The sequence below is a fragment of the Monodon monoceros genome, unplaced genomic scaffold (genome assembly GCF_005190385.1).
Source record: "Monodon monoceros isolate NGI ecotype Baffin Bay Population unplaced genomic scaffold, NGI_Narwhal_1 Super_Scaffold_18, whole genome shotgun sequence".
NCBI lineage: Eukaryota > Metazoa > Chordata > Mammalia > Artiodactyla > Monodontidae > Monodon > Monodon monoceros.
The window spans coordinates 61,773,913-61,845,697 of NW_021703774.1; the positions used below are offsets into that span (position 1 = coordinate 61,773,913).

General features: G+C 45.6%; 1 protein-coding gene across 2 annotated transcripts; it reads left to right on the forward strand.

The window, feature by feature from the left end:
- The first annotated feature begins 11,183 nt into the window (after positions 1 to 11,183).
- Positions 11,184 to 55,702, forward strand: RXRG (retinoid X receptor gamma). Of its 2 annotated transcripts, XM_029228986.1 has the most exons (10): positions 11,184 to 11,609; positions 27,690 to 27,937; positions 36,316 to 36,460; positions 38,491 to 38,670; positions 44,470 to 44,630; positions 44,747 to 44,876; positions 46,176 to 46,308; positions 47,486 to 47,577; positions 48,846 to 48,951; positions 55,216 to 55,702. In XM_029228986.1, the coding sequence occupies exons 1-10, from the start codon at positions 11,561 to 11,563 to the stop codon at positions 55,361 to 55,363; spliced, it is 1,392 nt and encodes a 463-aa protein (XP_029084819.1). In that variant the 5' UTR covers positions 11,184 to 11,560; the 3' UTR covers positions 55,364 to 55,702. The 2 variants fall into 2 exon arrangements, with proteins under 2 accessions (XP_029084819.1, XP_029084821.1); XM_029228988.1 differs by lacking the exons at positions 11,184 to 11,609; positions 27,690 to 27,937 and adding an exon at positions 31,084 to 31,306.
- Positions 55,703 to 71,785: the final 16,083 nt, after the last annotated feature.

A 71,785-nucleotide genomic window follows, 5' to 3' on the forward strand; every position in this document is an offset into this window, starting at 1 on the left:
AAACAGACAGATACACAGATAAACAGGCAAATAATTCTATGCCTCTGCAGAATGGATGCTCAATAATTATTTGTTGAATTTTTGGACTACTGTGTCTGCTTTTGAATCAAATGTGATGTTACTGACCCACCATCACTTGCTTCCTTTCGTTTCCCTTCCTTCCCTTCCTTTCCCTTCCCTTCTTTATCCCCTTTCCTTCCTCTTTCTTTCCCTCTTTCTTTCCTGGCACATACTATGAAAAAGACACAGTTGAAAGTGTTGGTGGAGGACAAAGAGTCTCCTTCATCGACTGTATTCTTAGCCAGTGAGGGGGGGATGAGACGTGTTATACACACAAGCTGTCATCCAGCGTGGCGTGTTATAATCGCCGTTCATCCATTCACCAACTATTTATTGCCTACCAACTATGGCCCAGGATTCACTGATGAATAAAAGAGACGTGGGCCTTGCCCTCATGGAGCTTCTGTCCATGGAGGGAGGCAGGTGTTAAACAAACAGTACACAATTTTTTTTTATTTTTATTTTTTTGCGGTACGCGGGCCTCTCACTGTTGTGGCCTCTCCCGTTGCGGAGCACAGGCTCCGGACGCGCAGGCGCAGCGGCCATGACTCATGGGCCCAGCCGCTCCGCGGCATGTGGGATCTTCCCGGACCGGGGCACAAATCCGTGTCCCCTGCATCGGCAGGCGGACTCTCAACCACTGCGCCACCAGGGAAGCCCCCAGTACACAATTATTTAATAATAACTGTGATATGTGCTGGGGAGGAAGAATGGGTGCACAACAAGAGCATAGAAACGAGTCTCTGACCTTGGCTGGGTGGAAGGATTGGGGGGTGAAACACAGAAAGCTTCCTAAAGAAAAGAATTTGATCCAAAGAGGTGGGGTGACATGACTTGCCCCCTGGCCCCCCTCCGCCCCAGAAGGAAACTGAGGTCCTGGCCTCATCACAGCTAGGCCAAGTCTGTGGTGGAGGCCGAGCAGACAGTGTGGATTAAAAAGGTGGAAATAAAGGGCATGAGCGATGGGTTTTCAGTAGCAGCACGTTCAGTGGTATCAGTCGGTGGGAATGCTTCACATTGAGAAAATCCAAAGGGACCGAGCTGGTTGTGGATCAGAACCGGAAGGTTCTCAGTGATGGGAGGTAAGGGTGGGAGTTTCAAGGGCAGGGAGAGAGAGAAAGAGATGCAGAGAGACACACAGAGAGAAGAGAGGGGGAGACTACGAGCTGGGGAGGATCAGAAAGAGGTGTCATTTAGGATAAAGTAGGATTCAGATAAGGGGATAAGCAGTAGGGACGATGGCGTTGCAGAGGGTGAAGCAGCCAGAGCAGAAGGGGAAACAAAGGAACGTGCAAGGCGTGTTTGGGGAAAGAGTAAGCTGCGCACTTTTCCAGAGTCTGGAATGTGCTCAGTCAAGGGGAATCTGAGGGCTTGGGGAAGTGGGAGGGGACCCAGTGCAGATACCTCTGTGGGCAAAGGGGAGCCATTAAGAGTATTTGGTTTGAGGAGTCGCATCAGCATTCCGCATTAGGAGGATTAATCTGCCAGGAGTGCACAGGATGGATGGACGGGAAGGGACGAAGGTGGCAGCTGCCCCTCCACCTCACTCACGGCGTCTTCCTGGTCTACCACTGGCAAACTGATCAATAAATGGACGTTTTAAACCAGTCCTCTGCCCGCCCTCCAATGGAAAAAGGGTGATTCATTTTTAGCACTCATCATGATTGCTTTTCTTAATTACCAGTCATGATGGATCCCTCCCTGAAGCATTGTAAGGGTATATCCCTGCCCCTCAAACAGCTGGGGAAATAATGGATGTTCAAGAGCTACTTGTTGGATTTATTGAATTTCCTCCCTTTTTGATTTCACTTGTGGTGGCCTGAAGTGCTCGGGAGCTATATTTACCTGCCAGGATGTTAAGGGGAAGTCCTCTCTGCCGCCGCTGCCTTCTCCATCTCTGATTTCACAATCTTCCCAATCTTGGCTGGCTGAGGCCGGCGAAGGGCTAGGCCCAGTGCATCACCACAGGCCAAGGGGGGAGGGGGTGATAGCAGCTCACACATAGTTCTTGACTCGGCGTCGGAAAGGCTCCAGTCCCTAAATATCTGTGCCCCAGTCTGCTGATGTGTCTGAAATTCCACCTTGAGAGTCACTGATGTTTGGGCGATTTCAGAAATAGCGTTGCATCCTTAACAGCTGCTCATGGGTGAAGTCATAGGGGGCCAGCAAAGCCTTCCTCTCGGCATGCCACCGCATCGGCAAACTGCTTCTAGATCTGCCCCCAATCCCTGCCAACCCTTCAGTTCCTCTAGGTCAGTCTGTCTAACTGGAGATCTTCTGGGATTGTCCTTGCCAGGCGGTACCTCTTTACTCGGCCCTCGGTATACTAAACGCTTCGAACTATTTCTTGTCTCTCGGGCTCATTTCTCCCAACTAAGTCTTTTCAAAACCTGTGGCTGCAGGCCAGCACCATCTCATTCCCACCTGACCACCATACTCAACCCATTTTTCAGAACCTTCACCTGACCAGACGCTGGGCTTGCTGTTTGCCAGGGATAGAAGTTTGGACAGTTCAAGGATTGCACCTCCAAGGTGAAGTGAAACGTAGTGGAAAAAGCACAAAACTTAGAGTCAAAAGAATTGGTTTCCGAGCTTGATTCCACTACTTAATAACTGCGCCTTTAGGCAATCAGTTAAGTCGTGACAAGGCATCCATGCTGGCCTGCAGAGTAACCAGGAGGGGCCAGTGAATAATCTCAAATACTGAAAAGTGGCATACATACCCAGTTAAGATTTGGCCTTCTCTAGACACCACTCTGTAAGGCTGTGATTCTCAAATTTCACTGCTCATGCGACTCACCTGTGGATCTTCTTAAAGAGACACAGGTCCAGGCCACAGAGATTCTGATTCAGAGGATCCAGGCAGGACCCAGAAGCCTCAGTGTTTAAAAGGCCCCACACATGAGTCTGATGCAGATGTGCCTGGACCCTCTGAGCAACGCTGCTGCAGGCGGAACGTCTCAGACCCCAGCTTCCTGGGTGTTCTATGGTTCATACTAGCAAAACCTGGCACTACTATCTCCTCTAAGGCTAATATGATACACTAAATGCACCAATTACTCAAACTCTGTCTGATATTGCTAAACGTTCTGACTTTCAAGACCTTCCTTGTGCCACACCCCAGTATCCCCCCTGCCTCCCACCCCCAATCAACTATCTCTCTGTCTTTAGCTATTTCTGTTCACTTTTGCTACCGGACAGAGTTACCTGAATGCTGGTGGTTAATGCAGCTCTCACACAATTCCTTCTGAAACTAAATTCCTTTTGGATTTTTGGGAACAGCTGCTTGGAAATGGAGGTGGTTATACAGTGTTTGGCTTTTGGCAGTTAGAGGCCTATGTCTCTGCCGGACACTAAGTCAAAAGGCCTTCCCCATTATGGAGAAAATCATTACGGCAAGATACATTCTCGTGTCTTAATATCCAACATTCTTTCTGACTGCAACCCCCTTGGGTTTTGCTTTTAACAGTATTTCGTGCCTGTTTATAAATAAGCTATAAAAGCATGTTGTAGACTCTCAGGTGTTATACACATGGGAAATTTCAGTACTATTGCTTATATAATTGCAAGATCTTGCTATGATACAAATGCCTGAGATCAGAAAAAGGTCAGTTTCGCCTAAATCCTCCTTTGCTGCGTCTACATGCTTTGCTCAGTGGGTCTCTGGAGAGGGCAAAATAGTGGTTTTTACTGCCATATAAAGCATATGCCCAAGCACTCCTAACTGAAAACCCAGTCAAATATAACAGACACTTGCCCTTCTGTAAATATAGCTCTACAAGTGGTGGGGCCTTTGAGCTGCGCTGAGGTTAATGGTGAGCTTCCCAACATCCCTGTCTGCCCCGCCCTGCTCAGCTGCCAGCAATGAGCGTCTGCCTCAAGCAGTCACTGGATGGTATATTTAGAGCCTCTTCCCCAAGAGTAAGTGGGATCTGAAAATAGACTGCTTGGCCTGTGTGCGATTGGGTTGCAGCCTCCAGCTCTACACCTGAATACATGTAGGCCGGAGCCAGCTCCATACACATGGGTTCAATAGAATTCAAGTGACAGTGACCTGGTCTCGGGGGCTGGGCTCTGCCTCAGTGCTTTTCCTCCCTCGCAGGGACTTGAACAGACCTTTCTGAGGTCTAGGGAGGACATCCACCTCTTTGGCTGGGACTCCTTGGATCTGGACCCAGTCTGGATTAGAGTGTCCCATATTCGCATGGCCGGCCTCTCTCTGGAAGGGACCAGATGTTTCCCTCTGGTCTCAGCCCTATTCTTCTCTCAGCATGATCACAGTTGTTCTGTATCCTGAGAGCTCCCATGTGCTTTGCAGCTGTGGTTGAGTTGTTTATGACAGGGAGGGTTTTATGATCGTCATTTGACTGGGAACCAAGAGATGGAGGCATCTCTATAAATGTTCCTTCTACCTTGAAATTTTTATGACAATGTTATTTAGTTTGGAGTTAAGGGTCGTTATAAGTTACCCTTAAACTCTCGGCTCATAGCTCCATGAGAGCAGAGACAAAGCCTGTTCTGTTCATAGTTGCAATCTCAGCATCCATTCAATAAGCATTTATTGAGCCCTTAATGTGTACAAAGCAAAATGCTAGATTCTTTGATAATATAAAGATGAATAAGAGGGTCTCCCTATACTGAGGAAGAAGATTCCAGTTTAACAACTAGTTATGACAAAGGGAAATTCAACTAGTGCTGTAATAAATATTTAAGCAAGTTTTTTTGGGAAAGCAATGGAAGTACTATTTGTAAAGGAAGATTGACAGAGGAACCGGCCTTTAGATAGTGTCTTTAACGAGTAAGATTTTGACAGCAGACGGGGTGGGGTGTGAGCATGTCATGCTGAGAACACAGTGCCAGCAAACCTCAAGTCAGTATATGCAAGTCTATGCAGCAGATGGCCTCAGCCACCACATCTCCTGCTAAGCAAGAGCTTCTTGGGTTCATAAGCCCCAGTTGGATATACTAGCAGATGGGCAAAGTGGATCTTATTGGTTCCTTGGAACTATCTTGGGAAGTGCTTTCTCATTTTCTGCTGATGGGTCCTTCTTAGCCTCTTGTTGTAGAAAGCTTCTCTTTCCTTAAGTCAATAGTTCCCAAACTCATCTGCGTGTTAGAATCTCCTGGGATTCTTTGAACGGTTCCAAAACACAGACCACAGCCCCAGACCAAGTGAATAATCATGGAGGAAGACAAAAGTATCTGTAATTTTTTAAGCTTCCTGGCTGATTCTAATGCACAGACAAGTTTGGAAATCCCTTCCTTAAGGCACACTTAACTCAGTCAGCTGGTGTTGCCAGTGACTGGAGCAGTTAGCTACAATACAAATGTGACTGGTTGCAAAGCCACGGATGACACCTTGTAGATAGAGAGCATGCTTTTGGACACATTATGGAAATGTCCCAATTTCTTATGATAACTGAGACAGTTCTAATTTAAAGCTAATCGGCACCCTTTCTGAATTAGGTACTTCATTTCTGTCCTCAGAGGATCTCAGTCACCAAGACGCATGTACTGTGCTAATGCCAGTATGGAGCCTGTCCACATGTGAGTCTGTGATTCCAGAAAAAAAGAGCTCATTAAAATGAAATTTGGGCTGTAAAGACTGTTGGGACTTAGGAACACTCATCTCCTCTCGTCCAGTGCCCTGGAGTTGCCATCAGGAGATCTCAGCCTAATCAATGAACCTAGTCATTTGCTAACCATGCATTTACCAGATTTCTATTATGTGTTAGACCCTGTTGTAAAGACAGCTGGGGCTACAAAAATGACTCAGACCAAGTTGACAGTTATTTAAGCTCTGCTGTCTAGTAAGACAGGTTTTCAGTTGCATTCATGATTATAATAACACAAGGAGTTAATAATAATGTCGAGTGACACAAGAGTGGTCCCAACCATAGACCACGGGAGTCTAGGAGAGAGAGTGGTTCAAACAGAGAGCCACATAAAAGGCCTCATGAGAATGGCCTTGGGGAATGGGTGTTATTTGGACAGAGAGCAGAAAGAGGGGAAGGCTATTCTGAGCAGAGGAGCAGAGCGAAGATGGATTACTGGGGTGGTGCCATGCGAAAATGGCAAGTCATCTGAATTTGACCAGCATGTGAAAGAGAGACAAAGCCAGGAAGGTTGTCAGCAGCACACAGTTGACATTGAATTGTGGGTGAGACAGTGGAACGATGGAACTCTTCTAAAGGGGAGACCTGAACATTTTTATTCCTCAACTTCTTGAGTGCACTAAGCTCACTTCCTCCTCAGGGTTCTTAGATCCTCTGTTCCCTCTGTCTGGTACACCTTCCCCCCAACTTCTCTTTTCTCCCCTCGGCTGAATCCTACTCATCCTTCAGATCTGAGTATAACTGTCATTTTCTCAGAGAAGTCTGCCCTGGCCTTTCAACTGAAATTAGATTCCCCTGCTATAGTCTCTCATCTCATCTAATTATTTTCCTTCCTTGTACTTAACTTGGGTTATAATGATATATTTATGTCTGTGACCATTTGTTTGATATCCATCTCTTCCATCTGACTGCATAAGCTCCATGAGGTCAGGGACTTTATGTATCTTGTCCCTTAGTGTATCCCCAGTAACTGACAGGCAAAAAGGTCTCGAGAAGTGTTGGCTAAATGATAAGTGAATGAATGAGTGACAGCAAAGAGAAAAAACAATATAAATAGAAACCCCCCTTACATACACACACACACAAAACAAAAACATGTCATTAATAAGAGAAGGATCATGGTCTGGTGAAAGATACATTGGCTAGGGCTCAGAGTTGGGGGCCTGGTTTTTATACTCATTTCTGCCACTACCTAACTGTGAGACCACATCCAAAATGCAATTTGTTAGAGTAGCTATTTTTCCTTCTCTGCGGTCACAGTCTTGGTCTCAAATTCCTCATTTATAAAATTGTGATAATACAGCCTGCCCTATTTATCTTCAATATTGGAAAAAGCACTTGAACTTAATATACTGTCATGTAGGTAAAGTACTACACAAATATAAAAATATTAATTCATAACATCAGTGTGGAGATATTTGCGTCTAAATGGTATATCTAATGTCTATTGGCAATTCGCAAATAAGTGACTTCAGTTTTTCATTCATGTTTGCTGCAAAAATTATTTTCTATCACCATTGGTCAAAAGTAAAAAAAAAAAAAAAAGTTAAGACCAGTGGTAAAGCTATATCCTTTCATTACCAGAGTGACTATGAGATATTATGTTGAGTCTGTGTTGAACATACTAGTGAAAACACATGCCCTTTACATTTACTCAAAGGCACTAATGGCCTTCATAAAAGCAGAATGTACCATTTAAGGGGAATAAATAATTAGCCTTGACAAGAAGTAAGCTCAGGATTCTCATGAATGAATTAGCCAATTCCCACTATGGATACTGAGTATTTGGTTTTTAATTTTACATCCTAATGAAAATTGAGGACCAGCTGGAGACACTGGAGGGACTGAGACACAGGGTTGTCTGGGAAGGTCTTAAGTTAGGATAAAGTTGTTATATCAACAATGGTCTTAAACAAGGCACAGTGGTGCCAAGCAAAAAAATGTGGATTAGAAAGAAAAGCCACATTTGTATTTTTTGTACTTTAGGCTTAGTGCTTTATGGCTTGTTATGGAATGTTAAACCATATGGAAGGTATCCCACAAGGACAGCAGGCTGGGATATTTTGGGTCTAATCATATCAAGCATTTTTTAATGCAAAACTATTTATTGAGCATCTATTGTGTGTTCTAACATTTATGTGAGAAAATTTTATGTGGGGAAACAGTTGGGAGAGGGTAAACGGGCATGAACAACGAACCAGAAGTTGGAATGAACATATTGTGCTCCCACAGTGAATGAGCAAATTAGCAAGAGCAGAAGGGACCATTGGAGAAAGGGAAGAAAGAAAAGCAAGAAAATATTACTTCCTTGCTTGTATAGAACTTTATAATATGAAACAAACAAACAGACCTAACCCCAAACCAAACCAAAACGTATGCACAATTCTCATCACATTTGACCCACCAAACAAAAACCAAATGCAGAAACCTCAAGTGAGGTCGGGGGTGTGGGTGTTTGCCCCAGAGAGTAAATGAGCTTGCCCAAGGGCACACAGCTGGACAGCGGGAGGGACGCCTCACATTACTCTCCCAGAGCACTTTCCTCTGTAGGGCTCAAAAGATAGGATGAGATGCGATGAAGCCTTTCCACGCCAGGCTAAGGAATTTGGTCTTTATTCTGTGAGGAAAATAAGTAGACAGTACACCTAATTTAGCACAAGGGGAAGAAAGCAGAGTTCACCACAAACCGCCAACAGGTCATCTTGACATGGACCTTGGACAAGGCTCTACAGAGAGCTTTCTAAAGGATGGTTTTTGAGTGCTTGGAAGAACGCTTGCCAGCACTGGTTCACCGAAAAGCCAATTATGTTTGAGCAACTCATTTTCTCCTCTGACAGGAGTACCATAGAAAACTTAGTTTGTACTTCAATAAGACACTTGTTTCAGATACCACTCTGGAGAAAATGGGCAATTACAGGATGGGTGGTGGATTAATTTGCATTGAATTTTTTCCACTTTATTTCTTTTAATTTTTTTGATTTATTATTCTTTTATTGAAGTATAGTTGATCTACAATTTTGTGTTAGGTTCAAGTGTACAGTAAGGTAAGTCAGTTATATACATGTGTATATATGTATACATATAAATATACATATATACATTTATTCTTCTATAGATTCTTTTCTATTATAGGTTATTATAAGATATTGAGTATAGTTCCATGTGCTATACAGTAGGTCCATTTTGGTTATCTATTTTATGTATAATTGTGTGTATATGTTGTAATTTGCGGTAAATTTTAAAGGTGAAGGGGATTTTAGAACACATCTAACCTACTCCATCCTTTTAAAAATGAGAAAAAGGAAACAAGGGGTAAATCGACTTGCTTTAAGTTATATCATCATCCTCAAAAGCTTACACATACTGAACACTTACTATGTATCTGGCACATTCTAAGTGATTAATATGTATTGGCTTCTTTAATCCTCACAACAAACCTATGTGCTAACAGAGGCTCAGGGAGATTCAGTAACTTGCCAATATCATGAGGTTATAAGCAATGGACCTGGGATTTGCCAGCGAGGCTGGCTTCTGAGTTGGGGCTTTCTCTTTAGGTACACCCTCTCCAGGACATAAAACTAGAAAGTGGGAGAACAAAGTGTCACTGGTACTAATGAATGGACTTTCTGGTGGTACGCTATAAGATGTCCTTGCTATGTCGTTTTCAACATTTTTACCCACAAGTTGGATAAAATATGGAAAGCAGTTCATCAGATCTTCAGAAGTCATGATATGGGGAGAAGAAGAAAAAATACACTGGACAAAAGAAGCAGGATCTCAAAAAAATACGGGCTGATGAATGAATCTAAATGTTTTCATTTCAGAGGAATATAGGAAGATATTGCGTGTTGACTCCCAAACCAATTGCCCAAGAATGGGTTGGAGAATATGCATAAAAGAGAATACAACTTGGGGTGTGGGATTTATCAATTCCAACATGAATAAGCATGGGGGGCTGACCAGAAGCTAATGCAAGGAAGCAAATGACAATCTGTGTGTATTTTGCACTGGTCACGTCCATGCTGGTTCTCAGCTGATGCTATGAGACCAGTGACTAGCCAGGGGAGCTCCAGTCACTGAGACTTTTCACAGTGACGGCCTGATCTTTCTTCCTCCTTCCTGACCTGCTTTTGCTCTGGCGTCCATCTTGGCCTCTTCCCCCATTGTCATCCTGACTTTGTTCCTGCCTCTTGCCCTTTATTCTCAGTTTTTGTTCTGGGTTCTCCTAGCATGTGAATCTTGGGGTATTTTTCCCCATGGGGACCTGATTTGACTGCCTCTCTGACTATCAGCCATGCTGCATCAGGAGAAAACCTCTCATCTTTGTTTCAGCCTCTCAGAGCTTAGTCCATGACTCTGACCCCTGGAGGGCGTGCTGATAGCACTCCCATTGCCCTGCCAGTACATACAGCACAAGAAGATTTGGACCATATCTGGAGTATTGTATCCAAGTCTGGCCTACCCCCTTCCCTACCATAAGGGAATCTCTGTAAATTGAAGTATATTCATAGAAAAAGGATAGGCTGTGAATAGTCTTGAACAGTTGGTGATATGTGGAATGAATAAAAGAGGCCAGAATGCCCGGAGAAGGTGGACTATGGGCTTGGGAGAGTTATCTCTGACTTTGCAGAAGATCCTACTGTGAAAGACTGCACAGGTTTCTCTGTGTGGCTCCAGGGAGTAGCCTAGAACCTGTGGGCAGAAGTGGCAGGGAGGAGACAGATTTCAGCTTAATAAAAAACTTTCTCATGGTAGGAGCTGTCCAGAAATGGAATAGAATGAAATGGTAGTGAGCTCCCCATTATTGGAGGTATTCAAGTATAGGTGGAGCAGTGGTTTGTCAGGAAAGCTGTATAGTAGATCCAAACATCAAAGGGATGCTTAGGCTTTTTCGTCTGTGGGTTGGTTGCACCCAAGAGTCTCTGTGCCACTGAGGACTCAATGGTGCTTTTTGAACAGGTGGCCTGATGACAGTGGTATGTAAGGTAAATGCATCTCTCCAGTGAAATATCAGGGAAGGGCCACCCCATTTGTCTTTCCTATCTGTATATTTTCTGTGTCAGCGAGCTCTGGCTTCTAACTGCCTTTGTCAAGCTTCTACCTTTAGAGCACAGACAAATGCTTCCGGCCACCAGAACAGGAGGGGCCCACCCCAGATCTAAGGGCCACTCTCGTTTAGTTTTCCAAAGCTGAGGATGGCCTCTCACACTTGGTCAATCTTGTGTTTATGAAAGGGCTCTGTTCTCTCTTGGCCCCTATCCCCACCGCCTTTCCCAGATCAAATACCAAGTGCATTGGATAGATAGAAGCCGCAGTGAGAAAATGCATTTTAATAAAACCCCATTGATTTTGGGGGCTGCAAGTAAAGAAAAGGCACCTAAAGAGTCCCACCCCCCCTCCCCCGCCCGGCCACTTCCCCCTCCTCTGTCCTGACCTACTCTGGGGCGGTCACACATCGATTGTCTTCCCAGATAATAGATTGTGCCACCACCGGTGGGGACCTCTGGGGACCAGCCGGAAGGTGGAAGAGTCGCACGCAGCAGCCCAGCCCCGACTTAATCAAACTAGCAACAGGATCTCCAGCGGCAGCGCGGCGGTGGCAGTGTGGCAGTGGAGGCAGCGGCGGCGGCATTATGCGTGATTACTGACAGGCACCAGCTGCTGCCGCCACCGCCGGCTCAACGCACGATGTGGACTCTCAGATCGAGAGGCAGATTCCTGACTAATCCCAGAGGGCTGGCCCAGCCCGAGCTGCCCGGGCTGGTAGCAAGCGATGACCACTCTTGCTAGCCCAAGTTGAAGGGAGCCCGGCTGCGCTCGGGAGCCGGGAGAGGCCGAGCGATTGAGCAGACGCGCCCGGGAGGATTATGAACTGAAGAGTCAACATGTACGGAAATTATTCTCACTTCATGAAGTTTCCCACAGGCTTCGGAGGTGAGTATTTCACATGGCTTCACCGTGGGGACCGTCTGGAGAGACGGAGCGGAGATGGGGAGATCCAGATAACTGGATTAGGATTGAATTAGGAGAGCATATATGTTTATAGGCATATATAGTGTGTTTCCGTGTGAGTGTGTGAGTGTGTGTGTGTGCATGAGAGAGGGACAGGGGCCGGGAGAGGGAGGGAGCGAGAGAGGGGGAGAGAATGGTCCGTAGGTGAGGATCTGTTTGTACATCAGAATGAGTGAACGGATGGGAGGATATGGGGATATTCTAAGGAGAGCCTCAACCCACATGCTTGGGAATATGTCTGAGACAAAGGTAGACTAAGTGCATTGTTATAACCCGGTGTGTTTGCGTGGGTGTGAAGAGTGGAAAAGGTAGGGGAAATTACTAGGAGGTACCTATTATCCAACTTGCCACGCGGAAAAAAAAAAAGTGACTAAAAAGGTTTTGCCTATATTAAGGGTCCCTGGGATACTTCATAACAAGGGACTGATTGTTTTATTTAAAAGCAGATTTCCTTAGAATTGCATTTTTAAAAAAAGAAAACATAGCACTTTAATTTGCCACCCCGTTTTTCTTCCTCTGTTTTCTCCCCTTTTGATTTGCTAATAGCCTCTTGACCCCTCCCCTGCCGCTGCCCCCAATTCCATTTCCAGGGTCGCTGCCATCAGTCGGAATCTGGGAGTTGGTGGAGGGGCTGGGTGGTCCAGGTCCTCACAGCAGAAAACAGGAGAGCTGGAGCTCCAAGTTGCCAAGCCAGGCAGCGCAGCTGGGCGGCACTTCCCAGGGGCTGCCTTCACACCCAGGCACTTTGGTCCCAAGGCTCCTTCCATTCGGTGACAGAAGCAGCACAGTCACCCAGCTTTGGATACATGGAACCAACAGCTGACCAACTGGCCTCTCACTTGGCAGCTGGTGGCGTATAGTTCGGGTTCTTGGGAGCCAAAGGGGAGAGCTTTTGCCCCGCGGATGCTGGCAGGCAAGACAAAGCAGAAACTCTTGTCAGGTCTTGAGAACTGAAAAGTCCCTGCTCTCCCCACCTCCTGTGGGTCATAGGCCATTCATCTGAAGGCTTGGGGGCAAAGCTCGCCTACCCCTCTGGGCAGTCCCCTCTATAAGGTGTGGTGGGACATGGCCAGTGGATGGGGTCCCTGTCCTGGAGTCATTAAGCCAGGGGGTTTGCTGATTCATTTGGGGTACATTGGGTGGTTTTGTGGGCCAAGCATGGAGTTAGGCGCTGGTAATACAGATGTGCATGAGATGTAGTCTCTACTATTTGGACCGGGCAAGCTTGTTATTACCCAGACAGATTGTAATACTGCATAGCATGTGCCCTATCTGTTGCAGGAAGAGGTTGCCACTTGGACACAGCGGGTGGGGGGCCATGGACACACATCCTGGAGGTGGTAATGCTGAAGCTCTTGGGGCCAGTCTTGCGACATGACCCGTTGAGAGTGGTGGCCAAGGCTGTGACCTGGACATCTGATCTCCAGTTTACAGTTGGGTCCTGGGTGTGAAAAGCCTTTTCAGCTCCCATCTTGGTCCCATTCACAGCCGAGAAGTACTTTTTCCTTTTCCCTCTGAGTTCAGTTGTCTGGAGAACATGCTTATCCATGAAATTCTTGGGACCCCTGAGGTCTGTGAGGTTATGGCTTCATGACTGCCAAGGAGACCCTCTGCGACACTTGGGGTGAGTAAAAGGATTGAAGGTGGACAGACGTAGGGAGAGAAAGTCTGGAGAAAGAAGATCTAGTCCAGAATTCGCTGGGGGCTGCTGGCTGGAATCTTGGGACGGTAGCCTCCTAAGGGACCTCAAAGAGCATCTTAGCCCTCTTATATTATAGATGTGTAAACTGAGGCCTCAATAAAGGCAGGAATAGTTTAAGGTTATGTGGAGTTGAGGGGGAGAGCCCTTCTGGAAAAGCCCCTCACACACACACACAGAAAGAGAGAGAGAGAGAGAGAGAGAGAGAGAGAGAGAGAACTGAGTTTGGTTTCTAGGTTTTCACTTACTAGCTGTGTAACCTTAGGCAAGTTATTGAACCTCTCTAAGCCTCGTCTCTAAAACGGAGTTTAACATCCCATCCTCAGATCATGGATGTGAGCATTAAACGTGCAAATGCTTGAAAAATCAGCTATAGAGTGTTGTCTGTATATGTGGTATTTAGTAAAAGTTAATATTTTCATCCCCTCCATTTTGTTCAAGTACTAAAATGCAAATTAGTCTAAAAATCAAACATTACTGTAGAATAATGAATTAGGAATCTGGGGAAATAAAATTGAATCCATGAAGACCCACATACGTTGCTGGTTTAAATTTTCATAATTGTGAGAGGTCTGGTATTTAGTGTAATTAGGTTTCAGATAAAAGGAAACACAATTGGCTGGACCATGGAAGAAGTAGGCTGATATAACATGAGGGGTGGGAGGAGAAAGGATAATCTAGGCTGTTGAAACATCTCCCCCTGATGCTTCTTTTCCTCCTCATTCCTGAGGGAGGAGAACAATTACTTTGTATAGTTCTGCTGAGGTTTTCCATTTTGTTTGCTTTTGCCAGCTAAGAGGCGGAAACACTGAGCAAAGGACAGGGACCCCTTGAAAACGGAGGTCTTCACGAGAACTTGCAGCGGTGAGGGAGGGAGGGAAGGAAGGAGGAGGACCCACCCATAGGCACTGGGGAAACCTGAGGATGAGGAGCAGAAATTACCTGCAGCCTCTCACCACCTTTGCCCAAACGCAGCGACTTGTGCCACACGTATTAAGTGATCTAGTGTATAACCCCTGCCCTTTTACATATTAGCAAATGGAACCACAGAGGGCTCCTGGGATTTGTGAGGAGCTCTAGGGAAGCAATGTCACCCTTGGGAAACAACACCTGAGGTTTGCATCTGGGCTGTGCTTACCAGATATCAGGCCTTCCCCCCATCTGTGAACAAGACACTGGTCAAAGTGGCCACAGAGTGGGGACTAGTTGGGTTGCAGCAGCCCCACCAGCGTGCCCACTCTCCCAACTCTGGGCCCTGCCATGTGATGAGGTGAGAGCCCTTTTCTTCTCCTTTTCTGCCAAGTCCTGGCTTTGCCAGCTGCCCAGTAAGAGATTTGTTTGCCTGGATGAGACAGTTGCTGCCTCTAAGAAGATGGCAAAACAAAGCCTGTAATCCCCCCCGTCCAATTGTGCGGTAATCCTCAGGGTGAGAAGGAGATCAGGGGAGAGGGGACTTCTCTTGTTTCATTTAACAAACACGCAGTAGCGCTTACAGCTACCATTGTAAACACTTCACTAGTATTATCTTATTTAATCCTCATGACAACACAGTGAGTAGGTACTATTACTAATAGTATCACATTCCTTTTATCAGCAAGGAAACTGAGGCATTTCAAGGTGCAGTAACTTCTTTTAAGGTCCCATAGCTGGAAAATGGCACAGCCAAGGCTTTGAATGCAGGGAGTCTGGCTCCAGAGTCCAGGACGTGCTGAGTTGCCTCTCACGGCTTCTGTGGGCCACAGACTTGCTGCAGGAAGCTAAGGCCGCAGTGCCCGCCTTGAGGGGGTGAAGAGCCCTAAGCCAGCCACGGTACTGCCCAATGGTTGCAGACACAGTAGCCTGGCATTGAGGAATAAAGCGCAGGATAGGTTAGCGGTCACTCAAGAGCAATGGTGGCCTCTGGACAATTAACTGCTGGCTTCTTCTGGGGGTCCTACTGATTTGCAAGAGTGCTGCCCTACAGACTCTGACCATCTGTGTAGAATACTCCCCTTCTCACCTAAGAATAGCCATAGAGGAGGGGTTGAGTTGGAGGTGCGTGCGTGCGTGTGTGTGTGTGTGTGTGTATGGAGGGCAATATGAGGATGTGGGAGGAGGGTGTGTATGTGTGTGCGCGCGCCAGAACATATTTTTCCCCTCCAATAAATGTGTGGGTGGCTAATAGGGACCTACCATGGATGTAAGTGGTTAGGGTTTATGTAGGAAGGAATAACTGTTTACGAGATTTAGGGAGGAACATATTCAGTATAAACTATCTTCTGAAACATTTACAATCTTACCAAGAGATAGAGAGCTGAATAGCAACTGGGGGAAGAAATTATGCAAAGGGTAATCAAACTTCTCCACCTCTTCCTTCCCTTCATTATGTAGCTTCTGTATCTGCAGAGGATTTAGCCACCAGAGTTGGGTGGCTGGGATGCCAGGGCTCCCAGAGGAAGCTGCTATTTTCTCCCCTTATTTGAAAGTAGAAAACACAGAGGCCCAGGGAATCTAAGAAGTGAATGTTCTAGAATGCCTGGGTTTGGGTGGCTTTCATGAGATTGACCCAGGTCTTGGTTCAGTGATTTTCTCAAAAGAGTGAAAATAATAGCTGACGTTTATTAGACACCTTGCATGTGCCAAGCCCTCTTCCAAGGGCATTACATGCACCGTCTCATTTAATATTCTCAAGGACCCTAGGAGGTAAGGTACCATTGTTATCCCTGTCCCCATTTTTACTGACAGAAACGTCGAGCCACCAGGAAGTTGGGTAACCTGCCCAAGATCACCCAGCTGGTAAGGAGTGGACCCAGGATCCAAATCCGGGCAGATGTCAGGAGTGTTGCGCTTAACCCTACACTGTGCATACCGCTGGCTGCTTGCTGGGGAAGGCAGAGGGGGTGGGAAGGGTGGAGAGGAGGTGGAGGGGGGCGGGTGTGTGGAGTCCCAGATCCACCCCAAATGGGTGAATTATGTATAAGAACAACAATTAACATATTCAGTTCTTACTCTGTGCTCTTCACAACTTATTTAGGGATGATATAGTTTTTTCTTGAATATGCATACTTGCAGCAAATGAATAAAATGACAGGGGTGGGGGCAGGGGACTGAGCCCTCAAAGGTGCTAATAAGACAAAGGTCAAAAAAATTTCCAGGGCTTCCCTGGTGGCGCAGTGGTTGAGAGTCTGCCTGCCGATGCAGGGGACACGGGTTCGTGCCCCGGTCCGGGAAGATCCCACATGCCACGGAGCGGCTGGCCCATGAGCCATGGCCGTTGAGCCTGCGCGTCCGGAGCCTGTGCAATCTCCAGGTGAACCTCACTTGATTTTAATCATGGAACTTGATTTTGTATTCTAGGGCGGAGGTAGGCAAACTTCTCCTCTACAGGGCCAGATAGTAAACATTTTAGTCTTGGCTGGCTATAGTGTCTTCCACAACTGCTCAGATCTTCTGTTGTGATGGGGAAGCAGCTGTGGTCAAACGCATAAGCTAATGCACAGGGATGTGCCCTGTTGAGTATGTTTGCCAACCCCTAGGGGATCATTCCAGAGAAGTTTCATTACTGTTTCTGATTGTCCCCCAGTTAGCGTGATTAACAGCACTACCTCTAAATAACTTCCCTGCACCCCTTCCCTTCCCTGCAAGAGCTGAATCTTTTTTTTTTTTTTTAACATCTTTATTGGGGTATAATTGCTTTACAATGGTGTGTTAGTTTCTGCTGTATAACAAAGTGAATCAGTTATACATATACATATGTTCCCATATCTCTTCCCTCTTGTGTCTGCCTCCAGGCGGTCACAAAGCACTGAGCTGATATCCCTGTGCTATGCGGCTGCTTCCCACTAGCTATCTATTTTACGTTTGGTAGTGTATATATGTCCATGTCACTCTCTCGCTTTGTCACAGCTCACCCTTCCCCCTCCCCATATCCTCAGGTCCGTTCTCTGGGTCTGCGTCTTTATTCCTGTCCTGCCCCTAGGCTCTTCGACATTGTTTTTTCTTAAATTCCATATATATGTGTTAGCATACGGTATTTGTCTTTCTCTTTCTGACTTACTTCACTCTGTATGACAGACTCTAGGTCTATCCACCTCATTACAAATAGCTCAATTTCGTTTATTTTTATGGCTGAGTAATATTCCATTGTATATATGTGCCACATCTTCTTTATCCATTCATCCGATGATGGGCACTTAGGTTGTTTCCATCTCCGGGCTATTGTAAATAGTGCTGCAATGAACATTTTGGTACATTACTCTTTTTGAATCATGGTTTTCTCAGGGTATATGCCCAGTAGTAGGATTGCTGGGTCAATCTTTAAAGCTAGAAAAAGGACTTGCTGCTCATCCGTTCTGAGCCCTCAGTTACAGATGAGGACGCTTGGGAAAGCAGGTGGGGCTTGCCCAGGACCTGTGGCTGTTTATGGTCTTCAAACTGGGTTCCCCTGAGTCCCCTCGGGAGCCACCTAGGGTGGCAGAAAGAAGAGTAGAGGGAGGCTAAGCCATAGTGAGCCCTCCCCCAACACGTTGGTAAAATAGCAGTACTACCAACTACACAGGGTCAGGGTTAACTTTCCACAGTATAGGGGTTCAATAAAATAAAGCCTGGATAATTGTAAACACACAGTAAAAGTTCATTTCTCTTTCCTACTTCAGAAAAGTTGGAGACTATGGTAGTAAGTTCAGCTAAAATTTTGTATGTAGGTTTTCCTTAGAGGAGGTATGCCTGTTCTTAAAGTGTCAGACTGTGCAGTAGGAGAGGCTGACAAAATGAAGTAAAGAAGACATCGATTCTGTGCCAGTTACAGAAAATTGTATTTTAACGAGTTATTCCAGGGCAGACACTCATGAGATCCGGCAGAAACAGAGCAGTGACCTGGGACCTCCCATCCCTATAATCTTCAGGATACCTTCGCCCCAGGCCAGTGTCCTTAACAGAGTCATGTCCCCCTGAGTTTCCTCAATTTCAGTTTGCATACCCTGGGGCCCTTGGTTCCCTTTATCAGATACTGTAACTAAGAAAGGGGTGAGGGAGAGAGCAAGCGTTTCTAGGTTCAAGACCAAACTCAAATTCCTGATGGGATTTCAGAATTCAGCATCTGAACTTAAAAAATGGAAAAGCTTGTGATCTTTGGTTAAAAAAGCATTTACAAAAAGAGGAGCGGCAAAGAAAGTGCTTAATAAATATGTTGGGCTGTTTCTTCTAGGCTGGTTGCCTGGGTTTCATTTCTGTGACTCAGCATCTCTTTTGTCCCTCCTTCGGCTGGTCACTAGTGTCATGAGGAAGCAGTCTCTTGGAAGGCTTGGGGCTCACGGTACCTATGTTTTCTCAGCCCCAGTGACATGGGGAGCAGAGCAAAGGTTAGAGATCTTCAGGAGGGCAAGTATATCCAGACTGCTCCGGGAATGCCCGTCAATCATTCATTTAGCACACCTTGTCTCAGCATCTGGCTTGTGCAAGAATTGTGTGGGACACCGAGAACTAACACCCATCCTCTGCCCTGAAGGAGTATATAAACCAGTTACAAGCTCTGAAGTCTGCAGAACAGTTAGAGATGAATTATTCCTGGAAACATTTCTTGGGGCTGAAGTTAAGTGAATAGATTCAAGGAATTTAGGTACCTGGAACCTGAGAACAAATAATACCATGTCCATTACCCAATGGTAACATTGCACTAGGGATATGGTTTGCTGTATTTTAAGACAACTGCTGTCTTTAGAAGACAGTCCATATTGAGAGGCTAGGGAGAGCATATATGTACAAGAAGCCTATATAGACAGAGAAAGGGATTGAGGTCATGGATTCAAGAGCTGGGTGTGGGCAGAATTAGTGTTCAAGTACTTCAGGAACAAGGGGTGAGAGGGGGACACCCTCAGCAAATGCCTGGAGCACTTCCTGGCATTTGTCTTGGTGGATGGGCTGGTACATGGCGTATCAGTGCATGGAACTTGTTTAAAGGGTCAGACAGCCTGTCCTGGTTGGTGGAGACCCTGCTCCAGTACCCCCTGGTGCCTCGAATGTGTTAGGGATGGCACAATATCCATCTGTACCAGAAAAGTTCAAATTTGGTCCTGGGTGGGAAGGCTGGTTTGCCGGCCAAATACCATTAATTACATGTAGGAAGGTTGACAGAAATAATGCCAGACTCAGATTCTATGTCTCTAGTAATTCACAATAAGCACTTGAAAATGTCACTTTATCATTCTGAACCTCAGTTTTCTAATCTGCCTAATGGGGATAATTTCTGCCCTTCCAACTCTTCTGACTCAGTTTGAAGCTTGAATGGAACAGACAGTAGCCTCCAAGGGACTGCTATATCCGTAGTGCCTAGCACAGAGCCTGGCACACAGTAGGCGCTCAACAAATATTTTTTGACTGACGGAACCAATAATTGATATGGAAATACACAGCAGATAATTATAAAGAGTTTTATGAATGTAAGGCGGTGTGTAGTGGATGGAATAAGCTTGGACCTGGGAGCAGAAGACCCAGTGTTTTTGTCCTGTGTGGCCTCGACCTAATCATGCAACTTCTCTGGGATTAGTTTCTCTTCTATAAAATAAGGTGGTTCTTCAAGTCCTGAAAGTCTGGTTTCTACCCCAAAACAATATGGCCTTATTAATTTATGACAGAATTAATTTGGAATGGTGATTAAACAGATCATGGCAGGAGCTAGTTTGTATTTGCTCATTCATGAAAAAATAACAAAAAAGGTTTGTTAAGCAACTAAGATTGTAGAAGTGTTGAGCCTCTTTACGTTACATCGTTTTTCGAGCAATTTAAAAAGCAAGCATAGTAGGAACCTCATTAGCATATTAACGGGTGTTAATTACAAAAGAGTCTTTTAAAGCAGATTTTATAAAATCCCCACTTAGTAACCATTAGCTTGTGGTACTTGAAGCACAAACTCTTCACGTGTGTTACTTAGAAGTATTAAAATCGTAATTTAAAAGTAATCTGCCAACTTGTCATGAATTTAGACTGATTTTTCTCTCAATTGATCCAAATGAGTGAGGTTTTGCTATAATTATATATAATGCTGGTAATAATGAGGCTGATTATCAATCTTTGCCTGCTTTTCGCTACCTCCATCATTACAGGTTTTGGGGAGGGGGTGGGGGTGGAGGGAGAAGGGAGGGATGGAGGGGGGAGTGGAGGATGCCAATCTCCCCCTCCCCCTTCTCCAGGCACTAGAAGAAGCAACCTCCAGCCCCTACCCTGAACAGCCAGCCAGCTCTCCTTTGGGGACTGCAGGAATCAGGCAGAGCTACCCTGTGTGAGCCCAGAAAGGCTGGCCAGTTGGCCAGGGCTGCACACAGCCGTGTCAGCCTATCAGCTGCTGTGTTCTCTTATTCCTGCTGAGAGGCCAAGGGGACTGAGCCTTGGGCGCAGAAGGAGTGCCTCTTCTCCCACGGCTCGCTAGCCACTTCCATCACGTTTCTTCATTTTCCCCATCAAGAAAGCCAGAAAGGACATTGGTAGCAGAGAAAGCTTCCTGTCAAGAGATGCAGCCTCTACTTCTTCTCACTCCCTGAGAACTAATATCTTGGTGTCCACATCTGTTAAAATGTGGAGCTCAGTGCCTGTAAAATACCTTCCCGTCCGGTCTCAGGGTGGCCGTGCGGCTCTGATGTGTGTGTGAAAGGGTTTTGAAAATGCCACAGCAGTTTAAATATAAGAAATGCATATTAGACAGCCCCTGGCATCTGAGTATCCCTTCTGTGGAAGAAAGAGGGAGGAAAAGGTTAGGCTGAGCTGGGACCCCTGATGAAGGAAACCAGAGCTTGTGTTTGATGTGAGAGGCTGGAGGCAGATGGGAAGTGTTCTAGTCAGAAAGTGCCAGGTCATCTACACACTACTATATATAAAATAGATAACTAATAAGGACCTACTGTATAGCGCAGGGAACTCTAGTCAATACTCTGTAATGACCTATACGGGAAAAGGATCTAAAAAAGAGGGGATATATGTATATGTACAACTGATTCACTTTGCTATACACCTGAAACTAACACAACATTGTAAGTCAACTATACTCCAATAAAAATTAAAAAAAAAAAAAAGAAAGTACCAGGTCAAAGTCCTGAGAGAGGCCATGAGTCGGGTTAGGAAGGGCAGAGTTGGGGACAGAAATTGGGCCCAGGGAGGCTTGATGGAAGAGTGGTCCTGAGTAACTGCTATAAGTAGTTGCACAGCTAGTATAGTATATGGTGGGGCTGGGATTAAAATCCAGGTCTGCTGCTTTTCCCCTAGAATCAAATACCACTTGTATAATTTACTAGCCATGTTCTCTTGGGCAAGTTATTTAATTTCTCTGTCCCCCAGTTTTTGCATTTGTACAATAGGGGTGAGAGTTGGTAACCTCAAAGGGATTTGTAGGGATGAAATGAGTCAATATCTGTAAAGTGTTTAGAACCATGTCTGGCTCATGGCAATTGCTTAATAAATATTATCTGTTGTTGTTACTCAGTAGAGGAGATAAAATTTGTCAATTAAGTGTCTTCATATGGCAGACCCTGGCCTACCTCTCTTGCAGCCTGTCTGTGTATTACAAGCCAAGCTGGGAAAGGGTGTGTGAGCAAGTTTCCCTTCAACTAGGAAGAACAGGCCAGGTTTCTGAATATTCTATGATTCTTAGGCTTATGTACTACATTCCTCCATTGGAGAAAAGGAGGCAGATTGTGTGTGAGATTGTGCCCACCGTGACAGAGAGTAGAGTCGGGTAGGGCCCTGTGATGTTCCCTGGACTTCAAATGGAGAGTTCTGACTCTTAGAAATAGCAAGTTTTTGCCTCTGTCCCCTTCCCTGTGGATGGGTATTAACCATTATCAATGATTCATCATAAGTTTCCATTCCATCCTGAAGCTGGGACAGTGAATTCTCTACCCAGGTACAGCAGTAAAGGGGTGGAAGCACCAAGCCATTTGTTCTCTTGTCTAGCCAATTAGAAAGACTCATGCTTAACATTTTACGTTTATTGGCTGAGGATAAGGTTGCTAAGCAACTTCCTTGCCTTGGTAAGAATTCTGTAGTTCTAAGTACCTGGGCTTCTCTTTCTCAATAAGTACCCCCTCAACATACACATGCAATTTGTTGTCTAGAGATTGCAGGGATTTTGGGTTTGGTAAACAATCAGAGACATAGATTTCTTATGCAAATAATATCTATTGATGAACTCTATATATAGTTGTATACACTAATTAACCAAAAAATCTATTCCATTCATTGATTAGGCAACAAATATTTTTTGAGCATCTAGCATGTTCCAGGCACAGTGCTAGATACCACAATGATAATCGTGGTGAAATTTAAAATATGTGACAGGCAGTAGGTCACCAGGTACTCAGAATGGAAGTTAGCATGGAGGATATCTTTGTGCTGGGATGGATTCTGGGGAGATCTGGAGGGTCCTAGGGGAAGGATTGGGGTGGCTGGGATAATGGAGGGGCACTCTGTGCTCAGAGGAGTGACTAATACTAGAAACAACTGGTATGTACGTACTAGTGTATGGTAGTGACAATCCTTAACAGAGCACTTACTATTGACATGGCTTGGGTTAAACCCTTTACTTACATAATCTTCTACAATGGTATTCAAGCCAGACTCAGGCCTCCCTCACCACTTTTACAGTATGGTAAGTAATTGCAGCTGTTACCACTGGGCCAGTCGTCTCAGACGCTCTTAGCACCCCTGAGATAGGTATGCACATCTCCGTTTATGGCTGAGGAAACTGTGGATGAGAGAGGTCCAGTTCCTGGCTCAAGTTTATGTGACTGGAAAGTGGTACAACCTCAATCCAACCTAGGACTTTTGGGCTTCAGAGGCTTGTATTCCATATAGACTGCACCCCTAATGCCCATACAATGCACACACAGGCTTCGGAAATCAATAGAGTGTATGCACCCTGCAGATTTCCAAAGAGCTTTGCTTCCTGGTGATACCAGCAGCCTCTCAAAGTGCAATCTGGAATCCCAAACAGCCTGAAGGGCTAACACGGCCCAGATGATGATGACAGGGGCCCCTCAGCAAGCGGTCCAGACCCAGACCATTCCAGACCACCACCTGCACTTCTTTTAGATGCCAGTGAGCCATATGCTACCTACCTCAATGTGCATGGAACAGCATTGGAAGGGATCTTAGAAGCCATTGGGTGCTGGCCCCTTACTGGGGAGAATAAGGCCCGGGAATACGAAAGGCGTTTCTTCAGTATGTCGCCAGGAGAGAAGAGAAGCCCCTGAGAAAGTCCTCTCCCATCAGATAAGTTAATTTCTATAAAAATCATGGCTATGCTAAGAGAGTGAACTCTGCAGAGTACGGATTTTGTGTATTTCCCGGGCATCTGACAGTGGGCATGGTGTGAGGGGCTGACGGGGATCGAGAGAGTGTGTGGTCAGGGAGCGAGCAAGGCTGATGGGCTGCAGAGGCTGGAGAATTGGGCTCCCAGCCTCTGCAGAGGAGCCAGGGAGAAGCATTAGAGAAAAACCTGACTTCGGATTTGGACTAGAACCCAAGTTTCTGGAAAACTTGTGCTAGCTGTAATTCCCACATGGCTATGAAAAAAAAAGGAGTGAGAGCAAAAGAGGCTGATAAAAGTGTCATGGACAGGTATGCTTTAGAGTCTATTTGGGAGAATGGATTAATTTTCCATTGAGAAACACTTTTGTCATTATAGGCATTGTTTTCCACCTTTTCTAAAAGCAAGGCTGTTATTTCTAAGAAACGCTGGGTCATTGTGAGAGGCAAAGAACCAAAATGCATTTGTGTAAGATGTATTTGTCTTTTGGAATTTTACTTTAAAAAATACGGTTATAAAGTAGCCCATCTCTTCTGGGTCATTGACTCAACAGAAACAAACCACATTTTAAAGGCCATTGTAAATCAAACTTTAACTGTGTTTAATTCTATCTCAGCAATATACCATTGTCATCACTGAGTAGTCAAGCCATATTCTGATTGTCTTAATTTATATTATTATTAAATATAATAAAAACAATGTACTTTTAAATCTCTCTCACATACCATTTTATTCTGGAAGCAATTTGTGAATTTCCCCAAGCCCATATTTTTATATTTTGCACAGTTCATGTTTCTTAAACATCATATCTTTGCATACTATTTTCATGATATCGAACATGTGTTCTTGTACTTAGAAGTGTTCTGAGGTCAATTTACTTTTCTTTTGAAAACTTAAATAGCAATTTTGAGGAACATCATTTTATATAAAAAACGGAAGCAGAGTCACTTGCTGTAAATAAGAGACAGTGAAAATGAATATAAAACTATTAATATTTTCAAAAGGTTTGCCTACATACCGCTTAAAATACGACCTAAAATGTCCCTTACCACTGGTGTTGCAGTTTCCACACCTTGGGAAGTCTCAGGTTGATGAACGTGTGAAAGAAAATCTTGTTCCTGTCTGTCCCATAGCTCTGAGCCTGGTGTAAGGCACTGGGCTTTACCTTGGGGATATAGAAATGAAAGGCATAGTTTCTGAGATCCAATTAAAACAGAATATGCAGGGCCCTTTGGTCCATTTTTGGATAGCCGACGCTGGAAGGGAAAGTCGGTTTCCCTCAGATGGCTTGGCTGTGGGGAAGGACAGCTGTCATCCCTGCCGAGTTCACGGCTCCTTGCCCATCAAGTCGGGCTGGCTCCTAACTCACCTGTCACATGTTATCTTAGTAACAGGCTCAAGGTGTACATTGGCCTCTTTAAATGTCACAGACTTCCAGCGCCTCAGAAGAGTCTAAAATTGTTCTTTCTAATCAGTGACCGTCTGGGAAGATTTTTGTTTTTTCTGTCTTGAGTTCTTGGAAGGTGCCCCCTTCTCTCTTCTTCAGATGAACTTTCAGCATGAGATCATTTCATAATTGAGTTACCTTGTACTTTGTGATATGATGGCTCTCTGAATCATCTCTGCTATCCTTGACAGAGCACACAGGAGAGAGCACGGGCTTCAGATTGACAGTTTGAATCCAGGCTCTGCCGCTTACTTCCCGGCTAATACCGGTACAGTGCTAGTGGTGAGGATACATAAACAGACACTTTTTCCCCCTCTCAATTTAGTGGAAAATACAAGGAAATACACAAGCTGTTACTTTCAAGACAGAAAAGGGCATTAAACCAGAGTAGGAATACCAGGGAAGACTTCCTGGAGGAGGTGATACTTGAGTTAGACCTTGAAAGATGAATCAGAACTTGCTAGACAAAGGAGGTGGGGGTAAGTCATCCCAGAACTGGGAGCAGCATGGGGGTGAGACTGAGCCTAAGTGGTCTCATCTGTAAAAGGTTGAGATGAGGGCTTCCCTGGTGGCGCAGTGGTTGAGAGTCCGCCTGCCGATGCAGGGGACATGGGTTCATGCCACAGTCTGGGAGGATCCCACATGCCGCGGAGCGGCTGGGCCCGTGAGCCATGGCCGCTGAGCCTGCGCGTCCGGAGCCTGTGCTCCGCAACGGGAGAGGCCACAACAGTGAGAGGACCGCATACCGCAAAAAAAAAAGGCTGAGATGATACTCATAGGCCTATTATCAGGATAAAATGAGTTAATGTATGGAAATTGCCTATTCAGGACACATAAGAAGTGTCTCACTTGTTCATTTAAACCCCTTTACCACTACTCTGTGGACCCAGAGCATTTGGTTCACCTCAGTTGTGGTACTTAAAAGATCATGATTGGGATTCATCTGTTTATGAGACAAGACACCTGGTAGACTGAAACTCCTAGGTAGAATCACTAGAAGGGCACAGACTCCTCAGACATGGGAGTGACTGTTCTCTCCATAAGTAGACCTTAACTAAGTTAGCAAATGCTCCAAGGGCAACTCCAGGTTGACATTTTTCTAGTGGGACATTTATGATTAAGAATAGCTGCAGTTATACCTCTGATGCTCCACGCTTCCCTCCAGAATGTGAAGAGAGCACCTCCCTCCCTAAATTCTGTTCCTAATACTACGCTCAGTGCTACTGAGGTCTCCGAAAGGCTTAAGACATGCAGTGCCTTCTCTGCATGTAGAAGGCACTCAAGAGATATTCCTTGAACCAACAGTGAACCATCTAAGGTCAGGCACGTGACTTACTCCCTTCAGCATCCTATCTGCCTGGCATGGTGTTGGGCTCCAGTAGGAAGGGGAGAGAATTGGATGGTTTCTCCAGCAAACCATGCTTACTGACCACCTCTCCCCTTAATCCTCTCATGTCCCATCCACGAGGACAGCATGGGTGCCGTGGTGGGGCCTAACACATGGTTTCTTTGAATCTGTTCTTGCAATGCCAGCCACACAGGGCAGTGGCACTGTGATTTAGGGTGGGCTTCTCTGTTATTTTCCCAATCTCTCCTCTGCTGTTGCAGACGCTCAGGCTCACAGCTCCTCTCTTCTGGAGAGAATGTTCCATGCCAAGCTCCTGAGATGGCAGTGGGGCACCCTTCTTTTCTTTCATCTTGAGTTGCAGCTAAACTTGGGCTCAACTTATCTGGGGAAAATGGTACCAGGTGCCATCTGCCCAGAGCCCATTTCATAGACACTTGTGGCCGCAGCTCCCTATCCCCGGAGGCAGAAACACTCTGGGCAGGGCTGGCTGCGCTTCCTGGGCCTCTGTGGCCATTGAGCCATGCCCAAGCATCCTGAGACTTCTTCCGTGAGCAGTGATTAACCTTCCAAGAGATTGGCAGGACAGGAACCTTATGGACATAAAGCTGCAAAAGCTACTGGCAGTCAAGGGCATGATAAGAGCCTCTACCTTCCCCATGGTCATTATGGATTGTGTTTCCGACAGCAGGGACTGTGTTCCCTTCGGTTCTGAATCCCTAGCACCTGATGTAGTTCCTGCACCTTAATAGATATGTTCGTTACATATGAATGAATGAATTTCTCCCGACTTTATAGGTTCAGCCCTGCCCCAGTTCTCAGAGCAATAGGAATGAGGCAGGGAATTCTGGAGCAGCCTGGACACCTGCTCACTCCATCCCCCAACTGGGGGTTTGGTATTGACTCACCTTCCCTGTCTGGCTGGCTCAGGTCACAGTCACCCAGGCCTGGGGACATGTGGGCTATGCCCCTGTGGCCCTGGCTGTTGATCTGACACAATTCAAGGTGAATGTCATGTGGTGCACCAGAGGACTGGCACATCAATGAGTATTTCAGCAGGCCCTTTCCCCTCTCTGCTCTTTGCTTGCCTTTATTCTACCAGCTGCGGGAGTTCACAGGTGTGCAGGTGTGGCTGGAAGGAGGGGAAGTATATAGGAAACAAAAGGAGGGGGCTCTGTCCTAGTGTGCCATCCCTGTGTTTCCCTAGCTTCTCATCACCTTTGATCTTCTCCTTACAGGTTCCCCCAGCCACTCTGGCTCCACGTCCATGAGCCCGTCGGCAGCCTTGTCCACAGGGAAGCCCATGGACAGCCACCCCAGCTACACTGACACCCCAGTGAGTGCCCCACGGACTCTGAGTGCAGTGGGGACCCCCCTCAATGCCCTGGGCTCTCCATATCGAGTCATCACTTCTGCCATGGGCCCACCCTCAGGAGCTCTTGCAGCCCCTCCAGGAATCAATTTGGTTGCCCCGCCCAGCTCTCAGGTAGGTGTCTGTCTGTCCTCTCCAACGTCTTTCTAGACATCCTAAATAGTTTCATCCTGGCACAGAGGCAGCACTCGGCAGGTGCTTAGTGCGTGCTTGCAAAGGGATTGGGTTGTCTCTGCAGACTTCTCTCCTGCAGGGCCTTCAGTGAGTGTGCCCTCAGGCAGAGCAGCCCCAGAGAACTGACGATGCCTCATGGTCCAGAAAACTGTGGCTGAAAGGGAGCCACCCCTGTGGTTTCAATGGTTCAGCCCTGGCTGTGATTTCAGTGTCTCTCAGGCCTGTTTGTCTTCCATGGGGTGGACCCCCTTGATTCTTCTCAATACTGGGTATTTTTTGAGTCAGTGAAGTGTCCAGTGCTCTATGACATGCTATAGGGCAGCAGTCCCCAACCTTTTTGGCACTAGGGACAGGTTTCGTGGAAGACAATTTCTACACGGATCGGGGGGTGGGAGGGGTGGGGAACGGGGGGATGGTTCAGCGGTAATGCGAGCAGTGGGGAGCGGCAGATGAAGCTTTACTCACTCGCCCACGGCTCACCTCCTGCTGTGCGGCCAGGTTCCTAACAGGCAGTGGACTGGTACCAGTCTGGGGCCCCACCGGATGAGGACCCCTGCTATAGGGGATACCGAAATGATCAGGATGTGGTCTTTGCTCTCCAGGAGCTTACAGTTGAGAGGGCAAATAGGCAGATGTGGCACACGGATAAATCTAGAGCAAGGCAGACTGTGTTACCTACATGCTATCTCTGAGATAGAGGTAAAGATTATGGAGACTCGGGGGAAAAAAAACAACCCTCACTTTAATTCCTAGTGCCTTTTGCTACAACAGAGGCAAGGATGTATATCCATGGTAGATACTACATTGTTGCTCTGAGGAAGCTACAGGATGGCCAGATGCTGTGTACTTCCTTCTGGCAATGTCACACTGAGATTATCAACCTTTCCTTCTTGTAGTGGTCAGCTATTGCTGTAATGATGCTGCATGACAAACAATCCCCATATTGCCACGGTTTACAAAAACACACATTTTTTTCTTACTCACAAGTTTATGTGTTGGCTAGGAAGGCTCTGTTTCAGATGGTGGGTGAGCTGGGCTAGGCTGCAGCCTGCGTGCAGGTCAGCTCCTCATGTCCCAGACTAAAGAAGCAGCAACTTCTTGGGGCATGCTTTTCTCAAGGTATCTCCCAGGAATGCGAAAGTCTAAACCAAATCAGGAAAATACAGTGAAGTCTCTGCTCACATCATGTCCATTAATATCCCATTGGCCTAAGAAAATTGTGTGACCAACTCCAACATTGGTGGGACAGGGGAATAGTTTGTGCCTGTTTCATTGGGAGGAACTACAAAGACACAATGCAAAGGATATGAAGAATTAGGAACAATGATCTTATCTACCAGACTCTCCTCTCTCCCTATTCTGGTATCTCACTATTGGGCCAGGGTCCCTCAAGACATCTAGCTGCAGAATTAGTAGGTCCTGTAGCCTCCTTTGAATTTATAGTTCTAAGAAGAGGCAGGACTCCTACTGTGTTAGCATTTCTTACTGCTACAAAGAGAACTTCAGAGACTATCCCTAGAGTCCCTTCCAAGACATTTCATGTGCTCAGAGTCTGAAAGCAAAGCCATGTGGAGTCATAGAATTTTACAGCCAGTAAGGACTTCAGTAATTTTTTCATCTATGGATTAGAGAATCTGGAGAAGACCTTAGCGATCATCTAGTGTAGGGATTGCAGGAGCCAGGGGCCAGGCAGGTAACACAGGTAGGTGAATGAGCCTGGTGCGGTCTGTACAAAGCTGCCCTCATACCCTGAAGCTGTTCAAACTCAAAGACTTTAAGTACTCCACGGGCCAAGCAGAATACTTCTGTGGGTCCCATTTGGCCCGCCCTTTGAACCCCAATTTGTAATCTAATGGCTCTCACCTGTAGGATCTTTTTCAGAGTACACATTTCTCCCTTATCCCGTATTTTGGCCCTTGTGTGGGTTGTAAAACTCCCGCAGAGGATTCTAACTGCCCCACCCCTGCCCAGCTGAGAACCACTAGTTCTAAGTCCTTCAGCCCACATAGGCTCAGTGGGCTCAGGTGATGTGTCCAACCTCACACCACCAGTCACAGCAGAGCCAGGGTTACACCCCAAATCTCCACATCCCCACTCAATCTTTATGATGCTGCGTCTGCCCACTGCTGTGGTGTATTCTGACTTAACCAGTGACCCCAGGATCTTCCTGTTGGCTGCCAAGGATTAAAAGATGAATAATTGGTGCTCCCAAGGAGTCTTGTGGGGGATGTGCCACATCACGCAGATAAATTGCAACGTTGTACGTGCTGTCGAAGGTGTAGGGGCAGAACCGAAGGGAGCATAGAAAAGGGCCCTGTGAACTTCCGGTTGTGTGTTCCAGATGTCAACCACTCGGATGAGTGGGGACCAGACAGTGGTGGGGAGGGACATGGCTCTATGCCACCCTCACCCACTGTCATCGGCAGAGCTGGTGATACCATACCCTTTAGAATGTGGCACTTGAAGAGATTGGTTTATTCATTTTCATTCACGTGAACAGATGCCAGGAAGGCAGGTCAAAGTCAATAGGTTAGAGACAGAAAGAGAGGTGGAAGTTCTGGGACAAAAGTGAAATTTTGCAAAGGACATTCACATTCATTCAAATAACTATTTAGCAGGATCTACTCCGTATCAGGCACTATTTGATACCGTCCTAGGTTCTGGGGCAAAGCACTAAATAAGCCTGTACTTTCATGGCAATTACACTGTAGCAGGCAAGACAGACAAAAACGAAATGAATAAACCAGGTAGTTTCAAATGGCAATCATTGTATCAGGAAGAAATAAGACAGGGTGAGGTAATGACCAGTGTCAGGGCTTGTGGGTGGGGAAGGGGCAGGGCACCGGCCCTCCAAGCCTGCTTTTAGCCACCACACTCCAGTCTAATTGAGCCAAACCTGGCCAATAAATTCAGCTTCACAGCCATGTGAGTGGCAGGGCCGCTATTCCTGGACCATATGTCTGTACAGAGGGATTGGGGTTGAAAGGTCAGCTGAAAGCTTTGGTCCTGGCCAACTGGGCTGTGTGCAGAGGCCAAGGCCAAGTTTGGCTTTGGGAGCTATATTAAGCTTGCCAGCACTGGTGAAGCTGAGCAGCGTTGGGGCTTGGGTTCTGGAGCCACACGGCAGTGACACTTTGCCCAATTAACTAGATAACACATGATATCTAGTGCTCTTAGTGTTAGCCACGGTGAGCTGGACTCTGGATACTCTGGATAGATGATTCCTATGCATCCTGCCTTTCTTGCCCAGGATTGAGGCTGAGTGGGACTCGTCCGGGAAACATGCGCCTTGTGTGACCTGGGTCTAGGGTAAGTGCAATTTGAGGATGAAGGGAAGCGCTCAGTGTGGGGGCAGCAGGGGGGTTGTCTCGTTCTGTGCTCTGTCTTCCCGGTATTTGAGCTTCTTTTTTTTTTACTCTTGTTGGATTTTCAGTCTTGAGGAATAAAGAGAAATGAACTGATACTCTGGAGGCAGGGACGGGATAAACTGTTGCAAACCACTTTAACTTATATTTATCTCAGTTCCCTTTCCTCTATTGTGGGGTAACACATTTTGCCCTGATTACCCTACAGGGATTTTTTATGAATATCAAAGGAGATGTGGATTTGAAAAATCACTGCTTAAGCACTTATGATACTCTATGGCAATAAGGTGGTATTATTAATATTATTATTATACCTAGGTGCTATATCATACACCTAGGTGATATATATTATGTAACTGTGTGATCATTGGTTCAGGTGTGTGTACTTTGTTGTTGAAAGGTTCTAGAGAAGTTCATTTCAACAATCATTCATTGCACTAAGCACTGGAGATCTAAAAAATGTTTAAGACTCAGTCCCTTCCCTGGGGAGTATCTAAGTGGAATGAACAATTTCCCAAAACACCAAATATATAATTGAGAAGATATTTGTGCAGCTTTCAGACAGAATGATCTAGATCACGTTTTTCTGAGTGTGTGTGTGTGTGTGTGTGTGTGTGTGTTTAATGCTGCATTTTTGTAAGTGTGATATCTGTTGGCTCGACCCCGAAGCAGGCCCTACCTTTGGAAGGCTCCCGTCTCTTTCTCCTCTCCTGACCCAGCTGCCTGACCTGGGTTCTGTCCCTGATAACTCCTGCTCAGGTAGTGCTTGATAACCAAATTATTATCCTTTCAGATGCTTGCATTTTTACAGAGAATACTTTGATAATAAGAATTGCAAATGTTAGAGCTAGAACAGACCTTAAAGATCATCTGTTTAATGATTTTTTAAAAAGCCATAACGTCTTTCCTTCAAGTGAAAGTATGTTTGGAAGCCATTACATGTCAAATAAAAACAGGTCTGGTGAACTAGAGGTGGGAGATGTGAGGGCTTCTTACTCAACCTCGCCACCCCCTGCCATACACACTCTCTGAGCTCAAAACCCACTGCTGTCGCCTGTGGATGAGGAAACAGCTTCTCTAAATGAAGTCACCCAGTCAAGATCACACAGCAAGGAAGTGGCAGGTCCAGGCTCTGTACTTTTTTTGACAAAGACCCTCACTCGGTTAAAGAAAGGCCACTCTAAGGAGACCACTCATTGGAAGAGGTGCGCCTGCCTGCAGCCTGCTTGTCTGGCCACGTATCTGCCTTGAGTGGAATAATTTGGGCTGAAAGCCGCTCAGAAATGTGGCTCCCAATGTTCTGTGATGGCTCCAGGGCATCTAGGATGCATTCAGTCCTTGGCTGAGAGGACTGCAAATGGAAGACAGGCCAGCCAAGTGTGTTTCTCTCAGGAGCAGCCGGCCGCCTGGTACATCCCGGCTCTAAAGTGCTCACTTCAGCAGAGCTGCTTCTAATGGAACAAGACAGCTGGGGCCGCAGCACTGGGGACCATGCAGCTAATGGGTTTGAGCTCTGGGGGCCACCTTCGATCTCATCTACCATTGCTCTGATCCCACACAAACCCCAAGACAGCAAAGAGGCTGATGGAGACGAGGGCATCAACCCACCTGTCTCAGCCACTGCCTCCTAATGCCAGCCCAACTCAGGAAGAGGAGGGGTGTCGGAGAGAGGCTCCCAGGAGAGAGTGGCCAGAAGCAAGTTGGTTCCTCTGGGTGCTCATTGCCAATGAGGTGGGGTAGGAAGCAGTCAGGGCAGGGGCGGTCTGGGGAGCTCCTGCCACACAAGACAAACAATGTGGGGAAGGAGGAACGATGACCTGAGATCCAGGAGCCCGGGGTTCCAGCTCCCACCTGTTAGATCTGGGAAGGCACCTAACATGGTACCTGGGCAGGGGCAATAGGCTTGGTGTCTCTCTCCTTCAGTCTTTCCCCATGCTGCTGCCTCATACTTTGAGGACCGTTTTTCTCTGCTGGAAACCTCATGGCTCCTCATTGCCTCTCAGATTAGATCCACTCTCCTTAGCCGGGCAATCAAGTACAGCCCACCTTCCAGCCTTGTCTCCCATCCATCCACCGGACACAAATACCTGGGCTTCCCTTCAGGCCTTTGTTGTCAAAACTTTTTGTCCATCACTGGCCCATCCAAATCCTACCCGTTTTTTAACTTTTTTAACATCTTTATTAGAGTATAATTGCTTTACAATGGTGTGTTAGTTTCTGCTTTATAACAAAGTGAATCAGCTATACGTATACATATGTCCCCATATCCCCTCCCTCTTGCCTCTCCCTCCCTCCCTCCCCATCCCACCCCGCTAGGTGGTCACAAAGCACCAAGCTGATCTCCCTGTGCTCCCCGTTTTTTAAAGCTGTCAAGTCCCAGCTCAAATGCTCCTTCCTTCAGGACATCTTCCCTAATCTCACTTGCTTTCTTAAATTATCCCAACCAGCTTTTAATCTCAGGGATGGTCAGTTTCTTGGGTTAGTGCCTGTGTCTTCTTCCTTTTTGTATCCCAGGATTTCTGAATGAACTTAAGAATAAACCACTTTACAGCTCAATTTCCTCATCTGAAAAATAGGAAAACCTCATAGGGTTGTCGTAAGGGTTAAAATAGCTAATTAGCATTGAGCAAACTTTCCTTGGAGGGTAGCACCTACAGTAGCAAGAACAATAATTACTGCTCTGTGATTGTTGTGGGCTGGAGGTGGTGGGTATGGTCCTGTTGGAGATGGGAGTGGGAGAGGAAGGTGGGTGAAGGTCTCCTGAGCCCGAGGTGGCGGTGTCCTCCTCCTTATTCCCATGACCTTCCTTATCCATCTGAGGATTTGCAGACAAAGTCATGGTTAGCTAGAGGGCTCTTTTTGGGGGATTCATCTCTTTCATGGGGTGGAACTAAGTGCTAATAACTATTTCCTTGAGGCATTCAGAATTCCTGGCCCATACTGGCCCTCAGGCCACTTTTGCATGTGGGGCTCTGGAATTAATTTTTTTCCAAAGCTCCCAGGTGTACATCTGGGGTTGAGTACCACTGTATTACACCAAAACAAAACAAAATACTGAATATAAGACCTAGATGTCTTGCCTTAGCCTTGTATAAAAAGGAGGGAGCAGGGGGAGGGGGGAAGAAAAAGAGGAAGAGGAGGGAGAATTCTCCCACCATGGACGTGTTTTCATCCCTCATATGAATGAATTTTAAAAAATTCCTGGTGACTTTGATTTCAAAGCAAGGCCCTGAAAGCTGTCTTTTCTTTTTTGCATCCCTTGCAGCATTTAACCCAGAGCCTTTGCCCACCTCCTATGCTCAATAAATATTTGCTTAGTGAATTGAAAAGCTAGTAGATTTAGAAGGAACCTAACTCAGGCTCTGTTGTATTTTCTTTTTTTTTTTTTTTCGGTACGCGGGCCTCTCACTGTTGTGGCCTCTCCCGTTGTGGAGCACAGGCTCCGGACGCGCAGGCTCAGCGGCCATGGCTCACGGGCCCATCCGCTCCGTGGCATGTGGGATCTTCCCGGACCGGGGCATGAACCTGTGTCCCCTGAATCGGCAGGCGGACTCTCAACCACTGTGCCACCAGGGAAGCCCTCTGTTGTATTTTAGGTTTTATTGATCATTCCTTCTGTCCCAAAGGCCTTGAATAGAGAAGAAAATCCTACCTTTGGTTCAGTTTGGGAATTACAGTCACTTCAGTTAGGCAAAAGTCACATAGACCATGCAGAAGTCAGTGGACCTTCCCTTAAAGCCCCAGATATTCACCAGGTGCCTCTACCGGGCACTTAACCCACACTTACTCAGCACCACCTTTGTTTGAACTTACTTGGAAGTGTTCTTTGTTTGGGGGCACGTTCCGACTCCTCAGTGAGATTTTCATCATTTTTGAGGAATGACACACAGACCTCCGTTTCATATCTCCCTTCACAGTGCCTAGAACGTTGACCTGTGCCCATGGGTACAGAAACACTGCTGATTGGATGACCGGCTTGTATTTATTTAACTTTTCTTTGATGAATACAAGACACGTAGAGGCAGCTTCTCAGTCATCTCCCTAAGAGCACCGGGAGACAAGGAGGGGGTGGCGGTGAGGAGTTAATGTTAACTTGTGATAAGGGGTGAAGAAAGGGATACACACACGTTCGTTTATTCAGCCATTCAGTTCTACCAACTCCCTACCACATGCTGGGTTCACGTCAGGCACCCAGAAGACAAGGCAGATGGTCTCTGGCTCTAAAGATTTTATATTTTCATGGGAAGATATTTGTTCCTTAGAGACAAGTTCAAAAACATGATCCGGGACTTTTAACCTAATTTTTGGTGCTATTGCAATGATTTGGGCATTTCGCTTACCATCCTCGGTAGGCTTGTTGAGATGACCACTACACGTATCGTCTCTTCCATGTTACTGTGAACGTCTTAAGAGTATGCATTTTATTTACCTTTGTATCCCAGAGCCTGGCACAGTGCCTGACATGGTGAGTGCTTGTGAATGACTGTTGATTCACTAAACGGATAGATTTGCATATTTTCCTTGGTTCTCTCCTAGTCTAAGTCTTTTGCCTGAGGGCCATAGCTCCCCTTGGAGTACTGCTGAATAGGCAGGATGTAGTTAATAAAAAATTTAAAAATACACAGAGGATTTGTCCTAAGTATGCTGTTCAGCGTGGATTTCTAGTTCAAATAAAACATGAGTAAAATGAGTAAAAGCTGAGAGCTCTGATGTAGATGTGTTGTGATTTTTGGTTTAGGTTTTGGCATTTAAAAATGACTTCGTTCCTCTATGCTACTCTTTTTCTCCCTTAAATTCACATCCCTCATAGGCAATTTTAGATACTCTGTACTTGGAAACTACTTCTTGAAATAGAACCCACTTTTTTTCCCTCAAGGATGGCCTTATTGCTTTCTGCCTCAGGGATTGGGTTTACCCTAGCTCTGTGTTTTATTGTATTTTTTTCTCTTGCAGCTAAATGTGGTCAACAGCGTCAGCATTTCAGAGGACATCAAACCCTTACCAGGGCTTCCTGGCATTGGAAACATGAACTACCCATCCACTAGCCCTGGATCTCTGGTTAAACACATCTGTGCCATCTGTGGGGACAGATCCTCAGGTATGTACAGAAGCAGACACTCCTCCCAAGTGCCCCATGCAATGGGGATACCAGAGAAGACACCTCTTCCATTGCCCACTTGGCTCCTTTGTACCCAACGAGAGAAAAAGGGTCTTTGAGGATGGTCCAGCTTGGGGCCCAGGCTGTAAATTTCTGTCACCACAGCCTTAATGAATTTAAAGCATAATTTCATGTGGTAAGATTAGATTTATAGAAAACATTTCAGAAGCCCTTCCCTGGAGTTACTGTGTTGCATGTGTATCTGGGATAGAGAAGCTATTGTAATGAGCAAGTATCTCAAGCTACAGTCTCTTTAATTTAAAAAAAATATTTTTTTATAATTCTAAAAATAATATCCCAACATAGGAAATGTGGGAGAACCAGAAAAGTACCAGTGAAAACAAAGAGTTATCTATAGTGTTCCTAACAAAATAAACCCTTTGATATTTTAGCGAATTTCCTTCTACAACATTCTAGGTTTTTAACATGTTTCCATAGGTGGAAATAAGCGTATTTTCACTGATTTTATCTTCTTTGATTCTCTTCCATTTTTGCCCAAATTATTTCTTTCCTGACTTGTTTCCCTGCCTCTCCATCATTCCTGCCTCCCCACTCCCCATCTCAACAATTTTGATGACATTTGAATCTCTGATTTGATGAATGAGGAAGATTCTTTTCTACAGTTGTCTATGACGGCTGACAATATTTTCTCATCTTTTTATTGTCACCAAAGTCCCTGCAAAATGTGACTCCACTGAAAGTTCCAGGTGCCTGGAACTTAGCTACACAGCTGATGTTTGCTTGTTCTCAAAAAGTTGTTTCCAAATCACGCAGACTTGACCATTGCCATAGCAACTTAATTCCAGCCACCCTGATAGAGAGTTTTTTCTGCTATGGTTTCATTGAAAGTTGGGCAGTTCTCTCGTATATGGAAGAACCACGGGAATGACAAATTGGTCCCATGTTTCTTAAAGACAAATACTTCAGAGCTGAGAGCATTAGGTTCTTTGAGCCCAAGATAAAAGCCTGTATTTATGGAGTTCAGGAAATTAGTATAGTCAACTGAAGACTAAACGTAAATACAACCAAATTAGAACGTCATGTCAGGTCTATAACTAAACAGTATCACACGTCATACTCAAGAATCAGACATAAATATGTTTTGAATGATCTGTTTCGTTATATTTTTCAAGTCCCACAATTCCAGTCCATTGAGCATAGCTGCATGGTGTGTAGTATTGGGAAGACTTCTACTTAGAAAGAGTATGGTGATTGATTCTTGATGCCTATGTGGGCATGGTTATGGTGGCTCTCCTGACCAAATTAGCCATCTCTGGCTGGAGTCCTGGAAAACTGGATGCGTGGAACAGGTAATAAGGGCAATGAAACATGTAACAGATTATTCTGGATCAAGCAAAACTACCTTCCATCAGATCTTTATGTCACATCTCAAGATTATATGTCATATTATGCCATAAAGATCATAGCCAGTTTATTCCTCCAATAGGCAGTAGTATATAAAAAATTTATAACTCAGGTTCTTGTTCATAGTTTATGATAGAGGATAATACCTTTAAGTGAGATTCCTAAGTCCTTGGGCTTCGATTATGGGGAAATATGTGTGAAGCTGAGGTTCTTTTCCTGCGAGATAACACGTAACAAGCATAAATATTTTTATTTCTTATGTATACTGATGTCTTAAATGAAGGCAGAACATTTTGCTTAACTAAACATAAGAGTTGCCCTACTCAATAAACGTAAGCAAAATCTTAGGTCAGGACTTTTCTAATAATGCTCTCTGGAATTGGTGATTCCAGAGAGTCGCTTCCAGAGGGTAGACACGAGGAAGGGCATATTTACTCTGCCTTGGTTTGGTTCCTGTCATCAAGCCTGCATTCCCTGCTTTGCTTTCTGTCCCATTGCCTAGGTGATGTGCCAGTTTCCCTAGGCGAGAGCCAAGGGGTTCTTTTGCATGAAAGACCCAAATAAACACAAGAATAACTTACGGAATGTCGTTTTCTTGTGACCAGGAAAGCACTACGGTGTGTACAGTTGTGAAGGCTGCAAAGGGTTCTTCAAGAGAACCATAAGGAAAGACCTCATCTACACGTGTCGGGATAATAAAGACTGCCTCATTGACAAGCGTCAGCGCAACCGCTGCCAGTACTGTCGCTATCAGAAGTGCCTTGTCATGGGCATGAAGAGGGAAGGTGAGGTTCCCCACTACCCCTCCCTCCACTCGGGGCAGAGCAGTTTGCGTATAAATAATGGAAACAAGTGCAGGACGTAGGAAAGAGTCCTGCTAGGCTGGACTGTGTGGAAGAAGTTTGAAGCTGAGGGGGGAAATGACTCTGGGTACCATGATTTCTCGAGTATTTCAGTTGAATGCTTCCTGCCCTGGTAAGTGTGTACCCCCGAGCAAAGACAGCAAGAGCATCTTCCTCCTCCATGTTCACCTATCCTCTCCTGGACCTCAGATGATGGTCCAAACTGGACCCTCTCCCTTGCTCTTGCAATAGCCAGACAGCATCAGAACTGAGGTCTCGGGGTCGCTGTGTGCTGCCCTGTAATGGGACATCGGTCTGACCTTCTGGGCAGAGCTGACTTCTCCCCTCTAATCCTCACTCTGGGGAAGCCTGCTGGCTTGATTAATCTCTCTGGGCTTTTATAACCTTGGTCTGCTACAAATCCTCTGAGATTGGTGTACTCCAAAGTCTTTGGGGATTATTGGCGTTACCAATAATCAGACTTTGCCTTTGCATTCAGAGAGATCATCAACCTGCGTTTTTAGATGTTACATCTTTCAGCCTTACAGTGTGGGTTAGCTGGGCTGTTGTAGAAAAAAAAATCTGAAAGCGCTTTCTGTTTATGTACAGATCAAAAAGTCTTTCTGTTAAGTAATACAAATAACCTGAATTGGGCAGTTAATTAGCTGGTAAACTCAAGCAAGCACAGGGTGTAAATGGTGAATCTTAATAGATTTCAGAGTAAGGAGGTCCTGCCTCTCTCTCTAGGAAATGGGAACAAGGCGTTTAGTCACTCCCAGGTGACTTCTTATTCTGGAAGAACTTCTTTTCTGTGAGGAGGGGGGAGGCTGACTGAAAGGACCAATGAAGAAAACGTTTGAGCCCCTTCTAAGAGAGAATGCTACCAAGAAGGAAAAAAAATGATATTCCTAGCATGTTTGAGATGGAGGTGGCCCTTGAGAATAACTTAATAACCCTAACCATTCTACAGCCAAGGAAACAGGCTTGGACTGATGGAGTGAGTTTTCCAAGGTCCCCAAGGTAGGTGATGAACAGAGACTAGGACTGCTTACTCCCAGGTCAGAATCTCAAATTGACAGACCCCCAAATCTGTCCTCCTAACCTGTTCATCACACGGTCCTCCCCATTTTAGGAAATAGCCATTTTTCAGTTGCTCAGACCAAAAGCCATTGGACACCTCTTTTTCTTTCATGCACCACATTCAATGGGTGAGGAAATCTCTCTTTCTCAAAAGATGTTCAGAATCTTTCCATGTCTCACTATTTTTACTGTTATCACCAAGCCACAACTCTTTTTTGTAATAATACAAACAGCCTCCTAAGAAGTTTCTCTGCTTCCGTCTTTATCTTCCTTCGGTCTCTCCTTATCAAAGCAACCTGAGTAAGGCTTTGAACAAGTGGGTCAGGTGAAGCCTTTCCTTCACCAAAACCCTCTGATGCCTTCCCTTCTTACTCAGAAAAAAAAGGCAAAATTCTGGTCATGACTTCAAGGTCATACATAGTCTGGCTGCCCCATGTCTCTCTGCTCCAGCCTTCCTAGTGTTATTTGCTGGACCATCAGGGGTGCTCCCACTTTAGGACCTTTGCACTTACTGTTCTGTCTGCTTGGACTGCCCTCTTCCCAGGTACCTGCATGACTCACTTCTCCTCCTTCGTACCTTTACCTGATTGTCAACTTCTTGATAAAGCTTTGCCTGACTACACTGTCTCAGATTGCCCCAAACACCCTCATACTTCCCAGTCTCTTTCCCACAGCACTTACCGCTATCTAACGTACTTTAAACTTTTGTTTGCTGTCTGTCTCCAAGAACGCAGGGATATTTTTCCTGCCTTTTGTCCCCCCACGGCTTATATCACCAGTGACTAGCACATAGTAGACATTTAAGAAAAAATTGTTGAGAGAATGGATGAATGATTTAAACTAAATATCGGAATCATAAGTTTTAGCAATGCAGGAGCTTCTAAAAATGATTCATTCACTCAGTCATTCATTCATCAAGTATGACTTGAGTGATTACTTCATGCTTGTGTCATACTTGCCGTAGAGGGGTCAGCAATTTTCTAGACTGGAGCATGTGATGTGAAAAATCAGCTGGTGGAGGCTGTCTCCTCTTCACTGGGATAGAATTGATACTCTTTGTAGCTTCCACCACTGTGATAGTCAAAACATAAAATTAATGCCCCCAAAGTGTGTCTCTCATCAGCATAGAGCATAATTGCTGCAGATTGCAAATCACTTATACTCGATTCTCCCGCCTCACAGTCTAATTCTGACTCTCAAAACTCAACCTGAGGGCTTCCCTGGTGGCGCAGTGGTTGAGAGTCCGCCTGCCGATGCAGGGGACACGGGTTCATGCCCCGGTCCGGGAGGATCCCACATGCCGCAGAGCGGCTGGGCCCGTGAGCCATGGCCACTGAGCCTGCACATCCGGAGCATGTGCTCCGCAACGGGAGAGGCCACAGCAGTGAGAGGCCTGCGTACCGCAAAAAAACAAACACACAAACAAAAAAACTCAACCTGAATATTTCTGGCTCAATTAGGGTCAGAGTGGTTCACAGAGCAAATGGTGGGAAGCGTGGTTCTTTATTTTAAGTCAAACAGGGACATGTGGATTGTAAGAGCCTGGGCAGTGCTTCTTTTAAACCTAGTATTATTTATGATTCTTTCATAGCAAGTAGGGTCCAGTTTTGGTTCTTGCATTAAAAAAAACAAATAATGTGGAGCAACAGGAATGATGAAAAGCTGAGGAATAAAGATTAGGAAGGGGAAAGGGGCTCTCTGAGAAATTGCTAAAGGAATTGATACTATTCGCCCTGACAAAGAGAAGGCAAAAAGCGAATCAGTTCCTCACCTCACTATATCGAGGGTCACTCTTAAAAAGTTACTGGACAGCCTTTCCTTCGCCACTATCATTTCTGGCCTTCATTTACAGAATTTGGGGCTCAGTTCAGGCACTTTCTTGAGGACAAGACTAATAAGATCCTGGAACAGGTAACTGAGTGATACTATGGAATTTACATTCCTAGAGAGTTGGACAGACAGAGAGAGATGAAATTGGGGTGGGCTCAGAATTCACCTGCCTAAAGCCAGGGTACATAATGGCGAAGCTGGAGTGGACATTTGCCATTGTCTGATGTAACACATTCATTTCCTGAAAGAAGAAGCAGAGGTTCTGAGAGGCTAGGGGTCTTGCCTAAGCTTACATGGCAAGCTAATGGCAGAGTGGGTGTAGGACTGGGACCCTCTGACTTCCAGGCCACCAAACGATCCTCAGGGGTTCTGGGGAAGTCTATTTCCATAATTTGGGGTCATATAATGTGGTTTGGGTAGTAAGAGAATGGATTATTTTTGAGGCAATTTGTGGTCAGCGCTTGACATTCCTGTGGGTCTATTAATCCAACCAGCCCAGAGCCTTGGAGTCAGGCGTAAGCTCAGGAGGCAGCCAGCCTGGGTCTACATGCTGGCTTCACCACTTCCTAGCTCTGTGACCTCAGGCAGGTTACCTAACTTCTCTGTGGTTCATAGCATTTCAGAGGGTTCTTGTGGGGGTTAATTCTGAAAAGTGTTGAGCATAATTCTGACACAGAGAAAGGGCTCCATACATTTTGGCTATTTTAATACATCACAAAAATGTATGTTGGACTAATGGAAAATCCTCTTTTAGGTCCCACTGGCCCCTCAATGTACCCTGATGTACTGAGTAGCAGTAGCTCAAAATGCGCCATAGAAGATTTGCTTCAACTAGAGATACATGACTCCTCACTGATGACAGTAAGATTTATGTCACAAAAAGGAGAACTGAATAGCAAAGGATCACTCAGTGAATTGCAAAATTGGAATTAGAATCTAATTCCCTGAAGCCAAGGTTATTTTCTTTGGAGCGTGAAGGTTATTTTCCTTGAGTGCTACAAATCTGTAGAAGAAATCAATTGAGGGCCACAAGAGGAACTTGGTTTGCTTTCCCCCATCTTTTCAAATCAAGACAAATTGATGTCCATTAACCTACCTTTAAAAAAAATTAATACAAGAAGCATTCAACTTTAACCAGCAAATCCAACTGATGATAAAAACACATATGAGAGTTTCTGTATGTTGTCAGTGAATGAAGGCTAACAGAATGGACAAAAAGAAAGGATGAGGGGAAAAGAGAAACAGGGAGAGGGAGGAAGAGGCCAAGAGCAGGGATAGAGAGAGGACCAGAGCAGAGCCCGAGAGCGTAAAGAGAGGCCAAGGGGAGGGGAAATGCTACTTTTCAAAAAACTTTAAAATAATTGTTTTGTTTAATCTTCATAAAACAATCTCAGGTAAGTACTATAATCCCCACTGTACATATAAGGAAACTGAGGCTTTGTAAGCTGAGTACCATGTCCGACGTTACTATCTAGGAAGCGGTCGGGCCCATTTTGAAAAAGATTTCTTTGACTCCAAGGTACATGATTTTTGCTCTTCTCGTATTTTGTCCTCTCTGCTCTTTTTCTCGTCCATTTCTTCTTTTTCTTACTCTCCTGCTTTAATCTCCCTTTCCTTTCTTCCTTTACTCCTTCCTTCCTACCCTCCCTCCCTCTCAACCCCTGAATATCATTCTCATCTTGAGGTTTCTTGGTGTGTCTCTATTAGAGACAGTGATGTATCAGCCATATTTGTGCTGTCAGACCCTTCTCTGACCTACTCTGAGAGATCAATAATATCACTTGCGTGACAAACTAGATGTCCAGCATCCAGTCCCAGTTCATTGCGCAGCCTTGTGGCTCAGAGAGTAGGAGGTGCCTTGGAAAGTGGACAAAGGGGAGGAAAGGAGAGGAGTTGAGACGTAGAAGTTGCTCATGGAATAGCTGTCACTGAGGTCCCTCTTGGCCACTGCGTAGAGTATAATTTTCTCGATTCTTGGGATTTAGAAAATGTGTGCCAATATTGAATTCTGCTTATTGCTACTGGGAATAAGAAGATGGAAACTGAAGCTTTCGAGAGGTTGGAAACTAACCCCATAGAGACTGTTCTCCCAGTAAAGAGCACAGAATTGGGAAAGGGGTCTGCCTGACATTCTAATGTACAGACCCAGAGGGTTCTTTGATGAAAACCCTAAACTTGGGGAATCTGAGAAAATGCTAGCCTCCACCTTTGCCTGTGTACCCTTCCCCACCCCCCAAATCGGCTGCTGATTCTGAAATGTCATCTAGGGGACATTATTCCACCCTTTCGCTTACTAAATACCCACATGGCTCCCTGAAGATCTTCCCTGACAAGTCAGATCAGGTGATGCTGTGTTCAGGCCGTTGCACTAGGGGCAGACCTAATGGGACGTGAATGCCAAGAATGATGCACAGGATCTGACAGAGGGAATTTTTAGAGTAACGTGCTTGTTACTTAACTATTGCATGCTCCCGGTTTATTAGAGGTAGCAGGTGGAGGAAGGATAGGGGAGACAGCATGCAAGGAGACAGTGGTTCATTAAAAGAAGGGGCAGAATTGGAGGTTATTAAAGCTTAAAAGGCACATTTAGAGTGGTCACCATAATGAACTGGAAAGACTATGGACTGAAAAAACCCATAGTTTGGCACAGGCGTAAGAAAACAGCTCAGCTCTGCTTTCTTGGTTTCATCTGTTAGCATGGCAGCATGTCTGATTCATTGCCACCATGATGCCCATTTTACAGAGGAGGAAAATGAGGCTTAGGGGTGTAATTAACCTTCCCACAGTTGTCCTGGGCATGTGGTAACGTCTGCACGTCCTTGTCCCTGCCAGCTGTGCAAGAAGAAAGGCAGAGAAGCCGGGAGCGGGCAGAGAGTGAGGCAGAATGTGCCAGTAGTGGCCATGAAGATATGCCCGTGGAGAGGATTCTGGAGGCTGAGCTTGCTGTTGAACCAAAGACAGAATCCTACGGTGACATGAACGTGGAGAATTCGGTAGGTGGTCTTAGATCTCCATCCATCTCCCATTTCTTGGAGGGGGCTGGAGATGGGGAAGGAGTATGTTTGAGTCCTAGAACCTGTCCGTTCAGAGTACTTTGTTCCTTTTTTAGACAAATGACCCTGTCACCAACATATGCCATGCTGCTGACAAGCAGCTCTTTACTCTCGTTGAATGGGCCAAGCGTATTCCCCACTTCTCTGACCTCACCTTGGAGGACCAGGTCATTCTGCTCCGGGCAGGTAAGGGATACCAGGGCTCCTTTCTTCTTGGGTTGCCATTTTGAAATTACCCTTGGGATCCTAAAACAAGTGACCTGATGGAGCTGTAACCCATCCAAGCTGTGCACCTTGCCGAGACAGGATAACCCTATCCGAGGTTGTTCTTTTTTATATTATTGGTAAGCTCTGAAATTTGGATGGCCCTCCCCCAAAACTTTCATTTTCAAATGAAGCACTGTTAATGGAGGAGTAAGACTCTTTTTCTTTTTTTTAATATTTAAATTTTCTCTTTTATACTTAATGAAATTTTTATTAGTTTCTACATGCATTTTATTATCAGAGAAAAATAACTTTTAAACACACACGTAATTTAAAAAACAAGGCAGGTTTACAAGAAGGTGAGAATTTTCTATTTAATGAGATTTTTCTGTCCATTGGTTCTCTTAAACTGCTTCCTAGAATCCTTTTAGTGACCAAGAAAGGCTCTTTTTCCATGCAAATTTTATTCAGCCTTTATAATTTGCATTTAATTTTCAAAGACAGTTAAGCAATTGTTATTCAAGACAATCTGAAGCTGTGCCTCATTACTATTATGAAATTGGAAAATAGAGATATTCCCATTTCACAGGTGAAATAGGGGAAGCCAAAGATTTTTGCTCAGGCTGTTACTAGAAAGATTCCAGGGTCCCTTCCTATTTTAAGATTCTACATGCTGTCATCTCTCTAGCCTCCCATTTCTGGGACACTGTGCAGTTGACATATGCCAAATCTCCTCTTTGTCATGGAGCCAGCAGGGACATTTCATGAAGACTCGCTGAGCCTGGGGAGCCAGTCCACTTATTTCATCCCTATTAGATAATGAGCCATCCCTGAGTGTCGATGGAAAGCTACATGCCGTGCTGGGTGCTACTAAACAACGCCTAAGAAGTAAAACCAGCTTGTCAGGTCCTGGGGGCAGACACTGCAGGGTATACACGCTTTATCTACCATGGCAGCTAACACAGTGACCGTTACCCGTTAAGTGTTCAATCCATATTTGTTGATGGACTGGAGGGAAAAAAAGAGTCCTTGCCCTCAAGCTGCCATTCTGGGCTGCATTGGGGAGACTGTGGGGGAGGAGCAGACCCACGAGTCAGGGGACCCCAGTCTTACCCTTTGTTCCCTCACTAATTAGTGGTGTCGCCTGGAACTAGTTTTTGACCTCCCTGGATTTCTGGTTCTGCTTTTATTCCAAAGGATAATAATACATGCCTTGGGTGATTATCAATGAAGCCAGAGTGTGGTCAGGTTTCCCTCAAGGCCTCCTTCTTATTCTTGCAGGGTGGAATGAATTGCTGATCGCCTCCTTTTCCCACCGCTCGGTTTCTGTGCAGGATGGCATCCTTCTGGCCACGGGTTTACACGTCCACCGGAGCAGTGCCCACAGTGCTGGAGTTGGCTCCATCTTTGACAGGTGGCTCTATTCTGCTTCCGGCGCTTGTGTGTGTGTGTACACATGTGTGCATGTGTGTGTGTGTACCTGTGGGTAGTGCTGGGATGTAGGATGGACAGCCCAATCAGCTGTACTGGCTGGAAGCAGAGACCATTCAGCACATGAAAACATAAACCTGGGGAATGAGAAAGGGATTAAAAGAAACGGTTATCCAAGGAGATGGGGTCAGTCAGAGGCCAACAGAGTTGCTGGCAGATGAAAGACCCTATTATCCCTAAAGGTTTCCAGGGAAGAGACTGTATTGTTGACATTACCTAGTAAGGTGGGAGTAGGGAGTTTGAACTGCTTATCCAAGGGGGCCTGGATGGGAATTAGGGTTTAGGATCTGACTTTAGGAATCTGGGAAAGATGAGCTGAGGTTTTTCCTGGCCTCTGCACCAGGTTCTCTGGGGGAATCCTGCTATAAGAGCAACAGCCTCAGTCTGGGGTTCTGTGCCTTAAATGGTTCTAAAGGAAAATTAAGCCAGGTGATTTAAAGAGATGAGAGATGAATGGGCGGGTGAAAGGACGGAGAACTGGGAAAGGAAGGGTAAGATTGAAAATAGTCTCTCTGTCCAATGCCAGGGCCCTGTGGTCCCTTCCGATCCCCACCATAAATGGTCTTCCAGGGCCATGCGCATGTCCATCTAAGATGTCCCTACTCCTTCCCTGCCTCTTCCCACAACATGTTCCACATGGAGACTATCATGGTCTTCCGTTGACTCAGCCCTCTTGATGGTGTCTAGAAATTTCTGCCCTGTCACGGAACGCCGTCCTTTGCAGTGTTCTTCCAGACATGCGATGCCCTCACCCTGCTTTGCCCGTTGCATTTCTGCCAATCCCCAAATCCTCTAGGCTGCCTTTCCAGCTCCCTCTCTGTGTTCACTGTCTCATCCTCGGTGTCCCCTGGGACTTTGATCATGTCAGTTATTGGCTTTGTGTTGCTGCTACGTATTGCTTCTGTGTCTGTTTCTTTAATTAAACTGTGAGCTCTTTGAGATCAGGGACTGTATCTTATTCATCTCTGTGCCCCTAGTACCTGGCACATCTACTGGAAAATGGGGTGGGTACACAATAAATATTGGTTGCATTCATTTTATAAGCCCTTGGCCTGGTATTCATGATTTTCTCATCACCTGCCATTGTTTCCTGTGAACAGAGTTCTGACTGAGCTCGTCTCCAAAATGAAAGACATGCAGATGGATAAGTCGGAGCTGGGGTGCCTACGAGCCATCGTGCTATTTAACCCAGGTGAGTGCGTCGTGCTTAGCTCTCCTCCATGGTCGGCCCTCAGTGCTCTGATGTTCTCTAGTCTTCTAGCTCAGCAGAGACAGATAAGGGAGGGCCAGGAGACCTATCCTGGGGAGGACAAGGAGTCAACTCTTCATGGCCTCTGCTCCTCGAGCCATCTTGAAAAGGGTCTCAAATGGGCGTGGAGTGTGCATGTTTGGGGGCAAGTGGGGAGGACGAGAGATGCCAGAGGGCTAGGGTAGTAGCAAAGAAGGCGGTAAAATGTGGTCAGGTTCTACATATATTTTTAGACAGAGCCAATGGGATTTGCTGATAGGGTGTGAAAGAAAGAGAGGTATTAAATATAATTCTTAGAATTTTTCATTTTGTTTTCTTGAACACTCGGAAAAACAGAGATTTCATTTACTGAAATGGCGGTTCAAAGGGTGGGTGGCTAGGAATCAGGACTTTGGACGTGAGAATCTGAAATGGATAGTAAACGTCCAAGAGTGGCTCTCCCGGAAGCAATTGTTTATGTGAGTCTGGAGTGCAGAGAAGAGGCAGGACCAGAGATGTACATTTGAGAGCTATCAGCCTAGACCTGGCATGCAAGGCTCTGAGACCGAGAGTAAATTAGAGGCATTGCAGAGCAGAGGGCTGAGGGCTAAGCCCTGGGGCATGGTGATATTTAGAGGTTGCAGAGAAAAGGAAGAGCCAGCAAAGAAGCCTGAGAGGGGGCAGTGAGTGAGACAGGGAAGAACCAAAGAGTAGTGTCCTGGGGGGCCCAGGGAGGAAAAGCATTTCAAGAAGGAGGAAGTGATCAGCTTCGTCAGATGCTGCTATGGGTCAAGAAAGATGAGTATTCAGAATTACATAATAATTGACGCACATGCTTCATCTCCTGAACTAGGTGGTCTGTTAATTGATGCAGGATGTGGGTCTGTCCGGTTTTTGTACCCCATCTCTTTACTCAGTCCATGCTTAGCACGTAGTAAGCACTCAATAAATGTGTGAAGGTAGTATTTCTAGAATGGCCCGGATAAAAGAAAACTCTCCTCCTTGGAGTCAGCCGTGCGTACCTTTGCTCCAAGAGTTTATCGGGTAGATTGGGCACAGGAAGGAGGTGTGAGGGCACAAAGGGCTGGCTTTGTGTATTTCACAATGTCTCCCATCCAGCATGTCTCTCTCGTAACTCTGCGGGAGGTGGCCTGTGTGAATGGGGACAGACTCTGTAGAAGGGTGTCCCGCAGAGGTGTGCAAGGAGAGGTTGAATCAGCTGTCTTTTTCAGATGCCAAGGGCCTGTCCAACCCCTCTGAAGTGGAGACTCTGCGAGAGAAGGTTTATGCCACCCTCGAGGCCTACACCAAGCAGAAGTACCCGGAACAACCAGGCAGGTGAGGGAGTCCTGGAAGAATGGTAACAACTGCAGCAACTCTTCTGATCTGCCATTAATGAATGGCGACATGCAGCAGGCACTGTCTAGATTTTTTCACAACCGTCTCAAAGCTACTCAGACACTGGCTCCATGAAACCGGAGGTCTCGTCCGTCTTGTTCACCCACTGTTCACCACTTTGGCATCAGAGCCTAACAATTAGTATTCATCTTTAAATGTTGAATGAACACCCCAGTGAACGAACGATGGTGGGAATCCTTAGCTCCAATTTCTAAAGAGGCCCCAAGGCTCAGAAAGGAACCTTGCCCAGGGTCACAGAGCTGGTGCATGGTGGGGCAGGTTGTGAACCCAAGTTTGTCTGATTTCGAAGAGCTTGTGCTTTTCAGTGTGACTGCATTGCTTTCTGCTTTGCCCTCATGGAAGCCCCCCTGCGGTAAAAGGTACAGGATTTGGTAGCCAGGAGAGGTGACCGCTGGCCCCGAGGGTGCCATCTGTAACCTCTGGCGAGGTCCTGGGTCTGGGCTTCTTGTCTGAAAAGGACATCGGTCAGAGGATCTCTGAGGCCATCTACCAGTATTCCTGAGTGGTTAAAGAAATCCTTTTCCCAAATGTTTCCCCCAAGTACAGCTGAATAAAAGTTTTCCTCCTCCACTAACTCTAGTTAAAAAGAGAGAATATGATCCTCAAACCTCACAGAAAATGGAAAATGAAACTTGAAAAAAACTTCTTTAAAGGCATGAGTTTGTTTTTAGGATTAATTACCTATGCTCCCAGTTCTCACTGATGACTTTTATTCCTCTGTGGAGTCTAATTTCCATTAGCCCATTTTTCCTGGATCATAAGCCACTATCTCTCAGTTGTCCAGAAGAGGCTGAGCTCATTTTTTATCACAGGCAATGAATGCATCTGTGTGATTGGGGTCCAGCCAGTTGATACAATAAATGTGCAGGCCTTGTGTGTTATGGAGGCTAAGCTGTGACAACAGACTTCCCAAATGTCAATAGTTGAACACAAGTTTATTTCTTCCTCACAAATCAGTCCTGGATGGGTAATCAGTCTAGCGCGGTGACTTTCTTCCACACCTTCACTCAGGGACCCAGGCTCCTTCCTTCCTGGGGTTCCACCATGTCGCCGAGTCTCATTGTGTTGGTTTTTTTTTTGCGGTACGCGGGCCTCTCACTGCTGTGGCCTCTCCCTCTGTGGAGCACAGGCTCTGGACGCGCAGGCTCAGCGGCCATGGCTCACGGGCCCAGCCGCTCCGCGGCATGTGGGATCTTCCCAGACTGGGGCACGAACCCCTGCATTGGCAGGCGGACTCTCAACCACTGTGCCACCAGGGAAGCCCTCTCATTGTGTTTTGTATGCTGATGGTGGAAGGGAAAGAGGAGAGGGAGCACAGAGGTGAGGCTATATGGGTAACACATTGATCTGGAAAGGGTACCCCCTCCCTTTACTCACTTCCATTGGCTAAAACTTGGTCACGTGGACCAGCTAGCCAAGAAGGAGACTGGAGAATGTGTGCAGCTGGATGCCAAGGAAGAAGGGAAGAATGGATTTTGATAGGCACCTGGCAGTCTCTCCTACATCTGAAGTGGGTGAGGTTGAAAGAGCCCTACCCAACCAGCAGGGCCTGGCTGCCAGCATCAGCTCAGCTTCTGGCCAGTGAGAGCTGACTGAAAGCCCTGTGCTGGATGACATCCACTGAATCTCCCAGCTGTAAGGCAGCATTACTCATGTTTGTGTGTGTGTGTGTTTGTGTGTGTGTCTGTGTGCACATATCGTGTGCAGGGCATTAGGACTAGGAAGGCTCGTATTCATCCTTTTCCTGGATTTGGCTCTAGGTAGTGCTGTTTACCTCTTTAAAAAACAAAACTCCTAGGGCTTCCCTGGTGGCGCAGTGGTTGAGGGTCCACCTGCCGATGCAGGGGACGCGGGTTCGTGCCCCGGTCCGGGAAGATCCCACATGCCGCGGAGCGGCTGGGCCCGTGAGCCATGGCCGCTGAGCCTGCGCGTCCGGAGCCTGCGTGTCTGGAGCCTGTGCTCCGCAACGGGAGAGGCCACAACAGTGAGAGGCCCGTGTACCGCAAAAAAAAACCAGAACTTTTTTCTATCTTATTATAAAAGCCAAGCATGCTTTGGTAGGAAATAAGGAAAATGTTTTTAAATAAATAGGGTAATATAAACTGATTGTAAATTTGGGAGGTATATTTCTTTCTAGCAGCTTTGTGTATCAATGTATGTATACATAGAAATGTATATTTACAGATCTGAAATCATATGGTTTGGCCTATTATTTTGCTCCATTAGCTATTTTAGGCATTTTATCAGATATTGAAAAGTACAAAATTCTTATTTTCAATGAGTTTGTAATATTTCACAGGATGGGTGTATCCTAATGTATCTAGTCATCGTTCTGTGGTTGACATTTAGACTGTTTCTAATGAATAACACTTTAAAAACTTTGGAACTTGCCTGTTTTCTCAGGAAGGGGACAGCCAGGGGCCTGGGCGGCCCCCAGGCACTAGGCAGAGATGCCAACACTTGTTGCCTGGCCCAGGGCAGGGCCTGGGAGTTCAGGGAGGGAGTGCAGGGACTGGGTCCCTGCATGTCCCTTGGGTGCATCCAGTACAGCCTGGACAGTGGGTGACCACCCTGATGCTGAGCAGGTCCATCAGGGATGTCACTTGGCTCAACCGGGTGGGCAACTGTGCCGAAGGCTGGTCACCTCTGGTTTGCAGAAAGTGGTTGAAGTGGTCCCTGGTGGCACACAAGCCCTGTCAAGGCTGTTTTCTTGGTGGTGGAGGGCTGCCACTCCGTGGAGACTTTTCAGAAGTACACCTCACAGGGGCGAGTTCTACTTCCTCTAGCCAGAAGCAGACATCAAAACTCAGGAGGGGGCAGAGTTTGCAGGAACCTTCTTTCTCTCACACAGCAGGTGCCTTCAAAGGCTGTGAGTCCCCCTTGTTGCCAAACGTGTGAGCGAGGAATGTGACCCTGTGGCTATGGCTATTAGGGGGTGTGTTTATTTCTACATCCTGATCTTAGCTCCCAAACCTGGGACAGACAGCAAAGACAGCAGTTTTATGGTTAACATTTTTTAAAAAATTATTTTATTGAAGTATAGTTGATTTACAATGTGTCAATTTCTGCTGTGAAGCACAGTGATTGTTTTATATATATATATATATATACATTCTTTTTCATATTCTTTTTATTATAGTTTATCACAGGGCGTTGAATATAGTTTCCTGTGCTATACAGTAGGCCCTTGTTGTTTATCCATACTATATATAATAGTTTGTGTCTAGAATGGTTAGCATTTTACACATTGTAAAACTTTGGCATTTTTAGAGTAAAAAAATACATTTTCAGAGCTAATCAGCCTAACTTCACACTTTATAAAGAAGCCATTTTCTTTGCCTAATTACAGAAACCTCTTTCGTGGCAGAGCCTTGACCAGGAGCTCAGCCTCCTTGTTCTTATCTAACGGTGATACCATTCAGATGCACTCAAAGGCTTCCTTTTTTTTTTTTTTTTTTGCCACATCAAGAGGCCTGTGGGATCTTAGTTCCCTGACCAGGGATCAAACCTGTGCTCCCTGCAGTGGAAATGCACAACCCTAACCACTGGACCACCAGGGAACTCCCACTCAGAGGCTTTCTAATCAAATGTTTTGAAGGTGTGTGTTGGCCTTGGTATAGACCTTTAATTTTTCCATGTAGGGAGGTAATTCTTACCTTTTTAGATGGTGCCACTCTGTTCTTCTTATATTGCCACATTTCCTTAAAACTTCTTTCGGCATGCATATAGACCTATACGCATTTTTGAGGAGTATTAAAACTCCAATTTGAAAACTTCTCGTGAAATAATGTGACGTCCAGGGAAGATCCGGCCCAACTGGAAGTTGCTGATTTAAGGCCACCGTGACTAACAAGATTTCGATTCCTGTACTTTTTATTGGAAATCGTGAGTAGAATTATTTGGTTTCTAGTCATTATCAGTAATAACGTTAAAAATAAACTTCACTGGCAAAAAGAATTTTGAGAGATGAAGAAGGACCACAGAAGCATGTTGGAAATGTGGCAGACTGAGGAGCCTGAAAAGGACCCTGTATGTGTGAGGCTAATTCCTTCACACACTAGTCTCTTTCCCTATGGTGAGCCTTACAACTAAGGTCCTTAATTATAGAAGAGTGTGTGTGTGTGTGTGTGTGCGTGTGTGTTGTGTGTGTGGGTGTACCAGTGTGTGAGGGCAGGTGAGAATGGAGGAGAATGTGTGTGTATACTTTTACACATGTGAATATGTGCAAGTTCATGTGTGTGAGAGTGTATAAGAGTGCAAGTGAATGTGTGTGCACACGTGTGTGTATGTGTAAGAGTGGTGAGGGGGTGTGTGTGCACATGTGTGGGAGGCATATGTGAGTGTGTGTGTATGCATGGGTGTGTGTATTATCTCTCCAGACTGTGGGCCCCTCAGGGGTGAAGGCTACTATTTTCTGTCTCTCTCTCTTCCTAACTGAAAGGTAAGCACATCCATGTTGCTGCAAATGGCATTATTTCATTATTTTTTATGGTTGAGTAATATTCGTGTGTGTGTGTATACACACCCCTCCCACATCTTTTTTTTTTTTTTTTTTGCGGTACGCGGACCTCTCACTGTGGTGGCCTCTCCCGTTGCGGAGCACAGGCTCCAGACACGCAGGCTCCGGACGCGCAGGCTCAGCGGCCATGGCTCATGGGCCCAGCCGCTCTGCGGCATGTGGGATCTTCCCGGACCAGGGCACGAACCCGTGTCCCCTGCGTCGGCAGGCAGACTCTCAACCACTGCACCACCAGGGAAGCCCCCCAACATCTTTTTTATCCATTCGTCTGCTGATGGACATTTAGATTGCCTCCATGACCTGGCTATTGTAAACAGTGCTGCAGTTAACATTGGGGTGCATGAATCTTTTTGAATTAGAATTTTCTCCGGATATATGCCCAGGAGTGGGATTGCTGGATTGTATGGTAGCTCTATTTTCAGTTTTTTAAGGAACCTGCATACTATTCTCCGTAGTGGCTAGAGATTATCATACTAAGTGAAGTAAATCAGACAGAAAAAGACAAATATATGACACTGATTATATGTGGAATCTAAAAAACTGATATAAATGAACTTATTTATAAAACAGAAATAGACTCACAGACATAGAAAAGAAATTATGATTACCAAAGGTGAAAGGGGGTGGAGGGATAAATTAGGAGTTTGGGATTCAAATATACACACTACTATATATAAAATAGACAACAAACAAGGACCACTATATAGCACAGGGAACTATATTCAATATCTTTTAATAACCTATAATGGAAAAGGAACTATATTCAATATCTTTTAATAACCTATAATGGAAAAGGAACTATATAAAAATATATATATATATATATATATATATATATATATATATATAACGGAGTCACTTTGCTGTACACCTGAAACTAACACAACATTGTAAATCAACTATATTTCAATAAAAATTTTCAAAAAATTTAAAAAAGAAAGTCACACTTAGGCAAAAAAATAAAAAAACAAAACAAAATAAAAGTAAGCACAGACTATGAATCTGATGTACAAAGTGGTTATAAACGGATAACAGAAATGTGGTAACTGAGGCACACTGAGGTCACATTGCTTAAAGTAAGTGTGGTATGAGGAAAAGCATTGTCCGGTGAGGAGATGAGAACTGCTGGTCCTGAGAGTGGGGGGCTCTTCCTGGATCCCAGAACTTATCTCACTGCCTGGTATGTGGTTTGTACACAAACACATTCAGCCAGTGGCGAAAGCCCCTGTGGATTCTGCACATCCGCCATGCTGTGCTGTTCTAAATGCTTTGGCAAATCTTCCCAGGAATCCCCAGGCACAGAGAATGTAAGGAACACCAGCTGGTTAGGGTTGGAGATGTGAGTCAGCATCAGCAGGCTAGCTCTTCCTCTTGCCCACCACGAATGGGGGTGCTGAGGGCAACTCTGGGATGTGGCCACAGAATTCAAGAGATTCTCAAGAGGTCACAGGATCCAACTTCCACCTTTAAGAAGCATAACAAGACCTCTAGCCTATTTCTGAAGCTCTCCAGAATTAGAGATTCTCCAACTGCCTTAGCCTCCCCAACCAGGCTCTTTCTTCTAATCACAGATTGGTCAAGAAGACCAAATGAGCTGCCTCATGCCAGCAGCTGCCCTGTGCACGCTGGTTCCCCAGTTCTTAATGTCTCCTTGCTTTCCACAGGTTTGCCAAGCTGTTGCTGCGCCTCCCAGCCTTGCGCTCCATCGGCTTGAAATGCCTGGAGCACCTCTTCTTCTTCAAGCTCATCGGGGACACACCCATTGACACCTTCCTAATGGAGATGTTGGAGACCCCACTGCAGATCACCTGAGCCTCACCAGCCACAGCTCTTACACAGGACTAGTCAGGGCAGGTGTGTGTGGACCACCCCCCTGTACACGTTCCTCCACCCCCCACCCCCAACCCTTCCTGTTCCCCAAACGTGATGCTTATAATAAAGAAACCTTTCTACACATGCGACTTTTATAGGTGGAGTTTTGTATAGATGTTAATGGTAACCCTTCTTTGCTATTTAAGGGGCTGGGGATCTTTCTGGAAGTTCTTGGGAAAACTAACCAAGCCTCTGTACATATAATTAGTTTAAATTATTTTTTCACTTGCATTGGAAAGCCAATGACCAAATAATAAAGTAATATATGTGATATTGGCACTGCTTGGAGCATGGGGTGAATTATTGTGCAGCAGGGCAGTTAGATGTGGGAGGAAAGGCATGGGGGGGTTAGGAATGGGGGATGGGGATGGGGTCCTGCAACAATAAATCCCACAGTTAGATACCCCATGTCTAAGCTGGGCACAGCTAGCTTTGCCCCAGGGTAGCCCCTGGAGAGATTGGGAAGAAACATTGTCTTTCAGAGCCAGCTTGGTTTTTTGTTTGTTTGTTTGTTTTTTGCTCTTTTCCTCCTAAGAATAGTGAGTACTAACAGGCTTGTCCTGACTGTGGGTAATGGAGTATAAGAGCAAGAGTAGATGCTCTTTTTTTTTTTAATTTTATATTGGAGCATAGTTGATTAACAATGTTGTGTTAGTTTCAGGTGTACAGCAAAGTGATTCAGTTATACATACACATGCATCTATTCTTCTTCAAATTCTTTTCCTATTTAGGTTAGAGAAGATGTGCTCTTGATGGGGGAAGACACGGGTCCTGGGAGTTGGTGGGAGGTGGTAATGGATTTTGGTAATGGTAAAGGAATGGATTTTCTGTCCTTAACTAGCAACAATAACAAAAGACCAGAGTGCACCAAATTTGTTTTCCATCATTATCTAACTATATGTAGCCTGTTCTTAACAACTTACTGACCAGAGACCTATTAATACGTCTTTTGTTACCCAAACGTTGTTGACCGGAGTGTTTCAATATTCACTTACATAACAAATTGCTGGCCACAGGCATTAGTTTCTGCAAAAATCCTCCAGTCAATAATGTGTTAAAAGGGGAAGAGAGAGGGCTTCCCTGGTGGCGCAGTGGTTGGGAGTCCGCCTGCCGATGCAGGGACCGCGGGTTCGTGCCCCGGTCCGGGAGGATCCCGCGTGCCGCAGAGTGGCTGGGCCCGTGAGCCATGGCCGCTAAGCCTGCGCGTCTGGAGCCTGTGCTCCGCAGTGGGAGAGGCCGCAACGGTGAGAGGCCCATGTACCGCAAAAAAAAAAAAAAAAAAAAAAAAATGGGGAAGAGAGAAATGCTCTTCCAGCTTCTAGCCTATGATCACCTAGTGTCTTAGAGCCCTGATGTCTGCTGGACAGTGAGCTCCTTGAGGGTAGAAACGGTGTCTAAGTGACATCACAACCAGCCTATACAGCCCATCTTGTTCAAGTCACCTTCCTGCCATCTGCAGAAACAGGACTTAATGGATACACAATTCTATGCCCCTTAGGGTTGTAGAGTATACAACCTGAACAGCTGCACATGGCTTACCTTCTTCATACCACCAGAACCTGACCTGGGGTCTGGCATGCAGTAGGCACATAGTAAAAGTGTGTTGTTGAATTGGGTTCCACACAACTGGAAAGAATTCCCTAAAGGTTTTTGTGATGGCAGATGCGTCTTTCCGCGGCAGCCAGTTGTCCTCTCAGAAAAACCCCAGGGCTAACTCTCCAGTCCAAATATATTCAACAGTGATCATGCAATTTTTGAGAAATAAAAATTGCATTATTCCTGGGAAAGAAAAGTTTAGGGATCCTTTAGACTTGGACATTAAGCAATGGAATTAAAATCAATTATGCTGTTTTTTTCCTTTTGTTTTTCATCTGCATTTATTTGTGAACCATGATGAAAATGATTGGGGTGGGAGGAGACTAGAATTTAATGCTGGGCTCCCTGACCTCTTCCCTCTGCCAGCATAACTCACTGGACACCTTCAGCTGCCTTATAGGTAACATGGGGCTTCCATGGAAACCCATCATGCCCCAGGTGTGGTAACCCGAGTTCCATTCCAACATTCGATCCCTTCCTCACTAAACCCTAGCTCTTGCCTGGAGCAAAATTCAGGCTGATGAATGCCCAGCAGGGCGTCTGAACATAGATCACGTGGTGTCTCCTGGAATTGTTGCCACAGAACCCGCTGAGCTAGGCAGGAGCTGGGCAGGCATCTCTCCCCAGGCTGGTCCCATGACATTCGGGGTCCCTAAGGCCACCTCCTTCCTGACCTGGTCCCCCTCACATCCCAGGATGAGCAACTGAGTGAATGTTCAATATTCTTTAAGGCTCTGATCCACAGCAGCCATGAGAAGCTTCTAGAGCGTACACCCCTGAAGAGAGACTTTCCTCATTCAGCTCACGTCACCAACTAGAGGAGTCAGCTCGTGGAGAGAACAGATTGTCCCAACAATGCTGATTAATGTTCCCTGAGACTCACAGCCCCATACTCCCCAGGCTGACTTACACAGATAACAAAACCAGGGGAGTCAGTCTTGTGTTCCCAAGAGTTCTCATGGAGCCGGGACCCAAGGCTCCGGGGTGAAGAGTATGGATTCTGGACACAGCCAGCCAGAGCCTGGCTCCTGGATCCACCTGCTGGAGGTCTTGTGTTTGGGGGGAAGTTGTTTCACCTTTCTGACTCTTCTTTCTTTCCCTTATTTGCAAACATCAGATAATAATACCCACCTCATAAGGATAAAAGGTAAAAAGATGCAGGAAGCCCAGTGTAAGAGCACGTATGTGCCTTGGCACAAGACATACTTGAGTTGGAGTCCTGACTTTGCCATTCGTCGTGGACATCAGTCTTGCCAAGCCTCAATGACCTGATCTGTAAATTGGGATAATTATACTCTTTGCCCTAGGATTCTTGCCAAGATGATATAGATAATGTGTGCAAAGCTTTTATCACAGTATCTGCCATAGAAGATGGGCAAAAGTATTAGTTAATTTTCTTCTGAAGTGTAGTTAAAACTTAATCTCTGGCTCTGAGATTACAGAACATTCTATTCCACATTCTGGTCAGTATCATCCAACGTACTGTGCAAAGAATCAAACCATTCTGGTTTCTAGTTTTGGTTTAACACCTGTATTCTAGTTTGTATCTTCATCAGCAAAATGGGACTAAGGTCCCACTTTCCTATCAGTGCTGACACTACACATCACATGGGAGAGCCTTGTGTGAGCTGCGAAGGCGACACAAGTGGAAGAGGTTTGGAAACTGTAGAGCCTATGTTCTGAGTTACACGCTGGAAACTAGTTTAGGATGTTGCCGTGGTTATAAACAAGGGCTCTGGAGTCAGCCCAGCGGCTTCCGTTAAAATCCCATCTCTGATCACTGAGTGACCTTCGGCACATGACTTAACCTCCTGGAACTTAGTCTTTGGAAACTTAGACTTTGTAAACTGGGAATAATAATATTACCTCCTCACGGGGCTTATTGAGAGACTTAAGTGAGGGGATCTATGAGACACACAGCACATGGTCAGCTCTCAACGAATTTCAGTTACAGTACCTATTATGACCGATCCAGATATTTTCTACAGGATTCCTGCTCTGAAAAGAAAGTCCTAGACCCCATGGAAAACCCCCTCTCCACGTCTCTCCTCTGCACACTTATTCTTCAGCCTGATGGCTCTCCATATTAGCCTCCTCCTCTGTGTTTACACTTCATCAGTGAAGCACAGTCCCCTACTTTCCTCAGATGGAGGCTGTGGAAACGAGTGAGATAATGTAATGTATGTAATGTTGTACATTATGAGGGATTATTAAAAAGGTGTCACTCGCATAGCAAGCATTTCTTGGCCTTGGCCACTCCTGTTCATATCATTCAGTGAAACTAATCAAGTGATATTTGATGATAATCTTATGTTACTTCCTTGCTCAAAAACTTTCAATGACTTCCTTTTTTCTGTTCGGCAGTAGTTCTCATCAGGAGGCAATTTTGCTACCTCCCCGCCCCCCAAGGGATGGGAGGTTTAGCAATGTCTGAAGAGATTGTCACAACGGGGGGGAGATCTATTGGGTAGATGCCAGGGATGCTGCTAAACATCTATGACACACGGGGCAGCCCCCTACAACAAAGAACTATCAGCCCCAAAGTGTCAGTCGTGCTGACAGTGGGACTCTGCCCTCAAGCATCACTAATGGAACAGAAAACTGAATGGAATTTTCCTATTGTTTTACAATTTTGGCTCAAGCCCCAAGGTGAGGCCAGGAGGTCCCCTCAGAGTCTAAAGAGGAACTACTAGATGCTTCCACACAGGACTTATTAAGATAGATGAGCTGATGTATGCTATTTGTGGGAATGCAAATTGGTGCAGCCACTGTGGAAAACAGTATGGAGGTTCCTCAAAAATTTAAAGATAGAACTACCATATGACCCAGCAATTCCACTCCTGGGTATATATCCGTAAAAAACAAAAACACTAATTTGAAAATATTTATGCACCCCAGTGTTGATGGCAGCATTATTTACAACAGCCAAGGTATGGAAGCAACCCGAGTGTCCATCAACAGATGAATGGTTAAAGAAGGTGTGGTATATATACAATGGAATACTACTGGCCATAAAAAGGAATGAAATTTTGCATATGAAGCAACATGGATGGACTTGGAGGGCATCATGCTAAGTGAAATAAGTCAGACAGAAAAAGACAAATACTGTATGAAATCACTTACATGTGGAATCTAAAATAAAACAAACTAGTGGATATAACAAAAAAGGAGCAGACTCACAGATATAGGGAACAAACTAGTGGCTACCAGTGGCTGTGGCAGGGAGTGGGGCAATACAGGGGTAAGGGATTAAGAGATGCAAACTATTGGGTATAAAATAAGCTACAAATATTAATTGTACAGCACAGGGAATAGAGCCAATATATTATAACAACTATAAATGGAGTATAACCTTTAAAATTTGTGAAACACTATATTGTACACATGTAACTTACATAATATTGTACAGCAACTATACTTTAATAAAAGAAAAAAAATGTTGAGCTGATTCTGTGACTTTTACCCTATACTTCTTGAGCCAATATTCATAAAGGATTGAAATTTAAGAATAAGGGGTACTCGGGGGCAATGCTGTGGCTTTACCCCACCCCTTCAGGGTGCCCAGGAGAGGGGAGGGACCCCCACATCCAAGCCAAGTGAGGAGGACAGAAAAGAACCCCTTCACTGAGACTGGATGCAGGTACCTACGAGAAGGGGAGGCTGGTCCCTCGCTCCTGGCTGGATGCTTGCTGAGTGGCAGAAACACAGAGCCACCTTGATGGGGGTGAGAGAGTGCTTGGAGAGGAGATACCTGTGAACATACAGACTGATGCCTTCTTCTTGACTAGAGCACTCTGAAGACAGGAGTCCATCTGGAGGATGATGGTGGGGTAGAGAGAGAGGGCGGCAGTGCATGCCTTACCCCCCATACTTGGTATGGTCAGGATGCGTTATTTTCTTTCAGTCAAGTGAATATCCTGGAAGAAAGTCATGCTTAGAATACCCTAAAGGTACCAAGTTCAAGGGAACGGCCAGTCAATTTCAAGGGACCCCCTTAGTAAGAGGCCACTGGTTGAACTCCTGTGGGCAGTGACTAGGGGTCAAACAGAGATTGACATCGTCTCAAACTGGAGGTCAAGCTGAGCATGCATTGGCCATACCTGGTTACTGGGCAGCGTAACATCCCAGTGGGGACTCTTGAAGAACTCACATATGCCCCTAACAAGAGACATCTGGCGGGGACTTGCTACACGAAGGCACTGATAGCACTCCATCCTTAAGAACTTTCTTAAGAACTTGCCCTGTCTTCCCATCCTTCCTCCAGGGCCCCGATTCCCTGGTGGAGAGAGGGAAGGAAGACCCAGGAGAGGAAGGAGGGAGAAAGGTGGAGGAAGAGTGAAGGAATAGTCCTCACCTTGCTCCCAGAGCAGGTCCCTGGGCCAGCGGCCAGGCCAATGGGAAGGGACTTTGAATTCAGTGTAAGACTGAAGTTCAGATTCGACTGGATGTTTTAACGACCAAAGTGAAATGTTCTAAGTATTGCCTGAGGCACCATCAATGGGCAAAGAAAGGAGATACCACAGGGCAGTTTGGAGGCTGTGGCTGGAAGAAAGAAAGCCCTTTCCTATCTATATCCCACCGACGTTAGAGGCTTCATAGTACCACTGCACTGGTCAAAACTGGGGCCAGGCCTGCACCACCTTGACTTTGCCTTCGTTGGTTGCCTTGGCAATGCCATGCCCACTCTCCCCTCGGAGTCAGCCCAGATGGCCCATCTGAGCCCTTCGGCCGAGTGCATCAGCTGTAATGATTTCATTTCGCTTCTGAGATGAGCCCAGGCTTTCTAGCAGGACAATCAAGGCTCCCCAAGGCTAGGTCCCAAGGCAAAACTTGCCAGCTTTCTCTTTCTCACACATCGCCCAGCGCTCACTTCCCCCCAGTGTAATCTTTCTCCAACAACCTGCTGACTATGTCTTTGCTCAGATTGTCTTCTCTGCCTGGCACGACTTCCGCACCAGTTGCACTTATCCAAGGCCTACTCATCCTCTAAGTCCAGCTCAAATGCAACATCCCTAGGAAGCTTGTCCTGGTCTCTCTGTCTTTGTAATTTTACCGTTATTTGGGGCCTCCATTTTGATTATAATATCATGGCGTTCTGCATTATTGGCCATTTGTATGTACTATCCACTTTACTTGTAAACTCTTTGAGAGCAGAGATCATGTCTGATTCAACTGTGTATCCACAACAACTCTGAGCAGAGTGCAAGGTGGCGTTCAAATCATGTTTAGGGAGATTGGTACCTTTGGCTTCATTCCCAATAGATGGCAGCCCGTTGCAAGTAGAAGTCCCGTAGCAAGCCCAGGAGCCTCCCCACTGGAGCCACGAGTCAGAAGACCAGCCTTGGGTAGACTGTTCACAGAAGGTATAAGGTCCCCACTGTCTTCCGAGTTACTCTTCATGGCATGGTGGGCAGTGACCAGGAAGTTGAGGCACATTCTTTGCCTTCAGGGAACTTATAATTGAGAAAATAGAAAGCACAAGGATCACAGGATACTAAGAAATGAAATGTCTATAGCATTCTGGAGTTCACAAACCATGTAAAGGTCTGCAGTTGTAATATGACCTCGGAGAAATAGGCAGGGGAGCTCTTGTTATCTCCATCTTAAAGATGAAGAAACTGAGACCCTAGAGATTCATGACTTGCCCCAGGACCTCCAGGTGGGCAGTATAAGGACCTCAGCCACCCTCACTGCCAATGCAGAGCAAGTGCCACTGAACTCCAAGCTCTCTGGTCCTATATCTTCAGCACTACCTTTGTATCTGATGCCCAAGAAATACACGTAGATTAAGGGATTGATACATACAATAAGCAAATATAAAATAATAAGGTATTTTTTTTAATAAATGTGGAACTTGGGCTAACAAATCACATTTATGTTTGAAATCTGCGAAACTTTTGCTGCAATGATATATCCTTTGGGTATTTCTCTTTTACATTTGTCTTCAGAACTGGTTTAGAGGTCACCTAAGAAAAATGGTCTCATGGTTCTAAATCAAAAACTCATTAAATGACAACTGCAATAACTACCAGCGGACCCAGATTCACGTCACCCCCATCTACCCAGAACCCACTATACACTAGGTTCTGGGCTCTGTACTTTCGTACCTCCAGCTTTATTTCATCCCTTATTTAATAGATTTGGCTGCTTCCAAAAAAATCAAATATACCCTATGTGGGTACTAATTTGTCACCACTGATGTAATTCAAAAGACTGGGACTCAGGCCCTGGAGGATGCTTCCCCTAAATGATCTCAAGGCTTCAGGCAAAAAACCAATAATGCCTTCCCCCCATGGAGAAAGATTGGGGCCCCTGATACAGGATTAATTTAGGGCGTTCCTGGGAGGGAGTGAGCAGGGAAGAGAATAGAAAGCACTCCCGTCCCCCTTTCCCCAAGGCAGGCAGGGAAGGAGAATCTGGGAAAGGACCCTCATCCCTCTCCATGGAAAACTCCATGGAAATGTCTCTCGTGACAGTTTTGGAGCGCACAGCCATCTCCGACCACACTGAGCTGGCCCAGGTCCAGGCCCCCAGGGGAGGATCTTCTCGGTCAGCGCAGCTGCGGGATGCTTGTAACCCCCTCAGCCCCAGCTGGATGTTCAGTGCCAAGATTGTTAGGCATGGGCGCCCTCTGCTGCCGGCTCGGAGCATCACAGTCACTTTCCGGAGAAAGCGGCTTCCAGGAGGGGCGGGATTTTTAAAATGGAAAACAAATAATAGTTTGAAAAATGAACCTCAAATAGACTCAGAAGGTCAAATAGGTACTCACTCAATGGAGGTTTAGCTTCCGGAGAAATGGGCTCAGAAGAGGAATCTCAGAGAAGAAAGAATGGAGAATCTCATGGAGGATGCTTAGAAACAGGAGTCCATCTAAGCTGGGAAGGAACAATCTTCTGGGTAAAGGAAACACAGACCTGTAACTGTTAAACCACCAATATCACATATGGAGTCCAAGGACAAGGCCACATCAGGACTGGTTCAGTGCAACAAGGGACGTTTCCATGACAACACTGACAATTAGACTTCTTTCTCAGAGGTAGAAATGGGGACTTTTGAGAGTGACTGAATGTGAGTTTTCAGTGGGACTGTGTTATAGGGTCTGTTGCTCTTTTCCTGTAGAGGCCACGTGCCAATTGCAGTGTAGAGTGTTAAAGTGCTAGATCAACCCTTCCCAAATGTGCAGAGACAGATATGGACATTCAGAGCAAGCTGAAGTCGTGGCACACTTGGAGGTAGCAATGCTAATGTCAGGCTACCTGGTGGAAAAAGCAAAGGAAAAGGAGTCAGAAGACTGGGGTCCCTCTCTGGTCACAGGCAGCAGGCTCCGTGTCTGACCTTGGGCAGTTACTGGACCCCTCAAGACTTCGTATCCCTCCTCGGCAGGGTCAAAAATTCTGACAAGAAGATCTCTAAGGTTCTCTCTACCTCACTGAATTAATAATGTCTTTTAGAAATTGATTGATATTTTATTCCATGACCTTATAAGGAAGCAGGGGATCACCCTGAGCTCTCAGCACTGATTCCAGAGAAAATTCTGAAAGATCCTATATCTTAGAAAGTCCCGAATTTAAAGGATAAAACAAATCGATTAAAAATTGTTTTTTGAACACCTACTATGCTATGGGTTAGTGTTCTGTCAAATGGTAGAGCTATATAGCTGGTTTCTAACCCCAGTGGACATAAATGAGTTTATCCTTCTCAATAGATGGCAAAGAAGACCACTCAAGGCCCTTCTTTTGTTTCTTTTTCCCCTTCATCTGCTATCTCAAATCGAAATCCTCCCAAAGGTACCCTCTTCTTAGGTATTTATAGTAGGTCCTTGAAAATCCACCTTCCATTTGTTATATCTATATATGACATCTATGGGAAATATATAGTATTGTTTTGTATATTTTAAAAATGTACATGGATAAACAACAAGTTCCTACTGTATAGCACAGAGAAATATATTCAATATCCTGTGATAAACCATAACGGAAAATAATATATACATGTATAACTGAGTCACTTTGCTGTACAGCAGAAATTAATGCAACATTGAAAATCAACTATACTTCAATAAAGTTTTTTTAAATGTACATGAATGATGTTCTTGCTATCAATCTCCTTTAGATTCCTTCTTCTTTGTTTCACTCAGCATTATGCTTTGAGACCCATCAATGATGCTCTTTGTAACTCTAGCCAGTTCCTTCTGATTGCTGCACACTATTCCAGTAGAGTCCTCAGCGGTCTAGAAGCCTTTCCCATGACAGGCACTCTTCATTTTTTTTTTTTTTGCAGTACGCGGACCTCTCACTGTTGTGGCTTCTCCCGTTGTGGAGCACAGGCTTTGGACGCGCAGGCTCAGCGGCCGTGGCTCACGGGCCCAGCAGCTCCACGGCATATGGGATCTTCCCAGACCGGGGCACGAACCCGTGTCCCCTGCATCGGCAGGCGGACTCCCAACCACTGCACCACCAGGGAAGCCCTATGACAGGCACTCTTGCTTAGAGTTTCCTTGTTCACCCGTATGGGAGTTTCTCTGGGGCGTATCCCAGCAGCAGTACTTGCCTAATTGTAGAGTAGTCACATGTTCTTTTCACTCATACTTCCACACTGCTCTCTAAGAATTTCACCAATATATGCTACCACCGGTGCTTGAGCGGCCCATTTCTACACATCCTTCCTTGCATTTGGTCAAATTCTTAATTTTGTCTTAATTCTCTGAATTTCCTTTCTCTTACTACTGAAAAAGTTGGGCTTCATTCAGTGTTCTTCTTAGCCATTCAGATTTCCTCTTCCACGATTTTCCTATTTACAGTGTTCTAAGGGACTCAACCAAATTCTCTTTAGTGACCCAAAGCCCCCCCAACATTCCCAAAATTATTTTTTTCTTTCTCACCGGAAACCAATGGGCTCAGTAAGCTGTTCCTGTTATCTCTTTACTTAAATAGACTACAGCAAGATTTATATGCTTCCTCCAAGAGATAAATTTCACTTCTTGGCAACAAACAGAATACATCATGCATGCAAAGATCCTATGAGAAATTTTGTTCAAAATGTGGACCAGCTTGCTGTTCATTGCAGCTGCTAAAGAACAGAGAGGAGGCTGCTTGTTTAATGAGCCTCAGGTGACCAATTGGATTCCGACTAATTGTTACCACTGCCAGTCATTGCCAACCTAAGAGGGTGCTGGAATAACCATCTCTCACATTCTGAAGCAGACACATAGGTACAGGTAAGTCCCCTAAAACTGTTTGGGGGAAGGGTCCAGGTTTGCTTGGGCACAAGAAAAAGTAAATCTCAAGACCAGGACTGAAATACAAATGGTAAATCTCTGGGTTGAATGATAATGTGTTGGGTAGTGACTAAAGAGGAAACTCAATTAAAATTTGAAAGGATCTCGAAGTTTCCACTTTGTTGCCTATCTTAATTAAAAATTAGGCCTGGGGCTTCCCTGGTGGCGCAGTGGTTGAGAGTCCACCTGCCGATGCAGGGGACACGGGTTCGTGCCCCGGTCCGGGAAAATCCCACATGCCGCGGAGTGGCTGGGCCCGTGAGCGTTGGCCGCTGAGCCTGCACGTCCGGAGCCTGTGCTCCGCAGCGGGAGAGTCCACAGCAGTGAGAGGCCCGCGCAACGCAAAAAAAAAAAAAAAAAAAAAAAAATTAGGCCTGGCCTGTGGGGGGCAGGTGTTGCTCTGTTTTGGCAAGTGCCCAATATATATGTCCCTCGTCCAGCTTTCTATTGTGTTTCTTGACCTTTACTTACAGAGTGGCAGGAGTTCCTTAAATAATTTATGTGTTATACCTTTGAAAACTGTAGATGTTACAAGTGTGTTCTCCCAATCTAATATCATTTATTATCTTGAATAGAATCTTTAATTTTGATGCAGTCAAATCCATCCATTTCCCATTTTATGGTGTGCAAATCTGGAGTCTTGTGGGAGAAATCTCTTTCGTCCCAAAGTTTTAGAAACATGTTCTCATTCTAAAGTATGTAGTAAATTAACCTCACCACAGACTCCAGGAGTCAAGCGAGGGTCCAAGTGTCTGCTTTGTAAGGGGTAGATTTAGACTGGAGACATGACAGGCCTTTCTTCCTGAATTAAAGATGTCCAGATCTGCAGTGCAGGCTGACTTGATTCACCCCAGCCCCTTCCCGGGTGGAGAAGCTGGAGAATGGGCACCTGAAGTGGCGCGAGTGGCCCTGCTCGAGGGTTCATCCCATGGGTCCCTGGAGCACGTGGCTCACGCACTTGAACACACACAGGACTGGGCAGCAAGTCAGGGCTGTGCTGACCCGCTTTGCCGGAAGGGTAACATGGCTGAGTGATTGCCTGCTCGCTCCATTCCCACCAGTCAGACTAGTCGCTTTCCCTTCCATGAGGAGGAACAAGTGACAGGACAGAGAGGGAAGCTGAATGGCTTTTCCAGTACTTCTACCTCCAGTCGAGAAGCAGAAGCCTTTCGGCTTTGGGCTGAGATGGCAATGTGAGATTAGGAAGAGAAGGGAAGTGTAACAATTCCTCTCATTAGGTAGTCTGAATATGTTCATATTACAGTTGAAGCGAATGAGGCTCAGAGAGGTTGATAACTTGTCCATGGTCACACAGTAATAGTACAGCCAGAGTTCAAAACTAGCTCTTAATTTCCCCTCTGTGACCCCAAACAGAGGGATGGACTCTGATCCCCTCCATGCTCCATCTTCCTCAAAACATTGCCTCCCAGGATACTGGAGCCTCAGTGGTCACTTGTCACAGTGGCCTGATCTTACTGCTGAGAACCTAGAGAGTAAAGGGACTTGTCTGAAGCTGCCAGCAAATCAGAGGCGGAGGATGTGTGTCTTCCAAACATGTCATGAAGTGTTCTGCCTAATTGCTGGATGCTTTTAGCCTTGAGCTTCTGTTCCAATGAGACCAATGTAAACAACAGAGACCCAACTCAAACTGACTTAAGCAAAGAAATGGAATGTATTGTCTCCCCAAACAGAAAAGTCTAAAGGCAGGTCCAGCGCTAGGCACAGCAGGATCCATGCACCTGGATGGTGCCTTTTGAATTTCACGTGCCATCTCTTGGGTCTGCCTTTCACTCTGTTAGAGCCATTCTTGGTAAGTTTGACCAAAAAGGACTCACCAGGAGCTCTAAGTGGGCATCCTGGCAGACCAGCGACCCTGGCAGAAAGAGAAGAGTATTTCTCTCTTCCCCTATTCCAGCAGAAATCCTGGAGCAGGCGTTCACAACCTCTAATTGGTTGGGATCGAGTTCCAGAACAACACATGGGGAGGGCGGTAAGAACAGCGACAGCTGAATCACAGGGGTTGAGAATGCATAGTGGTGGTTTCCTAAAGCTGAAGTGGAAAATGAGGTATGGTCACCAGAAGAGGTGGGAATGGATGCTGAGAGGCCAAAAAAGCAAGATGTCAACAAAACTGGCAAATGCAAGCTGCAGTCACCTATGTTATTTCTCTGTGACTGCCTCTGCTGTACTCCCAGGCATCTACGCTGCACACACACGGCGTGCCAGACACTGGGCTCAGGGTTTTATATACATGACCTCACTCTATCCTCCATGCACTCCTGTGAGGCGGGTACCACCATGAGCCTCATTTTAATGATGAGGATAGCAAAGCTCAGGGAAGCTATATTACTAACTCAAGGTCACATAGCTAGTAAGGGACAGAACCCAAACTCAAACTCAGGAACGCCTTCACTTAAACTACATACCATTCACCGCTACGTAGACACTGTTGAAATAAGACAGCTAATCCCAGGGAAAGAGGACTGCCTGCATTCGGCGGATAATATAACATAAGCCCTCCCCCCGCCCCCATTGCCAAATCGTAGAACAGAAAGCACAAATCCATACTTTCATTGCCTATGATTTCTGTCTTGAAATTCTGGATTTCCACTCCACTCACAGACACTTCCTCCCTTGGAAAAAGCTGACCACCCACGTGGGAGAGCCGATGTTATAAGGGGACAGCTGTTTGGGGGTTGTCCGTGGCCGGAGACACACTTTGTTTTAAAGCTGAAGAAAAATATTCTCCCCCCAAGCTGCCTGGTTCCAAACTGGCTAAACCACTTTTGTTCAGCCTTTCCAAGCAATTTCATCCCTGGGGTGGAAACAGCGCATAGAATGATTTGGAGCAAAAGGACAATTTGGGGACAGTTATGAGTGAGTGAAAACAGAAGGTTATAATGCATGTTGTCTTTCAACCCTTAACTCCGGCATTTTGTAACCAAGAATTCTGTCCCTCAGGTTTTGGTGGTGGGAACGTAATGCCGAGCAGTTGTCTGGAACTGCTTCTAGATGTTCAATAATTAGAAACAGGGACGCTGACTCAGGAGCGCATCAGTTGGGTTGCAGAGCACCAATTCACATACGAAAAAAAGAAAAAGAAAAAATGTGGAAATGTGCAAAGATGAAAGTTGAACAAAAATGAACAAATATTTCCTATATATTTTTAAAGTGACTTGCAGCTCTCCTTTCAAAATTGAATTGTCAAATGTCTAGAGTAAATTAGTCCTATATGAGGAATGAGCTGGAAGCAAAGTTGAAAAATTTTCAGTAATGACGAGAAGGCAAAATCTTCTACTGGGGGCACATGGTCAGTGCAGGGAGGCAGCGGGGTTTAGGAGAAAGTCAGGTGACACACTAGGATGTTGATTTGTCTGCAAAAATGTATGTTAAAATTTGGTCCAGGATGGGATCAGGCATGTTTCCATTTCCTCAAAGAGCTTTAAAAACTGGAAAACACCCAGCTATTGTCCATGACTTAGACACAGTCTTCCTGGAGGCAGAGGAATGCTTTTTGGGGTGTCCCTTCCAACTCCATGATTCTTCAGGGCCTTTCTACCTTATCGTGGGTGACACAGCATGGAGAATGTAGAGAGTCTGTGCACATGCACTCACTCACACGTACACAGGCACACAGGCACATGCAGAATGTAATCATTTAGGCAGAGCCGCAGGATGTAGTAGAAGAGAGAACAAGAGGCTTTCGTGGAAATAGGAAAATTTCCCACAGCGTGCAGCAGGGCTGGCTTGGGTTTTCCACCCATGTAGGCTTGCATCATTTGTAGCAACTGCAGACGTCACAGCCACTGTTTTCTGTCTGAGTCTGTGCAGGGCAGATGAAACCATGTAACGAGTAGGATGCAGACTCCTGCATCTTTATCTGTCTCGTATGCCACTCTGCTCCGTTCTTAGGAACGTTCTTAGGAATATTCTGTTAGCAGACACGACCAGAGCTTGGCACACTGCTAGTACTGGGTTGGCCAGAAAGTTCATTCGGGTTTTTCTGTAACATCTTATGGAAAAACCCAAACAAACTTTTTGGCCAACCTAATATATAACCTACTGTGCAAATGTCTGTTAAGTGAATAAATGACACTTCTCAGACCAGGGTTAAGGGCTGGTCTGCGGCCATCCCAAATCTTCAACACGAGTCTTCTGCATGTCCAGGGAGTATTGAGTGATGGAGTGCTGGAGCCAGGGCGGAGTTGGGGGTGGGGTGGGCAGAAAAGACTCTACACATTGAAGTCCGGGTGCCCTTTCAGGAGGAGCCACCCAGACCTCTCCCAGGCAGCTGACTGCTGCCTTGTTCAACACCCCTTCTTTGTACCCAAGGGGCTTGCCAGAGCACATGCCCATTAACAGAGGGGCCAGAAAGACCTAGCCCTGATGCTCAGCCTTAGGGGGGCCTTTGGAGAAGTTTAAGAAATTTAATACTAATCAAACAGCCACTATATGTAGAACAGACATTCACTCTATGTGAAATTCTATGCCAAGTAACAGGGTGATGCATAAAGTACTATTCTATTTATGAAAAAATAAGTGTATATGGGCTTATATGGTATATGTAAATGCATGGAAAAAGAAAGGACGTACATTATTAATGATGGTTACTTCTGGGAGCAGAGTGGAATTAGAGGTGGTACTAAAGTATACTTTTACTTTCTAATCATCTTCTCTACTTCTTTTCACAATGAGCATGTATTTATATATCACTTCTGAAATTCTCCAAGACATTTTTCATTTCTTGTCATTAAATACTTACAAATGTATACATATTTGTTTATTTTCTGTCTCCCTCATGAAGACATGAAAACTATTTGGGGGATGTAAAGGACCAGAAACATCTATTTTGTTTACCTTTGAACCCCCAGAACCCCAAACAGTTTCTGGCGCACAGTAAGTGTTAAATATATATTTATTGATTAAATGAATGAATTATTTATAAAATAAAAAAATTCAAAAAACATATGTGCTCCAAATGGAGGGCTTAAGTCTCTGGAACAGAGCCTGGCTCATGCTAAGTAATTAATGTGTGAATTTAAATTAAACACTTTGGTATAGAAGGCTTGGTGCCTGCTCTTAGAGATTTTAAAATCCAGACATCCACATTTATAAGCATGTTACGAAACAGATTATGACAAGTCTCATAAAGAGGTACAGGCAAAGAGTAAATGGGCTCAGAAAAGGGAGCTGCAGTTTCCAGCAGAGGTAATCAGAGCAGGCTTCATGGAGAAGGTGAGGTCTGAGAAGGACTTGAAAGATGATATCATAGTTCCTGGGTCTGCCATACAAATTACTACAAACTTGGAGCTTAAAACAATAGGAATTAATTTTCTTGCAGTTCTGGAGGCCAGAAAACCCACATCAAGGTGTTGACAGGGCTGTGCTTTCTCCAAAGGCTCCGGGAGACCCCACTCATCGCTCTTTTAGCTGCTTGTGGATGCCTGGCAACCCTTGACATTTCCTGGCTTGTGGCTGCATCTCTCTGA

Excerpts from the sequence above, each read along its gene's own strand:
- RXRG (XM_029228986.1), top strand. The coding sequence starts at position 11,561 with ATGTACGGAAATTATTCTCACTTCATGAAGTTTCCCACAGGCTTCGGA. Across the intron at positions 11,610-27,689 it reads GTTTCCCACAGGCTTCGGAG|GTTCCCCCAGCCACTCTGGC; the intron begins GTGAGTATTTCA and ends TTCTCCTTACAG. Across the intron at positions 47,578-48,845 it reads CATCGTGCTATTTAACCCAG|ATGCCAAGGGCCTGTCCAAC; the intron begins GTGAGTGCGTCG and ends TGTCTTTTTCAG.